Source organism: Falco rusticolus, chromosome 1 (genome assembly GCF_015220075.1).
Source record: "Falco rusticolus isolate bFalRus1 chromosome 1, bFalRus1.pri, whole genome shotgun sequence".
In the NCBI taxonomy this organism is placed as follows: Eukaryota; Metazoa; Chordata; class Aves; order Falconiformes; family Falconidae; genus Falco; species Falco rusticolus.
The window spans coordinates 69,105,364-69,177,452 of record NC_051187.1 but is presented as its reverse complement, the minus strand read 5'-3'; the positions used below and the strand labels follow the sequence as shown (position 1 = coordinate 69,177,452).

The following is a 72,089-nucleotide window of genomic DNA, read 5'->3' as shown; positions in this document are numbered from 1 at the left end:
TGCTTGCTTGACATCCGCATAGGCTTTTAGGCTGTCATCAATATCAGTGGATACTTTCCCAAGTTTTAAACACCTTTTTTTTCCCTGCTTGATTGTATTAACATCAATATTATGGACATACAAATTCTCATTCACTGTATTTGCTTGCCAGAGCAAGAAAAGTTGCTTGCAAATAATTGCCGTCTCATGTATGAAGTATGCTTCATCTGATCTTCTGTGTATCCCAAGTTGTCTTTGCAACTTGACTTTCCTTGTTGAAGGGTTTGTTTAAAAACACACACACTTTCAACCTCTAGAAAATGCCTATATTTCACATGCTTTCCTTAAGTTACCTGACACCATATCTGTGTTTGGGATGTGGCTGTGAACAAATTCCTGACTTCTACCAGCCTATTGCTCTTGTTCCAGGAAGGATAGGTTCCCCTAAACTTCATTTAATCTCCTGCACATTTTCTATTAAATGCTGCTCTACTTCTAACACGTTTGAAGAACATGTGCAGTGACCTTGCATATTTTGGATAAGTAAGAGGGTCTGTCGACATGTCCTTGTTTACAGTTCCTGATGCTGTCAATGGCTGAGATCACTTCTGGAACATTCCTGAGTGTTTCCAGCCCCATGCCTACGGACTGGCTGCTGTGGTCATCATTGTCTATGGCAGTCAATACTGTGCTCTTTTCACCTGATGCTGTTGTGACTTAGTAATTTTCATATCACTATTGGAAAGGCAGCTAGCTGTTGAATGTCTCTTACCCACCCCCCCATCTGGAAAGAAGAATCTGATTTTTCTACTCCTCTTTCTTTCTTTGATTTATTTCTTCTCTGCTACTCTGAGTTTTTAACTTCACTTACCTGCAGGAAGCTGTTCTCCTCTGCCATCCAACTCAAGGGTTCAAAGCAAAGAGGCAACACGAATCATTCAGATGGTATTCCTTCCTCTCCATGTGCTTTCTCAAGTCTTTCCTTCAATACTCATATGTAGTCCCAGATTCCTAGCTAGTCAGACCCTTGTAAAAGGGGTAGGGAGGGTCTGAGGGAGTCCAAGGCTTAGGCAGGCACCGCTAAATCTGCCCTGGGATTGCTCATTCAAATTCCAGGCATGGCCTGCCTCTACTTGGCAGTGTGGCTAGCGGGCACCTGATGCTGTCCGAGGGGCTGCGTGAAGGCAGTGCAGCGCGTGCGGAGGGGCACAGCCCAGCTCGGCTGGCTTGCTGCTTCCTTCCTCAAAAGCTGTTAGATGCCCAGGGGACCGCTTCCCTGCAGAGTGGCTGGTGCAGGGATTGGAGAGGGTTGTTCCCCCCTCCTGCCTCTCGTGTGGGTGGAAGAGCAAATCCTTAGGGATCCTTCAGGTCCTGGAGGGGAGACAACAGCTTTGTAGTTGGGATGTATTTCTTCCCCCAGGAATAACGAATGACCCTTGGCCTTAATGAGTTTGCAGTTCCTACTGTAAAGCAGTTCAAAACAGCACTGGAAAACTCTGGGAGCCTGGGGCAAACGATGGGCTAATAAACAGGACTGAGTAGTATGGTGGCATTGGAAGGAAAGAACCTGCACGTCACAACTACGGACTTTGTTTCAGCCTTCTCTCTGCTCTTCCCTCCTCCTGTTGGCAGGCTACTCGGTGCCAGTGAGGCTGAAATAACAATAAAAAGGATACTGTTTTTTTTCAAACCCTGCTTAGAGCAATAAATGAGGAAATGGATGGAATCTGATCTGCCTGGCTTTGGTCTTTAACATTTGCACTGCTTCACCAGCTTTAGCTGTTAGGGCTGAAGAGGGGGACAGGAATCAGACAGCCCCCTCCTCTTAGCTGGTGGGGAAGCCCTTGCTCAGGCAAATTGTGTCTCCTGGTGCAGATCTACAGAGGTGCCTGCATCCTGCTCCCCTGGCAGCGTGTGGACTTGAGACACCTCCCAGGGATGCCCTGGTTCTTCTGAGGAAGAGATCTAGCTCTTGGTTTACAATGTGGGGAACTGTAAAACACTGCACGTCTATCCTGACCATGTGATGGTGAGGCTATTGCTTGTCTCTGGTGTACTGGTCCACCAGTCAGAGCACTGGTTTCCCGCTTTGGCTGACCTCAAAGTGAATTAAATCTATCATCCATCCTAGCTGGGTGCCCTGATCGTCAGGACACAGTGAAGTGCTGCTCAGGTGTCTGCCTTGGACTAGTTTGCAAGGAGTTTTAGGAAGAAGACAAATGCCTTTTTCTCCAAGTCAGACAGCTAACGATTTAGTCGCACCCACAATTGTACAGTGATTTCTAAACAGACCAGACTGTTATTTAGGTTGTCAGCTGAGGTAACTAAAATCCATCCTGTCCTAACTGTTATTTGGGTGTCCTATAAGCTTAAAATGGTGGGTAATACTGTTATTTTTGGTGGCAATTCATCTAGCATTTAATTTTGTCAGCTATATTTTGAGTTTGATGTAGTAGTTAAGTTGCTGCAGCTTCCTCTGGAATAGTGAATGTAATTTATAGGCAGTTTCAACAGCTTCACTGTAAAGACAAGGAATGAATCCTGTGCTTAAACAAAGAGCAAATAGTAACTAGTAACAGACTGCATTCAATCTTGAAGTCCTGACCAAATGTCATGCATAAAAACTGAGCTGTATCCTGTATAATTTACCTTAATTTGAAACTTCACCAGCTTCAGCATTAGCAGGGAAAGTCAAATACAAATTCTGAAAGCTATTCTTGCCAGTGAAAAATGCAGTCATTCTGCCAGAGAGCAGTATCAAATGAAAAACTACGTAACTGTCCTTCCTCCCACGTCCCTGCTGTGACCAGACCATTAATGATAACTACCTAATTCTACCAAAGGGGATTTAGTTGTCAGCACACAATTCTGTGCATATAGTCAAGGCCAGAAATTTTAAATTCAAATGTAGAGCTAACTTATCTAGTTATCTTTCTGTCTGTCCCATGAAGCTCTTGATTCCAGGCAGCAAAGGTTTGCATGAATAGAAACCAAATAAGAATCTATTTGTTCTACTGCAATAAAAATCTAGAGACTAACCTACTGACACTTGTTCTAGTCCACCACAATTGTTTTTCCTATCTGTTCTGTTGTAGCAGGAGTGTGCTACAAGTGCTCAGAACTGAAGCCTGTTTTAATAAACCTGTAGGTAACCCTTAGCTCCTTGAGTGGTTTTACGTGACAGGACTGGCTGGCTTGGAGCTACCTGGTTCTCTTCCATTTCCCTTCTCAGCACAGCTGAGTGTCTGGCCCTGCTTGTTCTGCTTCTCATTTCCATGCTGTTCTGAGTGTGCAGAGGAGCTCTTCAATATGTGGGGTTTTTTTCCATTTACAGTTGAATTTACCTGCCTTCATATTATATCAGAGCTGCAAGCATGCTTTGCTCTTGTGATTCATTCAGAGCACTTGCATTGCCCTTGATCCTCCAGTGGCAGCCACTACGTCTTGCTTGGTCTTATTACTTGTTATCATTTGGTGAGTTGCTTTAGTAAAGGTACCAAAAGGCATCAGTGAGTCCCGCAGCTTGCTAGGACCCTACACAGCTGAGCTTTAGCAGTGGCCCAGGGGGCAGTAAACTTGCTGGTTACTTGCTGGTCCCTGGGTAGTGTGCCCCAGGGACAGTGACAGCCTGAGAGAGAGATCTGAGAGAGGCTGAGCCACTTTGTGGGTCTGAACTCAGTCATGGGCAGGAGCTGGGGTTGCAAGCTCTCACTGCTGAGACCCTATATGTAAGACTCCATATGCATTTCTGTCCGAATTATGGACCTGAAACTGACTTTCTCAGGCTCACAGATTGTTCTTTTGGGCTGTGATGTGAGGTTTTTTACAGCCCTGGCGTTTCTCTCAACAACAGGTATTCAGGTACATATTTGATCATAAACTTCTCTGCTGAGATCTTAACTGAGACACTGGTTTCCCTCTGAGAAATAATTCCATGATATGAGAAACCAGAAATATTTCCAACAACGGTGTCTTCCTATTGTTAGACAACCTAAATGGCTGAGTTGTTTTTCATAGTTAAAAACATTTATATAAGTTCTCCCAGCCACACTGACTAATAGAATTGCTAAGACAGATGCCTGCTCAGCAGTTTGCTAAGTGAGATGCAGCTTGCAGGTAGCACGTGAGTCTCTCATTTCGTTGGCTTTCTAATCACTTCCATATCTTCCTCTGAACTTTCTGTGCAAATTTGCTCCGTGCCCAGTAGGAACTCTTGGCTGGATTTCTGCAGGAGCCTATGACAGTCTGCAGAACTGAATTATTAAGGCATTGCTTCCAATATAAGTTGTAATTTGTGGTAACTTATTTTGGGCTTAACTAGCAGGATCTGTGGTGCCAAGCTTCATTTTTAATGATGTGAACAATCCAGAACTTGGGCTGAGTTCTAGATAATTTGAAGCAAATTAATTGATCATTAAAATAAACTTCTTCAAATGGAAGAAGCCTGTGCAACAAAAACTAGCTTAGTCTGTTTGTACTCTCTTCAAATTGCCACCAGATGACAGTGTTCCATCAGATTTTAAAACTATGACTTCGGTTTTTGTTACCATTGAGAGACCGTGTTGCTGCATTTTATTCCTCGCTATGCTGTCAACCATTAACTAGCAGATATCTTAGCTAAGATTCAATTAAAATTTCCAGTACAGCCCCCTTCTGTAACACCTTAGTTTATTTTAAAGGAATTATCAGCCTAAGAATGTTGTAAAAGCAATTTTGAACAAAACTGATTGCCTTGAAGCTCTGCAGATGTGAAAAAGGAATACTCTTTTCTGCCCAGCCAAAAACAAATTCAGGTTTTGAAGGTTAGGACTCCATGGTAGTCTGAATGTGTCCTGCATAAAATGTTTCTCAAGTCTAGAGTCTTAATGCTGCATTTCTAAGCCTGAGATCTATAACCTCAATTAATTATTAAATCATTAAATATGCATAATTTGATGTTGCTGTTTCATCCAGAAATTCGACATAACAACTGTCCAAATAATTACTGCACTGTTGGTATCAATCATGGCAGCAGGCTGTCCTGAAGATGACTATCATAGGAAGAAAGAAGGATGCCTCTAGATGCTTCTTGAAGTTACAGAGAAATCCGGCAGGAGATACCCAAATGACTTGCAGATGCAAGTGCTGGTCCTGCCCTGTAGGAGAGATTTCAGCCCTCGGAATGGTTTTAGCACAAATATTTATACACACGAGTGTTACTTGAAATCATCAATCAACAAACAGGATATTTGTACTCAGTTGGGAAATGGTGCAGATGCTGTTGGTTTTGTCTTGGGGCAGGAGTATGGATTAGACCAGAATTATTGACTGTCACTCATGGCAGTGCTTTCATTGACCACAAGCCCATGGGCTGAATGCTTCAGTCGTGGTCAGCCGTCACAAAGATGCAGATTTGGGAACTGTGTTAAAGTATTTGTAGCAACTGTATTTGTAATCTTATTTATAGGAATGCAAACATGACTCTGTAAAATAGCTCATTAGTGTTAATTACACAATTATCTCTCATGCATATTAAGATGATGGATGTTAAGCAATAACATATCCCAATCAATTTACCAATTGATTAAATCGGTTAATCAATTTGATTTATGTTCCCTGCCCCAATCCAAAAAGCCAGTCAGTTCCCTTAAAAAAAATAAGCAATGTCTTAGATGACCTCTAGAATTTTCTTCCATCTTTATTTGCCATTATGACAATTGATTGAGCAGCAAACAAGTATGAACTAAAATGTTAACAGCAAGAATTGGTGGAAAGCTGAGATGCTAGGCATTCAAGCTAACTGTACACATAGGAATATTTCTACTAATCTGACGATGAAACATCATTGCTATGATTTTTACTCTATAGAGAGCATACATGCTCTTATTTTTCTGACCACAGTGCAAAAGATCATACTGAAAAACTAGACTAAGCCTGCTATGAAATGGATAAAAATTCTGAGTCATAAATTCTAGCACAATCCTTTAGCACTGTAAGTGCTGCTTATGTTTCCTTTCTAAAGGGGTAGATTACTGGCTTTAATTTTTTATGTTTCTTCCATACTGACCTATCAGCTGATGTCTACTGACATTTACAGAGACAGGCTTGATATGTCTGGGTAACTATAAAATGAAATACTCAATTCCCTTGGCATCTTCCTTCCTTCTCAGAGACCTAATTTATAGAAAGTTCCTGTTTCAGCTGAAAAGGCAATGGATATTTTTGAATGTTTTTCAGAGAATCAAATACCTTAAAGTCAATCATAAGTGAGCCAAAAAAGGCTAACATGAAGCGTGTGTGTAAAGCATATTTTTATTAACAGAGCTCTCTACCCCTTAGAGTGCAAACCATCTAATGATGACTGCAATATCAATTCACAGCGTCAAGGAAAAGTGGTTGGAATAGCACTCAGGCATGCATCTACTTCTTATAACCCCATCTCTAACAACCACCTAAACTAAAAATAATTCAGTCCAGTAAATGAGTCATGAACGTTAGAGGAAATGGATGACTTTACCACAGTCAAGCTCTCCAGTGAGGGCATTTCTACTTTTCTCCAAGCATCCCTTTATCTTACCTACAGCAATTTCTCCAATGACAAACTTACAGATGGTTGAAGCTCTCCAGGGGTAAACCAACCTAAAGCACTAAAGAAAAACTCTCTGAGAATAGCTGGCCAAAAAATACCTGGAGGTCTGGGAGAAATGCTTTGTCTCAGCTGGCCAGAGCTGTCTAGCTAGAGTTCAGCTCTCAGGGGTGTGCACATGGTAGCAGCGGACACAATCTCTTGCTACCCTTTGCATTGCTTTTAATCCAAGGTAAGTGTTTTAAGTCACTGCAAAAAAGACTTAGCAGCCATATCAGCAGCCCTCTGCACCCTTCTCTTCTAGTTTTCTACCTCATAGGCTTTCATATTCTGTTTCAAGGAGCTGTCTCTATGCAATGGTAAAAAATTGTTTGGCTGTTTTAGTTGCCTACATCTGTCCTGGCTGCTGCTTGTGTCCCCTACATTTTTATCTAAAGTAATTCTGCTGTCCCTTTAACCTTCATTAAGTCCTTTTTGCCCTCCAAAACATGACATGGAGTTGGTCCTCGCTGTTACAAACAGCTTTAATTTGGACCAAGAAAAGACTCATCAGACAGCATCTGTATCCATATTCAGAAACTTCAGTAAAAAATTCGGAGAGCAGCTTTAGACCTAAACCATCTAATTGTGCACCATAGAAGTGAAAAAAATCCTTATTCTTGGGTGAAAAAGGCAACCAAACCACAGATTTCTGTTGTCATAACAAATGAGTTGTTCCTGCCTGCCTGCCTCCCTCTGCTTTGGGCTGCCACCACCGTTTGCTGCAGCAGGAAGGGTGGGCATCATTACCTGCTTGATGAAAGCTGACCTCAGGCAGTGGGAGAGCTTACAGTTAAAGGACTACAATAATTTATATTGGGATTTCTACAATGGACTCTCCAGGCAGGCAAAAGACAGTCAAAGGCAACAATTCTCGTCTGATTTGGAATAATTAAAACACCTTCCTCACTTTCCAGTCTGTTTTTCTTTATGGCCAGTGTTTATGCCAGACCTCAGCTGAAGGACCCATATCCTTTGCCACGCTTGAATTAATTTTGGTAGGTGTCTGTCCATCTAGGCACAAAAACCCCTTCAGTTTCCTGTTTATATATAGTTCTCACCATTTAGAAATCAGGATTGAAATTAAAACCTTTATATGACAACTGGTGACTGCTATCCTGCTGCTGCATGAAGTCAGTCCCCTGGAATAGAGCCAGCCAATATTTTTGGCAGTTTTCCTGGAGCAGCAAGAGGACTTGCTGACCCTGACATCTGGTGCACCTTATGAAATCCAAGCAATTAATCGTGATCCAAGGTAGAATCTCTCTAGACTGGCTAAGAACGTCTGTTTAGCAGAAACCTTGTGGTATTCATTAAGACCCTTCCAGATAATTTCCAGCAGGTAATTCTCCTAGCCTTGAACAACATTAAGTAATATGTTATCCAGAGCCCATTCTAACATTCATCTGTGGTTTTTGGAAGGTAAACCAGGGATTATTTACTGGGGGATGATATGACTGACTGAAAACAAGACTGAGGATAGAAAACAATCTTTGTGCTATTGTCTGAGATGCCTTTAAGATTAAAAGTGTCGAGGCACAGAGTGGATCTTAGTAGTGTTGCCCTGCTGAAAAATGGGTTTTGCCACTTACTGTTAGCTGGTATGTGACCACTAACACTGCCACCAGTCTGTTGTGAAGGGCCACAGATATCTTTTTAGCAAAGTTACTTCTTAAACTCTGGTGGTAGCAGGTTTTGTTCTTGCTACAGATAAGCAAAGAAGAGCAAGTGCAAATTTTATGTCCTCCAGTGTGAATCTGCTTCTTTACACTAATGGAGAAAGGAGAACAAGCTTTTCAGGTAGATGTATAATGCTCCAACAAACCACCTATTTTGAATGGACATGGCATGTTTTGGGTCACTCTGCTTTTTGTTTGCACTGGCAGGGTTGCACAGAAGGGTAAAAGACTCCTGTTTCCACACAGCGACCTGGTTTCACTGGCAGGAACTCTCTAATACCCACCAAAATGCTTCCTTCAATATCCTGCAAGTGCCTTCCTCTCCCACATATCATGGTATTTAGTAATATGCAATTTTCTGTATCCTGATAAATATGTTGTTTCTAATGTAACTGCAACATTGCAATACGTGTCTTTGTCATCCTGGTCTACCAGGTTGTCTATAAATGAACAGGAACCCACAAAGGGAAGTTTAGTCCTAGTGTAAGCAGATACAACCCAGGTGAAGTTAAATGTGTTTATCTTATTTACACTACAACTAAATTATACTACACCAGGGACAGATCCACTGCAAATGCTATTGTATTGCAAGATGAGGTTGAAAATTATAACTGTGCAATATAATTTTAATCACCTGACACTGGAGTTAATTTTTTGTTGTTTGGCCAGTATTTACAGGATTTAACTAAAAAGCATAACTTGCTCTCTTGATATCTGACCATATAAGATTTTTGACCCCTAACTCCCAGATGGCAGTTCCTTAATGCCCGGATGGTATAAATACAAACTTTTAAATAATACCTAGGTTCTTAAAAAGTAAGATCAGAACTAAGTGGAACAGATTATTCCACAGTTTGTGCTTCAACAACTGTCAATACCCAACAAATAAACATGACTTGTTCTGGTTGTGTTTGGAGATCTTGCAGTGCAGGTGCTTACTCAACCCAATTGCTATGCTGGGAATCATGAAATCTCGTTTAATGTGTGCAAAAGCAACTCATTATGCAAAGAAAATTCCCAGTTTGTAATAAAGCATGGATTTTCCAGCATCTGAGGTTAAATTGTTCTCAGTAGGATACTAAAGAAAAAAAAAGTGCTTGGAAAAAGTGTTTAAATTTCCTGTCCGTTTCAAATAGGTGTCGTTTCACAGTCCCAAAGTTAATGGAAGGCATATTTCTTGGCACTGTGGTTTTAGCAGTCAGGTGGGCTTTTAACTTGCATTCTTTTGCACAGAGTGAGCTGGTGCTTTAGGGAAGGGCCATGCATAAAATCCTGAACCCATTCAGACCCCATTCAAGAGCTACAGGTACCCAACGCTTGGAAGAACCTTGCCCCATGCTCTTGGATACATAGTTTAGAACAAAACAGTGTCCTTTTTAATCCATGCCCTCTTTGTATAATGCTTAAAATTTCTCTTCTATTACCACTACCAGGCTGTGGTGTTAATTAGTTAATCGATTTACAAGTGACTTGGTCGGCTGTAATAAGAGTATAGTCATAGAAGGCCACAGAAATAACCAATACTGTTTTGAAAATGGGGAGAAGATACTTCTCATTTTCTTGTTAGTATGTAAAGTACTTTGGTCACAGCTTGGTGCATAAATTAATTGCTTGCAGTCAAGAACTGGGATAGCAACACTGACTGGAGAAGAGTTTTATAATTGTCCATGAAGATTTTCGAGCCCAAGTGATAACCATGATTCTCGCTGAAAGGAAGCTGAACCGGAGGGGCTGCCAGTTAAGCAGTTAACACATTTTTATTTTGAAGAAAAGCATCGAGGCTCTGATTTTCAAAATGTCTCTTTAACACAAGGACTTCAGGGGAGTGACTCCTGCCTTGCATTGGTACAAGGCAGAACAGAATTAGGCCTTGTATGAAAAAAACCCCAGGATGTTCCCTTCAGTATAACTGCAGGACTCGTTATATGTTGTGCTTAAGTGGTGTTGCAGACATTCATGTGATACAGGCAATACATCTTTGTCAAGGTGACAGGCCTTTTTCGGAAGGAAAATTTCTTCTCCTGCACTCTGTGAAGTACTGTATGTTCTGTATTTAATGTGCACAACACTGAATTCTTAAGCTTTGTAATTCCCTCTACAACATCTGTGCCTCTTGCTGGAGGATGGGATGCTGATGAGAACTCTCCTGTGCTTTGCATATGCCAAAATGGTGTCTTTAAATTGTCACTTCTTTACGTGATTCTTGGTGTTCTGTCCTGTTGCAAGCATCACATCAGCATTGCTTTTCTGAGAAGTCTTTCTAAATACTGTCGGGAGTCTGTCAGGCACTCCAGTTGCATATAAGGGGAAAATTTTCTCAGATTAAAGAAGAGTTATAATACAAACAAGATATTTTCTTAGGGAAAAAAATCCCTAATACGCATTCATAATGTATTTGTACATCAAGGCAAAATAAAATAAACCCAATGTTAGCTATGTGCAAAACTATGAGCCAACGTCAGAAATGGGAGCAGTGAAGGAGACAGTTTAAAGGATAAGCCTTTATTTCTACCTCTACATCTTGTGAATATTTTGCAGTGATGATTCTGTTGACTAAAGAGGGACAGCTCATGAGTAAGAAAAACAGAATGTACCTTTAATTATGCCTAAAAATACTTAGATGTAAGTAGTAACTGTTGAGTAATAGCGGAGCAAATTGCTTTCCTATTTTCTTTAGTAAAGGGAAGCTCAGTGGTATGAAGCTGGTAGAAAAGGGCAGGGAGAGAGGAATGGGAGCTAGAGAGGCAGGGATCTGCCCTGCCAAGGTCATTGAGGAGTATAGGATGGAGGCACGAGTGTGTAAAGCTGGGCTATAGTTTTCCTATGGTTAGCTCAGGGAATTCAAAGTCGCCATTTATCTTACTACTTGGCAGTCATGTACATAATGAAGGCCAGAAGGGCTATCTTTCTGGGAGCGTTTAGTCTCACAGTCACTTTTGTCTTTCAGTCCTTCTTTATCCACAGTCCTCTTCTTCTGATGGAAGGGATAACCTTCAGCTATATCTGTTTGTTGGAGAACTACAGCTTCAGCCTGACGCTTTATCCAATCCATAGGATTTAAAGCGTTTTACATAGCAGGTCGATGCTGAGGCAGAAGCACAGGGATGTGGATGAGATGGCTGTGCAGCTGCTAGTGCCTTGTGTGACCAGAGGCAGGCAGGCAGTGCACAGGAACACAGCTGGCTCAGCCTCCTGGCACGTTACAAGCAGATGAGTGATGTTCAGGGAAGAAAAGTGCTCATGCATGACAAAGCTAGACTAAAATACAGCTACATTACAGTTTTAGACTCAGAGTATGTGAACTGCATCCCTCTGAGGAGAAGGAATGGGAAGGTGTGCACCAGGGGAGCACTACTTGTGCTGCAGCCACTGGCGCCTGTCCTGTCCATGCAGCTGGGCTGCTAGAGCTTCTCTAGGTGGCCTCCCCCTTGAACGGGGGGCTGTATGGATGTTGTATCCTCAGCACCAGCTATTTTGTTTTACAGGCTGGCTCTCATAGTGCAGCATTGCTTACTCATGTATGCATAGTCCCACCAAAGGCGCTGGGTCCAAATGATGAAAAACGAGTGGAATACAGGATGTTAAATCTTAAAGATGAAGAATTTCTTTGTGGTCATTTCCACATTCCCCATACAACTATTGTTGTTACAGTGAATTAATCCAAGAACTTCAAGTGGGCTGCATTTCAATAGTTCATTTTTTTAAAATGTCTGAGCTTTAAGAACCCAAGGAATAACTAACTGTACTATTTTAAAATGACCAGATGCTGCCATAAGATGTGCTTCCAGGAGAAAGGAAAACCCACTCGACTTCTTTGCAACACTTGCACTTTATTTGGAGGGCCTAGAACTCACATGGAGCCAGTTCTGGGAAGGATTTGTGCCTTCCTCTCAACCATCCAGCAGCAGCTGAGAAAAGTTCTCCGGAGCAATAGCACAGCTCTTTAAGTGCAGCGCTTGTAGTGACTTGCTGCAGCTGCTCTTAAAGGTGAGAGGGGAAGCCTACAAGCCATCTTAAAGCTTGCATTTGGCAAGAGAGCATTAACAAAGCCTGTATAATGACCCCTTGCATCTTCTGGATTTATGCTGTGCCTCGTGCGTCTTCAGTACATGTTGCAGCAGATGCATTCTTCAGGGGGAAACCTGGGGGCTGGCAGGTGTTATCCTATACAATTTGCTTTTTCAAAGGCCTCATCCTGCCAAAAAGTTCTAGGAGGAAGTAACTTGAGTCTAAACGTGCTGTTAGTTATGAAGAAAAATCCCCACAGTTACACTCCACTAGGTGTCAGAAAAACTCCATGGTTCAGCCAGAGAGGATGCTCTGGCTGAGGGGGTGGGTTTGCTGTGTAAGCACTTGTGTAACACTTTGGACAGGGCCCAAGGAAAACAATTAGACATTTGAGTTTATTTTTTGTTTATGTAAAATAGTAAATACGCTGTTGGGTCAGCCTTTCCTTTTTTTCCCTCAGAGGAAAATGGAAATAAACTTTTTGTCAAGAGTTATGCCACCCTAAAAAACGGTGAGTGCTGTGGGTTTGTATCCTTCGGCTGAAGCTGGTCTCTGAGTTTTGGGCAAATCTAGCGGAAGTTTTGTGGAAGGTTGGTTCTGTGTCAATAGAAACAAAAGCTGTTGAAGCTGTTGTAGTTGGGATGCTTGTGCATGTGCAGTGAACATCAGATATGATATTTCCCAAGATAGGAACATCCTCCGTTCTTACTTCACTAGGACAAAACTGGTGCAGATTGGAAGTCTTTATTATGAAGAATAATGCCTAAAACCTCCTACCAAAGTATGAAGAAGTATATGCAGATTCACCTAAAATTGTGTCCCAATCTCCTCAACACAGTTCAGCCTTAAGAGGAGAATTTGTCCTTTATGGCTACTGTTCTGCTGCTTCGCTGATGCAGCTACAGTTTGGTTTGTATAGATGGCTGCAACTCAATACATACATTAGTTGTCAAAATTATGTGTACTCATTGTATATAGCATAACTAGGTAGGTCACTGTTTTGCGCATAAATACATATGTATATTTTGCAGGCTAAAATCCCCTTTGGAAACAGCACAAAGTTCACACTCAGTGTATTGATTTTATATCACAATGCATGCACCTCCCTCTGGGAGAAAAGCACATTCCTGAGGATAAAAAGTATATGGCTTGTCAAACACGAAGATTTCTGAAGAAGTTCCATATTTCTAAACTCTTGATTCTTACTAGGTACATGTGCAGTATTCAGTACTTAAGGATCAGACTGTGACCTTTGACAGGAACATTGTCGGGAAAACCGGAAGGTTATTAGGCCAGAAAGGGGGAGTCTAAGGAATGAGTATAGAGACATCCAATTTACTCTGCGTCTTGAATTTCTACCTAAATGATTGTGCTGCTTTGTTATCTATGCATTGCTGCATATATGTCCCAGTGGCTGTTTTTAAAAAGCAAGTATATATTTCCACTCTGTATTGATAATTGTTAATAAAATTTATATTAACACATGAAAGTCACATGTAAATAGTCTTAAAGCAATTTTAAGATCCTAAGAAGTTTCAGGTATTATATTCTGACCGTCAGATATTTGAAGATCGATTGATGCAAGATGATTTTTGAAAGGTTTTCAAAATTTGCTTTCTCTTCCTGAACTTTTGAAAAGAGTACTCTCCACCGTGAGGTTTAGAGACTTCCATTTTGTAACAAAATCTGAAATTCTTAGATGCTGCATGACTCCAGAGTTAGGAAGGTCTTTAAACCTGGCAGACTTGTGACGTAATTATGAGTCAGTGACAACACATACTAATGGTCCTTATCCTTCAGTCAGAGAGTGCAGTTCTGAGGTAGCCCTATAAAACAGCTAATTTAGCATCATAAATTGCCTTCCCATTCAGAAATAGAATAGGTGGTGCTGGGGAGGAGTGTGAGGGCAGAGGAGGCCATCTTGCACCTTCCCTGCTGTGGCTGCCGCCCCGCAGGAGGGATGTGTATCTCTGGCACCTCTGCAGGGATCCTTCTTTCCCCCAGGAGACAGCTATTGACCGGCTGTAATTTAGCACAGGAGAATAAATAGCACCTCAAAAGCACAGCCTGGGATTGGTGATTCTCACTAGGTCTGAACTTCAGGTAATCGCAGACTAAATCTGAACTGCATTGAAAACATCTTGGAGATAATTCTCCAGTGGCTCCTCCTTGGGCTTTCTTCTCACCAGTGAAGAGCTGAGGTCAGGGTACAACCTCAGGATAGTCTCATGTTTAATGTCTCCCTGATCAATCTCTCTGTGAGGCACTGTGTGGTACTTACTCTGAAATATTGACCCGTACGGTGACAGCTGTAGTTGTGTTTTAGGGCAGAAGAGTTGTTCTTAAGCTTGCTTTTTTTCTCACGTACTCTACGGCCAGTTACCTCTTCTGCTGCGTAGAGGTAGGAGGCATTACTAACCTGTGCATCACATCAAGTGAGCCTGGAGGTACCTGGTGTCAGTGTCACTCTAAGTTGCATCTTCTTAAAAATACAACCTGGTTCTGAATCGATTGAAGAAAAATAATTTTTTCAGGTGCAGATGGATACATTGCTAAGCCTAGGGACTGTTCAAGAAAGCTTTCAAGTTGTGAGCAAGTTTTGGGCGGAGTGAGATTTTCAGTACAGAATATGTTTACTGTCTGATTAGCAATTGTGTGTGATAACAACACAGAAACCGCAGCCTTCTGATTCCTGTGATCTCCAGATAGGCTCAGTCTTTTCTGCCTGAAGCTGTATGAAAAGAAACCTTGCTGATGATTTACAGTGACTGCTTGATTCAGTCATTGCTTCTTTTTTATGTCTTGCCTACATTATTACTTTCTTAATGTAATTGTAATGAAAATGTCATTGTGGCCCCTCTGTTACAACATTTTGCTGGAAGATTTCTTCCCACTGTTGTATGGATTTTTTATGAGAAACCTGTGCTGGCTTTGCAACAATATATTTAGAAATGCAGTTTTACACAGTTTTACCCAGTTCAAGCTTAACCTGTGCAACTGTAGCTTTCGTGACAGGATGGAATTGCTTCTATTCCTACAAGCCCTGATCTGCCTCCGAAGATTTTTACTATTTCATAATGGTGTGGAAAATGAAGAAGATTTTCTTCTTTTGTGCCACAATACCCATTAAATCCTAACCAGCAGCAGTATTCTGGGCAGGGTATAAACTATTGCATTTGGACTTCCTTTGCAGTAAAACAGATGTTTCTTCTCGGGCATTTTTAATCTGTGAGGACAGTGCTCCGAACCTTTTCTTAGGATCTAGATCCAGTGGCAGATGATTATGTGAGGTCTTGTTGTGAAAACCATCTTGCAGAAGTGGCATGTTTTTAGTGGGGGGGTGTATGCATACTTGTATATAGACACACGCATATGTATGCATATTTTTTTGATTTGTACATAAAATCTTGTTTCTTTCAGGTAGCTCTTAATTGTGCAAAACTGACCTGACTAAACCAGCAATGAACTGTTTCATGTATTACTACCCATAAGAAAGTTTTGGAAGTTAGAGGAAGCTTTTGGGTTTTACTTGTTAAGAAGGTCTATTGAGGATATCTAGGAAGAACATGCTACAGTTCTTGCGTTGTAAAGTGGATTCTTGCCATGACTTGCTGTCTTAAGGACAGCATGGATGAAGAACAAAGAAAATGTATTTTGAGACCTTAAGTTGCCATAATGCATTTTAAATGTATTGAGTAAGAACTACTAGTTAAAATGTGTCAGTAACAGGGTGATACCTTTCAAGATAAGAGACACACATTGTGTGAGAGAGTATTGTGCATCTTTTTCCAAACCTACTCAAAGAGCCTAAAGCCCCATAGATGGAAGGATAACCATAATAATTTTCAGGACAAACTTGCTGGAATAACGAGCATGCATAAATCTAAACCAGAAATGGTTGTCAGTGTCCTCCATCATGTTTACTAAGAGTCTGAGACTCAGCAGTTGCAAGACTACCCCTGAATCCCATGAAGCTACTTTAATGAGAGCCAGCTTCTTCAGAACTGTCCCCTAAAATTTTCTGCACCCTAATATGAGCCTGTGGTGGAGGTGCTTCTGTGGCAACAAATAAATTCTTAACTATACTCATAATACATGTCATATGACATGACGTGCTGCCCAGTGACCATGTACATGTCTTGTTTAGCACTAAACTTTATTCTGTATCCTTAAGATGTTGTAGATGTACAATAGCCAGCGACTAGATACAGATCCCTTGTTGCTCTTAGTCTTGTTAAATGTAAACAGGAAAAATAGAGAAACAGTGCAAAGTCCTGAGATCCATGCCCCAACTTCCTCTGAAGATGTTAATTAAAGGTATGTCAGATTTTCAAAAAGCATGCAAAATCAGTCCAGAAAAATAATGCTGCCAGTAGCTGTTCCTGTATTGGAATTCTAGACAGTCCCTGGACATAGTGAAGAAAAAAAATAATTCTGTGTGATTGTAAAAAGAACAGTAACTGACTACAATAAAAAATCTGCCTTGAATGTGAATGTTACTTTCTTTCTCCAGCTTACTTTGTACCTGAGCCAAAATTCTAAATTTCACCTTTACGTCTCTGCGTAAGGAAAAAGCACCTCTCTAATATCTTGGCAGATAAAGAAAATTCATCCACATGATGTTGTTCAGCTTACAAAACTTAATTACAAAATTTTGTAATTACAAAATCTTGTAATATTCGTATTTGTTGTAAATTCCATTATGCAGAACATGCCACTGAACAAAGTACCTATAGGATTTAATTATGTCAGCTATTATTAAATTGTGGAATGGGAAAGGCATGTGTAAAGAATTCCTGCATGCCATCAAGGAGACCAGTGATGACAAAGCTGCAAATTTTGCCCCTGTAATGTCTTCACATTATGTTGGGATCTGATGGGGTTAATAACGCCTGATGATGTTCAAAAATTATTTTCTTCATGCCTTACAATGCTACAGCTGCAGGGAGGAGCAGGCAAACCTTTGTGAATGAATGGAACCTAAGAGACACAAAGGCATTAAATACACCCACGCATTCTGCATGTGCTAAGAGGACTTGATGTAAATATCCCAATTGTGACCTGCATCCCTATCTAGACAATAAATCAGCCACTACTTTTAAGATGAGGAAAAATACCTCTGTGTGAATGTGATTTCATGGGTACTCTCAGACACTGTGGCTGGAAATAGCCCTATCAGGCAACTCTTCTAGCCTGCCATGAGAATGAATGAAAAGTTTTCTGCCACCATGGATAGACGAGGTTTGCTGCCTTCCTGCCACACTTTTACAGATGCCATGCATGTCTATTTGTCAACCTTGACGTATGTCTCTCCTTGGCAGCTGCTTCTGTTGATTGTCAGATGAATTCAGGTTTAGTTTATGGGGCTATTGCAACACACTGAATTAGGAATGAAACTGCCTGTTGAAACAGAAAAGTAAATGCAACTCCTCCAGCTGGTTCAGAAGACACTTTTTGCTAACAGGCTAGAGCACCTCTCCAGCACTTGTTAGAGATGCGTGTCCAGCCGCATTCATTCGCTACTCCCAGTATGAAATTAATTCCATGCTGAAGTTAATTCCAGGTTGAAAATAACTTTGTGCCAAAAAACCCCAACCAAAACCCTAAAAAAAATATATATTGCGGAAAAATGGAGATGTTGAAGTACGTATCTGAAAGAAAGAAACACAGATTAAAAGGAAGGTATGAGGGAAGGTAGATGCAAGTAGGAAAGCAGCAGATCGGTAATTTGTAAAAACCATGGTAATCATCTGGGATGCAAAGCAAAACACCATAATAAAGAACAAATTATTATAAATACTGTGTTTCTTCCCCTCTTTGCCAGAATAAGTAGACAGGAACAGATATGCCAGCTTGTTCCCCCCATATGTTTTCACAAGTGCACTTTTGTTTGTTATGGAAGAGATGCTTTTCCATGATGCGATCTGATTTTTATATTACTGCATGTGACTTTAATCTAAGATCTGATTATTTCTGGGAAAAGGAGAATGAATCTACCCAACTGTGTCCTTTGTGGAAACAGAGAGGACAGTGCTGTTGGGTTCTTCTATTACTCCCCTAAAGGGTTTTGCTAACTCTCTGAGGTCCACGCCTTCCCTCTGCCGTCCCTTGGAACTGTCCTGATCTTTGTTCATCCTTTTAAATGGTGGAGGTGGTCTTTTGGCTCACATGAATGCTTGTTCTATGTAAATCACATGTTTCTGCCAGGCCTGTTTAGCTCATTGTAATAATAAACCATAAACGGGTTCCAAAAAAAAGTGTCTCTGCATTTCGATTTGGTTTATTTTAGCATAACTTCAGAGATCAGAATGTAAGATGAAACACAAATCTGCTTTTGTTGGCCTGTATCCTTGGAGTATTATGACAAGTGAATTATTGCAGGCTTTGCGGGAATACATTATGGGGTATATTATGGCCCTGAGAGTCTGCAGAGATCTGGAGGAAGAAAGAGATTTAGCTATTTAGTCTATAAGTCGTGTCGGGACGCGCTGCTTGTGGCGTAGAGTGTCTTCTACAGGGAAGTGCAGGAACCTCATTGACATATGAGTTCCTTCCTGGCCTCATGCTGCTGGCTTGAAATATTAGAATCATGGTAATGAAACCCGTCAGCCTAGTCCTAGTGTCACCAGCATCTGCTGATCTGTTGTGGGTGACACTTGCCTCCCAAGCCAGCATCCGCCAAATGCAAGTGTCCCAGTTGCTATGGCCCGTGGTGACCTGGGAGAACCTGCCCATGTGAGTCCCTGCTCACACGTGCAGGGAGCCTGCGGGCTCGGGCGCGGGTATAGCAGACGCCCGCAGCAGGGAGAGGTGCCGTTACCCCACCATCAGTCATTTCGTTGTGATTTTAGGTAGGCTGGCAGCTCTGTTACCCAGGCTGCTCGTTATTTCCCACAGTAAACCTCTGGTTTTCATTTTCCACAACTTTTCCAAAACTTCGTTTAGGCAAATTTTCCATGCCTTGGGCAGGTTTTTGTTTCTGAAAATACCAGTCAAAGTAGTTCTGCTGTTTATGAGAACAAAGCGAAGGGTAAACAATGCACTGGTTTCCAAGGCTAAAAAAGGTTAGATGACCTTTGCTTTGGGAAGTTCAAGTGCCTTGGAGCTCTGCAGTGGGGGCTTTCTCTGGCGCAAGAGCTGCTTTTATGTCAAGGATGTGCTTTTGGTCCTTTAGCGAAAATCCACTCATGCTTTGCCAAGTTACAAACAGTTGAAAAACTGCAATTTATTCATACTCAGAAGAAACTTGTTAAAATTTAGCAAGGAAAATCTCTGTGGTGTGTTGGAGCCTCCACAGTTTGCTGCGCCGGTCAGACCCAGCATTGCATGCTCTAGGTTCAGGCTACGGGGATGGTGCCAGAAGGACTTGGCGATGGCCATTTCCCACTGCTTGGTCCGTAGCATGGTCAGAGGTGATGCACATCTATCTTTCTTGTGACTACCCTGTCCTTTGCACCCAGACAGGCTGGAAGAGAAACAACAGTGTAGACAGAGACTGTGAAATCAGGTGAGGAGGCTGGCCTGCCAGAGTGTAGGATGAGAAAGGGACTAGCTGGACATGGACATTAGGATGAACTGCTGCGGAAGTAAGGATACCGAGGGGGTACTGGGTCTTGAAGTCAAGTGCTACTGTGGGAGATGCCTGTTTTTACTACCATGCTGATATATTTCTTCAGCACAGAAAATTGTACTCATTCATACTCTGTCCAGAAGCACCTTCATGTTACTGTTTGATGACAGGTTGAAAAGCAGTATTGATATGTTGTTATTATTGTTATTGTTAATTTTTTTATTCTAACAGGACTGGCGTTCTGTAAGTATTCAGAAAGATACAGTAGCCAAGTTATTTTTATTTCTGCTTCTGTCATTGACATACATATGACTTATATGACAGACATAACAGCCTTTTTCTTAATTTGGCCTCCTTTGCACAGTGGGAAATTACATTCTTACATGGCTTGCTTGTCTTATAATTAACCACTGGTAATTATCACATTCACTGCTGCAAGAGCATCACCAAAGAGCATGGTTAATAGGTGGAGTGTACAGTATCTGTATGTATATGGTTTTTGCAGGGCCACGTTGCAGGCTTGGGAGAATGGAGAAGACCTTGCATGTGCTTTTGCAAACTCTTTTGTGAATTTATAGCAGCATGGATCCTCCTCCAGCCCTGCCATTTACTCAGAACACCTGCACACTGGTGAGTTTATTTTGTGTAGGTGCTGCAAGCTCAGACGCTCTGCTCAGTGCTGTGCTTCACAGGGCTGTACTAACAACCTGCTGGACCTGGGGCTTTGAAAGGACACCTCCCCTCTTGTCTCTTCTCTTCTCCTTTGTCATCATTAACATTTTATAGCTCTTAATGTCTGTTTCTCAGCCTTCTCCTGGCAGCCCACAGTCCCAGGTCTGGGCAGTGCTCCGCTGGTCGGGCAGGGCTCCCGCCGGGGCTAAGGGGGCCCTGGGGGAGCATCATCGACTGGCTGTTGGGGAGCGGGACCAGACCTGAGCGTGAAGAGCTGATGTCAGCAGCACCGAGGGAAGCCGTCTGTGGGCAAACAGAACCGGCACATGGCTTAAAAGTCCGTGGGGCTTTGTTCAGTCAAAACAGAGCCTCTGCCAAGCTGCTAATTGTAGCTCTATTTTTTCCCCTCCTGCCTTCACAGGTTAAAAATGGAAATTCATCCCTCTGCAGAGAGCCCTGCCTCCTTGTAGCTCTGGGGGGACTCTAATCCGCTACCACCTCCTGCGGTGCATGGCTAGCTTTCTGACAGTTTTCAGCATCACTTTTTAAGACATTTTTCTCTTTTTCAAATGCTTCCCTTACCTTGGCCTGACATATGGTTTTGCTTTAAGAGCAAAATGGTTTTCCATAGGCAGCTGGTGAGGTCCCTGAACACATGTTCCTCCAAAACACAAAACCCTAGAAGACATCAATTCCCACTAGAAAGGTTACTTACATACAGCTGCAGAACACTGCTTTAAAGTTTTGGAAAGTAATACTGTAGTCAGCTGACATCATTTAGTCACTTTGATTAGTTTCTTGTGCCTGATTGCTGAATGTCCTGAGTAATGACAAATGAGGCTCCTTCGAAGATCACATCTATATGCACTTAAGTAACAACCAGAAAATAAATCATCATTTGTTTCAGAGCTAAACCCAGGGAAAATGGCCTGAGGATGTAACCAGATTAGCTGGACAGCATTTAAAACAAAAGTAATTACAAAATACATGTATTGCAGCCAAAAGTATTGTTTGAAAAGAGGGTTCTCCCTGTTTCCAGTCTTAAATAAGGTGGGGAAAATGTTTCTTTCTGAAAAGGAAACAAGGGAATTACAGAGACAAAGGCCAGCTTAAGAATCAAAACCACATCCATTCACCCACAAGTTTTCTCTTTTTTGAATGCCTGCGGAAGAACGGGCAGGTTGTAAAATCAGAAGAAAAGAATGTGTTTCTTACTGGGAATAGGCACTGGATTTGGGTAAGCTGATTCACTGTCTGTGCCTAGTGACAGAAAGCTGCTCTTTTTTCCTCCAGGAGCTCTGCCACTTGCACCCTGCCCTGCTGCAGAGCCCATCAGCCCCAGCCGCACGTGCTGCTCCTTGCCAGGCACTGAGCTGCGCCTGGGCAGTAAAGGCTGCGCGGGCAGTGCCAGCTCTGCACGGGCACGGCTATCTCAGGGGCGTGCAGTGGGATCCTCTCCGTAAGGGAACGTCTGACCTGGCTGGTTTAGAAGTCTCTGGTTTTGGTTCTTCCTCCACATTAAATAAAGCCATTTGTGACTGTCTGTTCACATGCTGTGTCTTTCCTGTCCCAACTATATTTTTAAGTGGCTGCTTGGGCCAGCCAGCACTGTTCCCTTTCAAGTGTAGGACTTCTGGTTTTCCTGTACAGCTTCTTGTGATCTTTATTGTTTGCCCTCACAGTAAATGGCTGAGTCCCTAACTAGAGTCATGAAAAAAAAGAAAGAAAAAGAGAGAAGTGCCCCATGGATGGCAGTCCTATCTGAGAGCACCCCAAAGGGCAAGAGTTCATTCTAGGGGCATGCACTCTTTCTGCCTGCAAGTTGGATGTACCTTGTAATAACCTAAATTTCCACACTGGTGAAGCAGCTCAGGCCCATAGGCGACAGCCATGGTGCCTGTGAGAAGGCTTCGTGACAGCACAATTTGCTCCTTTCCTTCCTCCTGTACTCTTGGGTGCAGGAAAGTGTGGGAGGTGGATGGCTGTGCTTTCGTGGTGGGTCACGGTTTGTACTGCTGCAGCGGCCCTGAGCCATCAGGAAATCTCAGGACAGCCATGGACGGTTCCCTCACTACTTCTCTTTTCTGGGCTATCCTGGGTGGAGAGCACAAGTCATTCATAAGTTAATGTGTTTGAAATTCTGTCATACCCTCTCCTGGGTCTTTTCAGCTTGGCCAATTACTATCCAAGCAACAGCAAATAGATGCCAACTTTTTTTCACCATGAGCTTTTCACCTACCTTTTTTTTCATCAGTTTGCTGCTGGGGAGAAGGCTGAGAGCAGCCCTAGCTCAGATCAGAAGTGCAGTGGGAATATACTTTCAGTCTGTGACTAAATTGTAACACGGAGGCCAATGCACCCAACAGCAGCAGCTCCTAAATGCTGGCTGGTACCGTTGGGATATTTGCATCTAGAGGCTTTGCTCAAGAGACCGTGCCCATTGATAGAAACAGGTGATGAGCAGTCTCTGTAAAAGTGTCGTTACAATTTTTTTGATTGTGGTAAGGCTGATTTGAATTTAGAAAGAAGATACAAGAGAACAGGTTAGCATTTTTCTTAGCCTTCTCCTACTGAGCTTCATTTCCTTTAAAACACTCCTTTGAGATAAACTGAATGTTGTTTGGTTTGAGCTGAAGACAATTTTGGAGCATTCGTAAAGACTTACTTGGTATTTTGGTATTAGCAATTTGGTATTAAACTGGATGTTGCCATTTCCCATCTAGTGCCAAAGGTTTATGTATTTATTTTTACCATGTCTACATGTTGGATAGTGATTTTTGCCATTGGCACATAGGACATGTCAACAGTCCAATGATACATTTCAGAAAAACAGATTTTCTGCCTTTATTTTTAACAAGAATGTGGATCTGCTCAGCTCCTTCTATTAAATAGGCTTCATTTTCCCAAAATGCCTAAACCTTATTGTGGAAAATTGTGAAAATAGCTAGCAGTTTAACATTTTAAAATATTAGATTATGCTAATCCGATGTCAGTTTATCTTAAAATAGGAACAAATCACAACCGATCGTCTTTACAAAATGGCAGATCTTGATTAATTCTACAGCAATAATTCTGTCTGATGGTATCAAACCTGGATCCTTAAAGCCTCTTCTTGTTGAAAGCACTGCCTTATGTAAGGAAAAATAACAGGAAAAAATATACCACAATTTCTCAGTGAAAATCTCCAGAGAATTGCTCAATGGCTTTTCAAACCTCTGTAAGGAAAAACAGCCAGCCACACTGGACTGGATGCCTGTGTTTTAAACTTATAAATGGGATTGCAAGGTGATGAAATCTGCAGGGTGATTTTTAGGCAGGAAGCTGAAACTGCTTGCATCTGAAGTGCTAAAATGTGACAACCAGTGTATGTATTTTTAAAATGAGCGTGAAAATTCACAGTTATCTGCTTTCAATAAAGAAAGAGCAGGAATTTCACAATAAAACAATAAACTCATAAACCTTAAAATATGCACATGCAACAGGTGCTGATTTGTACAATGATATTAAAATGTAATAAAATGTCTCACTATTGTCCAAAAAGAACTGCAGCCAGGATACAGCATTTGGCTGTGTTCTGCCCTTGATGGGAATTAGTTCTGATATCCAAGGCTAACATGTGTTCGATAAAGAGATGGAATTCTTTTGGGAAGAGAATGGAAAGCATGTTCTGGTTCAAAATCGCTTGCTTTACTTTATTGAGAGGTCTCTATTATAGTTTTGGGGATTTTAAGCTCTTTCTTCCTAATGTGTGATTCAGCTGGAATGTGGATTTATCACCCTTTCATTCCCAAAATTTCTGTGACTAGCTCCCAGAGATGCTAGTGAGGAAAGGACTGTATGCATCTTGCCCACCAGATGAAGCAACGCAAGCAAACAGGCTTTGGTTTCTTTGTCTGTGCAAGCTCTGTCCTTCTGCCCTGCTCTTGGTAGAGCCTGCCTGCCTTCCTGGTATCAGCTGCAACTGAGAGCAAAGCTTGGCATGTCTGGTGGCCTCCTTTTTAGGGACAGGGCGTGAGTGCTGTGAGAGTGGAGAGGAGGTCTGCTCAGTGAGCGTCCAGGTCAGTGACATCCAGCTGCTGGGAGCTGTGCTTGGAGGGGTGAAGATCTGAATCCCTGCTTGGTACTTTCTCTGAATTTCGTATGTAGCTGAAGGGTATATATTAAATACAGACACTGCGTGACACCAGAAGGAAGACTGGAAAAGGAAAATAGTACTGGGGTCTCTTCCTATCCATGCTAATTGATTACCACAGAAGCACTGCTAAAAGTGTGACTGCAACCTTCACACTGTCCTTGACATTTTATTTTCATGGTGGCGCTCAGTGAAAGAACAAGTTTCCTGTCCAAACCCTCATTTTCTGGGCTGACTGTGAAAATCTATGGAAATGCCTTTGGTTTTAGAAATAATGCTGATGCCACCATATGTCCTCTTGCAGATCTCTGATCTAGACTGCTCTGTTTCTCAAATTCATCAGTTGGTGCAAGGTTATGGTTTAGGTGAACAGCAACCAAGAATCAGATCTGGTTTTGATACAATGTGCAGCTCTACATATAGGGTGGGAGAGGTTGGAAAGGTTTTGCTTGTAGATTTTCATGTATGTACTGCATATTTACTTTTAGAAAACCTCAGTTATGTTTTAGGCTGTGGGATCCTCTAGATCCCCTAGACATAAAGTGGAAGCTATGGGTCCACTTACTTTCTCTAGAACTTACTCTGCATTTGCAGGCCTGCCTTCTGGGCTGTACCAGGATGAGTATATGTATATATATACACACCTCACCTTAAGTATAACCAGATACCATTTAATAATCAATCTTTTATAGCCCCCTGGTCTTGGGTGAAGCAACAAAGCCTTTTGCGAACATTGTGTTTTCTAGTGATCACGGCCAAGACATTACAAGTTCCCTTTAAAATGAAGGGAAGTTAATGGAACATACTTAAATAAATCCAATGTTGTAGTAAATGGAAACCGAGAAAACGAAACTGCTTCTAATATCATGTGTACAAGTCTTTATGTTTTTACTGTATAACCATTCCCTTCATTTAAAAAAAACCATATTAGTGAAGTGATTAGAATCAAATGCAACAGGAATTGAGTAGCCGGGTCCGCTTCCTTGAGGGATGCCCACAGTTTCAGGTCCTGCCCATAAGAACTAGGCTTTGGGATAGAGATGTTTTTTTATCACAGCTGAAATAGATGTAATTATGACTTAGATTTTTCAGTTTTAAATTGAAGTCTGTTGAAAAGTTTGTTTTGAACAGTTTTAAATTAAAGTCTGTTTTGAAAGTATGTATAAAATGTAGTGTGCATGTTCACCTGAAAGGAGGAGTAGGGTTATGCAAAGAGGTTAACGATGAAAGAGGTGCTAATGAGCTGCTTCCTCACAGGTTATATTCACAGTGGCCAATTCACTGTTCACTGAGGTCTATAGAAGAGCTCCCATGTCAGAGGAACCTAATCTCTTGGTTATGAGGTCTGAAGGGATTACAGAAAAAAAGAGATTTTGACTTGATACAATACATTTGCAAGGAAAATAAAGTAAGTTCAGAAGATGAGTGATGAGAGGTTTTGCCTTTTCAAGATGCTGTTTTAACTGAAGGAGGCTTCAGCCTTTGAATCATTGTCAGAAATTACTGAAAAAAAGACTTGTCGAGAATATTGGATTTAAATTTTAAATGTGTTTCCTTGAATTATCTGAATTATCTGCTCATGATCACCTGTATAGTTTCAAGATGGAGGCACTGCAAAAGTGTACGCATGAGTACTTCACTGTGTGTCCCACATGCACATGAAACTCCTCTACCCTACTTGCCTCTCTGTACCTGCATCCTTGGCTTCCCTTGACAACGAGAGAAACAAGGCTTTCAGACCATTTTACACTGTATCATTCTGGTGGCATGTGGCTAAAGCAGCTTATACAGATGCAGCTAGAAAAGCTCTTATGCCTTCTCACAGTTTTTGGTGGGATGCCATGCTCATCTGAGCACGTACTGTGATAAAACAGCATCTACACTGGAAACTTTTGCCGGCATAATTATGCAAGGCAACAAGACCCCTCTGGTACACACTGTAAATAAGACCCAACAATATTCTATATTATAAACAGATTGAGGACCACCACAGACTTTCCCCCCACGGATCTGTTCATTGTTTCTCTGCTACAATTGCCAAACACTGGCCGTAAAACTTCCTTTAGTCCCTGCTTTATTTTCATGGTGGGTGCCACAGTCTTATCAACATGTGTCATGCACGATGGCAATCGCTACTACCTTTTTGCCTTTCCCTACTCTTCTGCTACTGAAATCCAGCAGTGTTACCCTATGTACTGGAGCAGATCTGTGGGGTTTTTCTGATCAGCAAAAAGCAAGGATTTTTCATGAGAAAAATCTGTGTGAGAAGTAAAGGAAGAGATGTGACACTTTATTAAAAAAAGAGCTTGAGCCGAGAAAAAGTCTCAAATTTCTATTATTCCTTAAACACATCCAAAGCTGTCTGTGTCAGCCTTTGTTGGCAGTGAAACATAACATCACTCATTGCATTGGACTCCGCTCCGAAGGCTGCAACAAATATTTGCCTTTTGCTTTAAAATGTTAACGTAACTGATACTTTATTTTACAAGAGGTAGAGTGGCATTGCAGAGGCTCTCTCTTTTGGAGCAACAAGCTGGGAAGTGTACCAGTGTGAAACAACAGTCAATGCCTCCCACCGTGGGGTGGATTTTGGCAAGAGGGTGTGATGCACATCTGGTCTGCTGCTCCTTTCTCTGGGAACAGCTCTAGTCACACTTTTTATACTCGGCCTGTGTTGACTTAGAAGCTCATTTGACATCAGCATTTGACGGGCAACACTGATGAAAAGGGCAGGGCATACTTTAAATTAAAAAAGGGTGAGCTTTTTTCACCTGTTTTTTCAATACATTGTGAAAGAATACATATGTTGGCTGACCAATTTTAAATTTGTGCACCAGGAAAGCCGATGCCATACAAATCAATGAAGTTAACAACAGAAGATCATACTCATGGCTTTACAGAATTGGCAAGGGGAGGTGATACATTATCAGAAAACAGATCTGTGATGTTCACATCTCATATCCCATATTTTCTTCATTTGTCTTCCTATCATTCCTGGGATGCTAGTTTTGACACCTGTTTAATTTCTTCTCACAAACATCTGCTGCTTTCTATGCCGTTTTTGTTGCAAATTTCCTACACATATAGGTCTTACAAAATGAAGGTTAAGTCCTTGGCACAGGGAAGCAGGCCTCCCTCATTTGCAAACCAGAATGTCTTCACTTCAGTGGGTACTGGCAAAGTGTTTAAAGTTCCTGGCCTGTAATGTTAGAGCTTGGGAAAAGTATATTCCGCTAAATGACATTGGTGAGGGTGCAAAACTCTAATTTTACATATAAGCCTTATTTTATTGTCTCTATTTTTTTTTTTTTTTCTAAATTAAATTGAAGATTGGGTGAGTCAGTTTGGGAAACTTGCATTGCATCAATCGCTGCTATATTCCTCTCCGAAAGAAGAGGGAAACATAAAGAGTCTTACCCAGAAACATCACATTATTTTTTAATAGTGAGACTCAAACAGACAAAACCCTAGATTTTCCCATATATATATATAGTTACTGAGAAGCTGAATTTAAAAGAAAACACTAAATTTTCACAATCAGCTTGCCAGCCTTCATTCACCACAGTAAGTCCTAAGTCCTATTCACCAAGTATTTTTTCTGACCTTGCTGAATGTTCTCTCTGGGCAGAGGGTATTTACTATAGAGCCACTGAATTACTAGCATTTGTTTTACTAAGTATATAAGAAGTGCTGAGTCACATGTGGTAATGTTTTAGATGACACCATCTTTTCATCCAGTTAATTTTGCCCATCAGTGTGGCATGGCATTGCAAGAATGACTGCATAATGGAAATATGAGGATGGCTTCTGACTTATGACATTTAGAGAATCTGACCCTTTAAAGCTTCTTGGTTTCTCCTGAGAAATAATTTACCGCGGTGGTCTGTCTTAGATAAAAAGGAGGAAAGAGTCTGCCAGACAAGTGCAGCTTTTTTTGCTCCCTGTACTCTTCTTAGGTCTTGCATTTCCAGTGGTCTCTTTGACATGTTTCCCTGTGAACGCTTGTGCTAAGTACTGACAGAATGAAAACTGACCCTGAGTTTTGCCTGCTGGTTCCATTTCTGGCAAAATTCTGCTCTCCACTCCATTTGCTTTGTTCAGCTTCCATGTCACATCCAGTCTTTCTCCTCTCCTACACATGGAGGTTATTGTTGAAGCTTGCTTATTCTTCGTCTGGGGTGGGTGAGGGGGTGGGTGTATGTGGTGTATTTCCTTCGAAATATGAGATTTCCTTCGAAATCCAATATGAGATCTGTCTTACCTAACTTTAAAAGTTATTCAGTCTCATCCCTCTAATCAGCAGTTCAAAACTTCATTTTCCTACCCTAGAACAGGAATGATGAACCAGGCTTTACAGAGAGATAACCATGTGAATCCCATTTCATGCCTCTGCTCTAACTTTGGCTTTGAATACCACTTGGTAGTAACCAATGCCCTTCAGCAGGTGTGGTACACCCCTTGCCACCCCTTGCTCCCTTGTGTCTACTTCTCTTAGGTCCAATTCTGGCTCCTGCTCATGCTGTCCATCAGGTTCAGTCTTGTTCTCCCATGAACTCTGGGACACCTCTTCTCCCACCTCCATTTTGGACCTTCTCTCTTCCTCTTCACCCAGCACTGTATTTGCTCTCACCCGCATGTGAACCTTTGCTCTGCCCAAACTCAAAATCCTCCCATCTTCTGCATATTCCAAAATCCTCACAAAAAGGCCTCTGTGTTGAAGTGCCCATCCTTCTTCTTCTGCCTATTATTCCCAACATGTGCTTCTTCCTGGCAGGTGTGGTATCATTAATTACTCTAAACAAGTAGTTTGGGCATATGCTGAATCCAGGTGTGTCTGGTTTCTAATGAATTAGGACTTCCTCATCGATCATTATTTCGGTAGGATTACACTAAGACTGTAGCAGGAACATGCATTGGCACGCTCCTACAGATCAAGACTTGAATACTGCAACACATGGGAAAAGCTTCAGTCTGGCTTTTTTGGATACCAGAAAAGCCATAAGGGTGAGAAACTTGAAAAACTGATCTCTCTGGTAATTTGTAAGAGTGATTCTCTAGCAATTTATAACATGTAAATCCTGACTGAAGACATTACTGAGATGAGGCTAGTTGTAACCATCTTTTTGTTGGGATGCTCTGGGTTATGCTGAGGGATATTCTCACAGCATTTTTCTGTCTACAAGAGGTCAGAGAGGGATTTGATCCTCTGGGTGGCTTCCACCTCTCAGCAGCTACCAACAGCTTCGTTCTTGTATTGACTGCCAGGGTCAAATCTATTGGGATGAGGTGAGGTGAAAGGGTCACATATTCTAAACAGACACGTAAGCAAACAGAACAGAATTCCTTAGGAAATCAGGCTGAAAAAAAGAAGAATGACCTAGAACAGCAACAAAGTGCTTTGGTTTGTATACAGTATTTTCTGTGCTGCCTTCTTAATGTAAACTTTTTGGAACAGACATGTCCACTTATAATTCCACAGAGCATAGCAGAGTCTTTGCATTCATTAAACAAACAGAAATATAGGAAAGTTAATTACTGGTCATTTTCAAGTATGAGGATTTCTAGCTTAAATGAGAGAGACACCAAACATTTTAAGGTCAAAGCCAATAGGAAATCCTTTTTCCTGTAATACTTAAAACTGACTCCTTTAAAATAATTGCTGATAGTTTAGAATTACATTTCAGTTGGATGGCAGCTTCTAATTTGGTGGAAGTTTTCTGTGCTCCAGGTCTTGGACTTTTGGGCAACTCACTGTGATTAATCACCAATGTTATTTTGAAATGTACTTTGTCCACTCTCATCAGTTTCTATGGCTGATTAATGCAGGGCTCGCTATCTTTAAATAAAAAAAAATTTAAATGTCTGATATAGTAGCAAAAATGCACAGCCATTTACCAGATATGGTGCAATACTGAAACTCAGAAAGTGTAACTTCCAAAGTCTTTAATAATCTAAAAATATCTGCTTGATTGAAATGATTGATGGTGCTTGTATTAGAAAGTGTATCATGTCTCACTCCCACTGAGTTCAAAACTTTACAGCCAGCTACCTCCCAGCTGGAGGCAGCCTTGAACAATAGTGGAATAAATCATTGGAAAAACACAGCTTTTCTGGAGGATTTTTGTGGGTTTTTTTTGTTTAGGTACTTTTTCCTTGTGGTACAGAATTAAGAAATAATTGTGGGACCGGGACCTATGTGACTGGATGGTAGGATTGCATTCTGTAGGCCAATTGGATTTCTCATTGAAAAGGTTGATCCTCCTTGTTTGAACTTGGTTCTTTGTGGGTTTCAAGTGCAAGATACAGCTGGTGGCAGGGTTTCCCTCTGCAAAATATTTCTTACCGAGGAACACTGGGAAAGAGGGGAAACAGTCTCCTAACGACTGTTTTGAGCCAAATAAACCCTGTGAACAGCATGGCTCCTGCTGGAATGAAGTTGCAGATTAGTCATCAAAACTAATGGTCTTTTTGGGAATCTACCGAAAAGAAAAACCTTAAAAAGTTTATGTCATAAAGTCATAATGTATGCAAATATTCCAGTGGTCATTTCATACGATGGACAGAAAACCAGTCAAATCCTGCTTGCTTTGCAAACAGTTTATATCACTGGGATAGAATCTGTTAGCGGAATAGGGAGAAACTGCCAAGTACCATAATTCATGTCTTAAAATTATATTTGGGACATTTTACCTTGGAGAAAAAAGGACAAAATTGTTTTCTTTCACTTAAGAGGAGTTCTTCGCTTCCAGAAAATCAGGAGGATAGTGTATACAGAATTACAGTATGTTTCTGCCTCCTAATTCTGACATAAATAGGGAGTAACTGCACTTATTCAGGCTCGCACCAAGGTGAACGGCATAATATCGCCCTTCTGTTTGGTCAGTATTAGACATACAGCCATCTTTTTGTATTGATTTTGTAATACATCCTCATATGCAACACTAACGCTGGCCTGAATCTAAGGGTTTGGATCCTTCTTCTAGGCTTAAAGTATTGCCATGCTAATCTTAATTTACTTCATGTATTTGTCTGGGTTTTAAGCCTCAACTTTTTAATGATCATTTTAATTTTGAGAAAATCCATTGGTCAGTGTTAATTACAAAATTGCAAATGAAAACGATGTCATGAAAAGTAATCATTCTAGATTGGATCCTGTAGCATTTAGACATGCAAATGGTCCCCTTTTTTTGTATGCTTTATCTTACCAAAACTACTGACACAAAGGTATGATGCTTGAGTTAGAAAACTGTGAACCTTCTACAGCCAAGTCTATTGGGTATTATCACAATGCATCAAACTACCTAAGTAAAACTACCAATTAATTAAAAACTGTGCCACATATGAACTGTACCACACTATAAAGCACCACTACAGAGATGTGTGAGTGTCCTGTTCATAACAATCCAAGGCATAAGTTGTGTGGCAGGTCAGAGAGGTAGGTGAATGAAATTGTTGCTAAATTAGGTGATTAGTACTTTCATCATTATGTTTGCCTGCCCATTGTATCTCTGCCTGTCAGATCTTGCCTTTGAATTCTGATCTGCAGGCATGAAATGGGCACTTCCTCTCCCAGTAAATCCTTTTGTATTCTAGCAAAACAGAACCTGAATGGGGAGACACAATCAGGGCTCTTTCAAGAATAAAACTGCCATATTACTACTGGCTTAGCAAACAGTTGAGAGGGATTTATTGGCTGGCAGGTGGAGGTGAATAATGATTTAAGCAGAACTTTTTTACATGGGCAATCTCCAAATTGTTTAGCTAACTGGTGCCTAGCAGGAAGGACAAGTAATGTCAGATCCATTCTTTAAAAGGAGTGTTCTTTCACGTTTGCTACTTGGCTCAGCATTTTTTGTTTTGTTTTTACTCTCTCTTTTTGGGGTGATTTTTTTTCTTTTTTTAGACTAAAACCTAGACATCTCCCTTTAGGCAAAGTGTCTGCTTAATACAAATTCAGTGGCATGTATCCATCTCCAGTTATAGTCGCATGCAGTTATGCGATTTGAGAGAAAAAAGGAGGATGTTCTGATGAAATAGCTCTGACTTTGTTCGGCTGAAGGATCCAGGATATTTTACAGAGACCACCAGGTTTTATTGACTGCACTAATTCTCCTTAATTAAACCCCTTGCACAAGACTGGTGTCTCCAACCTTGTGAATGTATCAATCAAAACAAAATGAGGTGTCCTGTGGTGATCAGACATCTCCATCTGAGACTTGGACCCACTAAAATGAGCTGAGCTGTACAAATTGTGCTGTTTGAACCCATTTTGAAGCCTCTGCAGCCTTCTTATCCTGTATCTGATTTTGAGGCTTGAGCTGGCTCTGCTGTATAATTATTTTTGAAGACTCTGGAAGCTTTTAGTCTTTTATCCAGGAACTTTTCTGTCATCAGAAGCTGAGCACTTTCTTCAGGGGGGTCTAATTTTCTTCCATGTTGAAACAATCTTTTGGAGATTCTCCTTTCTCCTGAAACGCTGCCCATGTCCTCTGGAAGAGCATGACTGTTTTTCAAAGGTGCTGTTGACGTGCCAGTGTTCAAAGACCACCTCACTGGAATCAGTCTCAGGGTGTGCAGGACAGTTCTTAGGGCTGGGGAAGCCACCCCACTCCTGTCTGGGTGAAGCTGCAGCAGTGGGACAGGGGGAATGAGAGCACCCAAGCCCCAGCGCTGTGGCAGTGCCGTGGTTCATCATTTTCTGGTTGTAAATGGTCACCCTGCTCTGTACTTTGACTGGTATAACAATCCAGAAATGGTTGAGGATTTCTGGAGAAACGAAAGTGTTTCAAACCTGAGATGTGACCACGTATTGTGGACTCACTGTAGTGATAAGAACTGCAGTGAATTTCAGCAGGACTGGTGCACACATGCTTTATTTCTGCCCTGACTGCTTGAATGTGAGCACAATGTCTTTTACTGAGGCTCCATAGACTGTTCAAAGCCATTGCTTTCCTCAGTTCTGATGTTCTCTTTCACTAGTTCCCTTATTTTTGAGCTCTCCTTTTATGTGGCTTAAGACAGCCGTAATCAGCTTGATGAACATGCTGAAAGAATTTATGCTGCAGTGAGTTTTGCTTTGTGGCTCAACTCTTGTGTGTCCTGAACTCACTTTTGTGCATCGCTAATAAGTTACTCGGTAACAGCTGCTCTGTGTGACTATCCGTGTATCTGCAGCACCTGTGTGTGTGGTTGAAGCCAGCTATATCTATGCTTTGATATTCTTGAATATTCTGCACTCATTATTTTCCTCATTAGGAGATTAGGGGACATAAATCTATGGTTATATTTGTATTTTTTTGTCACATCTTTATGAGGAAATAAATCCTCCCTGCACAGACTAGTGATAGATTTTTAAATATCCCTCTGTTCTTCATCCTAACATCATTTATCAGGTTGCATGTCATCTCAAAGTCTCTGTCATCACTAGATATTTTACTCTCTGAATGTTAATTTATGATTTGGATGTTATTTGAAGGATAATTTGTCAGATTAGTTTTAACTGTTCCTGTTCATATTGCATTGTGAGCTAGCATTCATATCAGTCTAATTTTCTGTGCCCAAATCCCACTGAAGTTTACCTGAGTACTTCCCTCCCTGAAGTCTCCTTGGCAAATCACTTTGATGACCCTTAGTCACTGTCTAAATAGGTTTAGTCAAGCTGAAACAGCATTAATTTTTTTTGAGAGCTTGAGGAGGGAAAAGTATATCGCAAGTTCTGCAGTAAGTTCTGTCCTGAAGTGATGGAAGAACTTTGTCCAATTATACGAATTGGCATCCGCATCTAGAAAAAAAATACAGACCTGTATCAAAGCCTATTGAATTTGATGGGTATCTTTCCATTTCCATTGCATTTTTGATCCGGTTGTGTCAGCCAGATGGGAATCTTTCAGTCCATTTCCCCAAGTATTTGTATTTTCTCTTTAGGCTTATAAGCCTATACAGTTCCTTAGGGAAATAAGGTCCTATCTGGTGTATTTTTTGTTTGCAGAAAATAATTGAAAAACTTTGATTTCTTTATAGCTCTTCCTTGTGGACTGACCCTGTTGTGTGTCATCTGAAGGTCAACTTTCCCCAAAACAAATCCACCCAGTGACAAGTTTGGAGAAATAAACATATGTCAACACAATGAGATTTCTGTGAATTTTATTTAACCAAGAAAGTGAATTCCAAATGAATCGGAAACCTCCTTCCCAGCTTATTTCTTTAGACATCTGTGGTATTCCTAGAACGGCACTGGATGATAAAACATTTAACTTTCTTGCTTAAAGCCAGGTGAATGCACTTAAACCAGAGTAAAATCCATCCTGTTTGTAAGTGAACATATGGTCCATCCAGCAGACATGTCACACGTCCTTTCTGTGCAGCCCTAGGCTACTACCTCATTAGCTCTGACCGTGATTAGTGGAGAGCCTGTCAGTCCCATACTAATGCTGTCTCAGGGAAGATTTCTTATTGATAAAGGTGGAGGGCAATGCTGATGCGCTTTCTGGGGAGTGTTGCAAATGGTGCTGTGCTCAGTGTGGCTGATCAGGCAGTCGGGGAGCTACACAAGGAGGCAAATTACCCTGTGCTGTTGGAAGCAACACTTTGCTGCAGTACTAAAAGCAGTGGCTACCTTCTCTATCTGATATGGATGTGATGTTTTCTTTGTTTGTTTCAAGGAAAATGGGAAAAGTGCCATTGGGCAAGCGTGCCTAGCGTGTTTAGTATTCTAATAATACGCTAATTTAATTTTAATGTGAAACCTTCAGCTGTTTTCAATGATACTATTGGCCCCAGCCCAAAATCTCACAAAATTAAATGCAGAGAGAACAATTCAAGCTGCTGCACTTCCATTGCACAGCTTCAAGTATCCCGAAGGTCCTGAGAGCAGCAGGACTAATTCACTGATGCACAGTAAGGCTGGGAGCACCCTGGCAGTCCTGATATGGCCAGGGAAGAGCTGCATGGCTTCAGCTGTGTAATGAAATGTAAACGTGCATTTTGCTCTGGCTGGTGTTTTGGCGTAGAGAGATGGACCTAAATTTCTGCTGCATGCCATACTCTGGTTAATCCATGTTGGTCATGCCTATGTGAAATAAGTCTGAAGGTACAGAAATACTTTAGGGCATTTGGGTCTGCTGCTTGTTTGCAAATGCACATAGGGTGAGTGCAACAGGGTTGTCTGTTCGTGATGACCACTCATCTGGTGGGAACTCCCTCACCAGAGCAGGAAGGTCAGGGGCGCTTTACAACCCTCAAAACCAAGACTGTAAATCAAACAGCTTACTCTTTCCTTAGAGAGAAGAGTGACTCAGAGCCAAGTCCTCAGCTGCAGAGAGGCGGTAAGATCCATGTGCTTGCAGGAAAGTGATCACTGATGCCAACAAGGCTTCCTGGCACAAATGGCATGTGTCCAGCTCGGCTGGTGCCTCCAGCCACAGGGAGCAGCTTTGGTGAGTGCCATGAGCCCCAAAGTAACTGTCTTTGATCCCATATTGCTTTGAGTCAGAGATCTCACACCCACTCAATACTACAGAAAGTAGATGGCAAAGAGTAGCACCTGTCATCTGCTATGGGTACAAAAGAGGATTTAAATGCATGAAGGTGAGAGACACTGTTTTGTAATTTTCTTTGTTCCTCTCAGCACATATCACAGTAAACAACATGAGTGCGGGGTTTATTCCTAAAATACTCTTTTCTGTGAAAATTGGTACATAATTGACCATGTCTGGCAGTTGGCCAACAACAAAGCCCACCTAGTTCCAGAGCTGAGGCCAGCTGAGCTCTGGACACAAGGGGTAGAAATAGTGAGCCAGAATACACGGCTGAATGACATAAGGATAAAATTTGCCTGGCTTTGGGCCTCAAGAAAAACATTTTAGGACCCAAGGGCCCAAATAACAAACAGACTTTCAGATACAGGTCTGCACGAGGACTTAAATCTTTAGAGTTAAACTAGAAGACATCCCTGACAACAAAAAAGATCAATGCTTATTCAGTGGATACTGGCAAAACATAAGGAATGGTTCCTCAGCTTGTATTGATTTTACTTCTTTCCCATTGGATATTGTGGCTACAGGTCTATGTGCCTTTACTTTATCATACATGCTCAATGTTCAATGTGCTTGGTTCTTGTCGTTGTCCTAGTCACTGTGTTGCCAGGAATTTCTATGTTTCTTTTGCGTGTTTTGCAGCTTGAGGAGCTTATACACATATGCGGGATTTAAGAGGGCTTTGTTTAAAAATTTTAGATGTAGTTTAAACAAATGTCTTGGACACTAAAAGTCTCAATAGCGTATTTTTTGAGCTCCAGGTGTTTTCCTGGGGGAGGTGGTGAAGAGTAGAGCTGATGTAGATATTATGAGGAAAAAAAATCAATAAATCTTCTAATCACAGAATGTTAGAAGTCCAAAGCCATCTTCATTTGGAACATCCACAGTATCACTGGAAATTAATAAAAATAAACAATCAAAAATTAAATTACTAAATTCTTATTTTAGTATTATTTGTATACTATTTATAACATATTTATAAATTACTAAAGTACTAAATTCATTAAGCCATTTAAGCCATAATAATACAGTGGGTTTGCCTTATAAAATGGGTGCAGCTTCCTGCAGTAGAAGCTGAATATTTGAAATCTTTGAACTGAGAGAAGGGGCTTTCATTGTTTTCCTGCTGACTTTAGGCCCCCGCACCATGTTCGTGACAAAACTAAAGCTTTAGGGCAAGAATCTCAAAGTGTCCTACCGAAGGGTCAGTATTTCCCCTTCACAGCTCTGGGAAGCGGGGATGTGGAGGAGTTGAGTCACTTGGCCAAGATCTCAGAGGTCAATAGCATTGCTAGGAATAGAAATGAGATCTTCTGGTTCTACTCATTTTTATGGATTTCTATATTGCCATTTTAGAAGGGGTTTAGCAATGTTTTCACTGCTTTTATAGCAGTGGAACGTGCTAAGAGAGCAGCCAAGACAACTTTATTCCACAGCACCTCTTAGCTGTGGTGCACCTGTGTTTAAGCCAATATAAAATCAAAAATAACAAAACCTAGCTTTTCAGTGCTTGATCTCAGATGCTTTAGTACTTTTTCATCTTTATGAGCCTTGAAGTGTCAGAGCTTGTGCACCCAAAGGGATAACTGAAAAGAGGTGGGCAAATGATGCAGAATGAAGTCCTATCACCTGCAGTAAGAGCTTTCACCAACTGAATTTCACAACTATGTTTTTACATTGAATGAATTATAGCACTGGTGAGTAGGACAGGAGCTAATCACAGATACCGGGCTAAGAAAGCTATCCTGGGGCAAGGAGTTGAAAACAATGGTATATATCAGCCTTAAAGATTAAGGGTTACTAACATAATTTTTTGTGTTAATCAGAGTTAGGTAGTGGAATCTGCCATGTTTACTTATGTGTGACAAGCTGTAGCTGAGCTGAAGACCCTAGAGCACTGTACAAAAGAATAATTGATATTTTTGCTTCACAAAAAAACAAGTTGAAACCTGAACCCTTTGGGAATCCAACATGTGTTTTGAAAAGGGGCTGAAGAGGTTACCCCCCACCACTGTCCCCTGCAGGTTGGGATAGGAGAGGAAAACAGGAAGTTTTATTCATCTTACTTTCTCGATTTTCCAAGTTACAGTCTCCAGCTGTTTCCATCAACCTTGTTTTCGGGGGGCGGGGGGGAGAAAGAAAAAAAAAAAAAAGAAAAAAAAGGACCTCTATAGAGTTCTTTAGCTTTCTTTAAAGTGGCTCTTTGTTGAAACCTGCATTGCATTTTTTTTAACAATTTCAGAGTAGTCTTCTTTCTTCTTTTCCCAAAACAAACATCTTTTACCCAGCTCCTCCTCAGCCTGAAAGAAAAGAAACAAAAGCAAAATGAAAAGAGTGGGCTGGGGGCAAAGGGAGAGGAATGGTGTCTACAGCAAGAAATGTGGCCACGCAATGTCAGACTTCGAGTGTTTGTCATAGGTGACAAGTGAAAACCAGCCAGCAGGAAAACAGCAAGGGTGCCTTCCACTTTGCCTAAAATCAACAGTATTTTACAGAATGTTCCCAGATAAAGACTGACTGCAGCACTTAGGTTTTAGGGCATTTGGGGCTGGTATTTATAAGTGGCATTCATCACATACTCTGTACCCCACTTGCAGGGTGAGTTCTCCCAAATATCTCCCTTCCCAGAAGTGTGTTAACCCACATGGACCGTAACATGTAGAAACTGGCTGCTTTCCTTCCTTGCCTCCTTTTGTATAGGAGCAGGGCCATAAACCCCTGCAAATGCTGGGGATCAATTAGCTGTCTCTGATGAGGCAGTTCAAATAGCTGTCACTGCCGTTCCTTCTTCTCTTTCTTTGCAGCTCGGGTGAGTGAGATTATTGGGTGTTTTTCATGGGTTGTCTGGAAGCAACTGTCTGAAATAGGGAGGGAAACTCTGTACAGGCGCATTTTGGTTTTGCAAGTCCAGCTCATGTTTCAGGACTGTGAGGTTGGAGGTAAAGCAGCAAATGATATTTATAGGCAACTAATAGTCCAGTGTAAGGCCAAATGATGAATACCCCTGGGTGAGAATTTTAATACAGTCTTTAGTGCTTTATCTTGTGCTTTGGTTTGTGTTTTTTTTTAATGCCTCCTGTTAGCATAACTATCATCAGTAAAGGGTGTTCAAACAATTGGAGGTATAATGCAAGGTTTTATACAACCAACTTTTATTCAAATTGGAGATAGACCTGTTCTTGTCTCCTGAAACATTTCCTGTTTTTCAGTCAGTTATAATTTTGTGAAACATTTACCATTCCAATGTTAAGGGTCTGCTTTGGACTGATTTCTCCTGGAAATTTTTGGTAAAGTTGCTAGTTGTTGCTGTGAATGAAGTGATGGGAAAAAAATTCTTTTGTTGACTAAAGATTTTCTGAAGGAAAAGTGAGGAGTTTCAAATCAAAATCCACAACTGGAACTTGAGGGGAGGAACTATGACTGGCTGAGTAGCTGTAGATCTGCCAAGGGTACTAAATCTATACAAGGAGCAATGGGACTGGTTTAGGGAAAACATGAGGATAAGGACCCAACATAGCTGAGAGATTAAGAGGTTGGTGGAGAAATAAGCCAGGCAGTCAAGGTGCATGTCCCAGCTCCCTGGAAGTGATCTCTAATGCCTATCATCATTTTTTGTCATGCCATTAGCCAAGCAGCAGAGACCTGTGCAGTGCATTTAAAGGCCCTGTCTACCTCCTTGGTAGCCCCTGTGAATGGCAGCACAAAGGAATTTGCTCCTTCTTGAAAAAACAAGCAAAATACTTGCCAACTGAATAAAATATTAAAGCTGAAAACTTTGGTACTTCTTGTGTTTATGCAGGTTGTCTTCCATGACAAGGCTCATTCTGTAAGCAGTATAGAAAGTTCTGGGAACTGATCATGATTATACAGTTAAAGACACTATAAGGCCCCTTCCCACTTCATTGGTCCCAGAAATGGGAAGCAGTGTAGAGAGCAAAACAGAATTTGGTAGGAGAGAATATGCCAAGGGAGTGATGTTCTAGCCTGGAGAACTGGATACCATCTCTTTTTCTGTCATGCAGCTCCCATGTGTTGATAGCTGAGTCACTCGAGCCAATCTTTTCAGAAGCTGTCAATAATTTTATATTGCTTTTATTCTTGGTGCAGGACTTGTAGGCGTGCTTAACTTTCACAGCCGCAGCTGAAGTCAGTGGGAACTGTGCTCTGAACATAAAACAGTATTCCAAAAATCCGATTCGGGGAATTTAAAATGGTGTCCAAGATAGTTATGTCTGGTCTTACTCTTCCCGGGACCCACCAGCTTTCAGCGTGAAGGGATGCTGCCAAGCCCCCTCGCTTTGAAGTGAAAATGTGAGGAAGTTCACTGTGAAGCTCTCTGTTATGAGGGAGCTGTGCTCAAAGAAAACCCCATATGAAAATGATGGATACCGTCTTCAAACCAGGTTTTGAACAGCATGTAGAAAATAAGACAAGCATAAGTTACGCTGAACTGCAAGAAGAAAACAAAAGGCAGAATAGCTCGCTTATCTTGTTAGCACACCACCCTTTCTGTGCAGTGGGGGTACACTAAAGGCATGTATGTATGTGTCTTGCCATCTACAAATTCCACCAAATTCTCATCTCACTAGCTGTATTCCGTGGATGTTTAGTAGTGTGTAAGGTGTATAAAGAGGGAAATAGACACTTCCCCCTGTTTAGTCAGCTTCCTAAATAGGAAGAGAGCAGCTTTTCCACTTCCACTGCAAAAAAAATCAGTCTTTCATTATTACAGCAAGTGGGCTCAGCCCTTTTCCCAGTCTAACAGTGCCAGCATTTCCTTAGGACCCACTCTGACAAAAACAAGACAAGCACAAGATGAGAAAAAAGCCACTCAAAAAAAGCATCCACCAGTGCTCTGCTCTGCGTTGGGGCTTCCTGCCCCATTACCTGACTGTTTCACTAGCGTTGCTGAAACCTTCGTGAACTGCAGCTCTGCCAGTGTTGCAGCAATAGGCACGTCAGAAACATAACTGACTGACTGCTGAGCTGTGTGTGCTTTTTTAGGGGTAAAAAGAGCAATAGTTTCTCTTTCCTGGATGACTGGGTATAAACTTATGTGAGCTGGGTAATATCCAAAACAAAAACCCTGGGTCATAAGGATTTTTCCAGCTACGAAGAGAAATTGGTGTTTTCTGAAATGAGGTTTCTCTGATGCAATTCCATTTAATTGCAAATAAAGTACAAAGCCCTCTTTTTCCTCACACAGCAAGAATTGCAGAGGAGGCATGGCCTCTGTTTACAGCTCAAGTCTATTTTCCATTAACACTTAGCATAAAAGCTCTTTTTCCCTTTTCTCTTAGCTTTTCTCAGAGGCACATTCCTGGCCCTTGTTATGTCTGTGTTGTTGGCTTTTTCCCTGCCACCATCTGTCTCTTCCTTTGATCTTTTTGTTTCTCTCTCATAGACACCCAACTGATCACAAAACAATGGCCAGTAAAACCCTTCCACCCATGTGTCTTGCAGGTGCCCTTGCTTTGGACAGTGACATGTGCCGTGGTTGGAAGGAAAGCTATGGTGGTTTCAGCTCTCAGGTCCCATGATAAACTTAACTGTTTCTTACAGCTGAGGGTTATAAAGGCAATGTTCACCCTGATTTAGAGAGATTTCCCCTCAAGTGCTAATGAAACTGTTGATGAGAAATTGGACTGTTTCTTAGCATTGAGAAACACAGAAAGCAGAGCACTGGAGGCTGTACCAGAGAACAAAGGTCCTTTCATCTTCTGGTTACAGTCTCTGTGCTTCATCTAGTTATAAACTTGATGTTCTTCCTCAAAGCTGTTGTGACTTAGAAGTTCGAAGAAATATACTTCATGCGTTTAAGCATTACCATACTCCTTTTCCGTTCATTGCAAGTTGTATTTATTGCCTAAGTATGAGTTGTCTGAGGAAAATAATATCTAGGTGTAATATATCGTTTCTTATCAGCTCTGCTTCTCATACGTGGCTCCTATGAGTTTATGCAGTGAATTATGGAATCACAGAAGTTCAACTAGCTTGGAGGCATCACCGAGGTTAAGTAGATTGATACCCTGAATGAAATAAAGACACTTTATAAAGAAAAAAGAGGCAGGCCACTGTCATAGGAGATTCTCCCCTAAGTGAACACGAAGGCCCAGCACGCAGACCCGGACCCTGCTTGCGTCCCTGGGGCCCGGGTTACAGCTGTGAAGGGGAACCCCGGTACAGCCCTCAGATTACTGTCCGTGATCGGTTTTTCAGCTGGGCAGCGAAGAAGTTGCAACAAGAAGTCTGAGGGCAATCAAGAGAAACTGCAGAGCAACTGGTTAATGGATCAGGAGCACAAGCAGCGTTCCCCTCTGGTCCTTCCAGTTGCAGGGAAGATGAGGGAAGAAACGAAAGAGCCAGCTCCGAGCCTGGTGTCACCAGCAGAATATTTTGGGGGTTGTGATCATGGGGTGGGTTTACATGACCCAGGCCTGCTGGCAACAGACGGGGTACACCTGTCTCAGAGAGGGCAAAGGATCTTTGCACAGGCATTAGCAGGGCTCGTTGAAAGAGCTTTAAACTACATTGAAGGGGGAAGAGGATAAACCCAGGCTTGCTAGAGATAAGCCTGGGGCAGCACACCGATGGTTGAGAGATGGTGTCCTAGCGAGGCCCTTTGGGGTCTGCCATTCAGTGGAGGCAGGGGATAGAGATCCATGAGACAGCAAAGACACAAGGGTTATTGATGTGTTAGAAACCATGGAAGGGCCTGAGAGGGTCACGTAGGAATTAGGCTTCTCCCTCCAAAAAGTGGCAGGATCATAACCCAGCTGAAGCGCACCTACACCAATGCATGCAGCATGGGCGACAAACTGGAGGGGCTGGAACCCATTGTGCAGCAGGAAACCTATGATATAGTTGCCATCATGAAAACATGGTGGGATGACTCACACAACTGAGTGCTGCAATGGATGGCCATAAACTCTTCACAAGGGACAGGCAAGGAACGAGAGGCAGTGGGTAGCCCTGTATGTCAGGGAGTGGTTTGATGTCTAGAGCTTGATGATGGTGACAGTAGGGTTGAGTGTTTAGGGTAGAATCAGGGGGGAAGGCCAACAAGGCAGATACCATGGTGGGAGTCTGTTGTAGACCACCCAACCAGGATGAAGCGAGAGATGAAGTATTCTGTAAGCATCTGGGAGAAGTCTCACAGTCACTAGTCCTTGTTCTTGTGAGGGACTTCAACTTACCAGATGTCTGCTGGAAATACAGTACACCAGAGAGGAAACAGTCTAGGACGGTTTACCTGGAGTGTGTGGAAGATAACTTTCTGACACAGCTGGCAAGGTACCCCAACTAGGGAAGGCGTCCCACTGGACCTGCTGTTTGTGAACAGAGAAGAACTTGTGGGTGATGTGATGGTTGGAGGCCATCTTGGGTATAGTGATCACAAAATGATGGAGTTTTTGATTCTCGGAGAAGTAAGAAGGGGGATCAGCAGAGCTGCTACCTTGGGTTTCCAGAGAGCAAACTTTGGCCTGTTTAGGAGCCTTGTTGACAAAGTCCCTTGGGAGGCAGTCCTGAAGGGCCAGGGGGTCCAGGAAAGCTGGACATTCTTCAAGAAAGCAGGCTGTCCCCATGTGCTGAAAGATGGGATGTCGGAGAGCAACACTGGCCTGGCTGAACAGCGAGCTTTGGCTGGAACTCAGGAAAAATGAAGAAGAGTTTGTGACCTTTGGAAGAAGGGGCAGGCAACTCAGGATGTTGTGAGGTTATGCAGGGAGAAAATTAAAAAGGTAAAAGCCCAGCTAGAACTTTATCTGGCTACTTCCGTAAAAGACAATAAAAAATGTTTCTATAAATACATTAGCAACAAAAGGAGGGCTAAAGAGAACCTCTATCCTTTATTGGATGCAGGGGGGAAACATAATGACAAAGGATGAAGGAAGGGCTGAGGTACTTGTGATTTCTTTATCTCAGTCTTGGAATAGCTGTTCTCCAGGTACCCAGCCCCCTGAGCTGAAAGCAGGGAGCAGAATGAAGCCCCCATACCAAGGGAAAATGTCATTGACCTGCTAGCTCACTTTTACATACCCATACAAGTCTATGGGGCTGGATGGGATCCACCCCAAAGGTACTGAGAGAGCTGGTGGAAGTGCTACACCGAGGCAATTCCAATCATTTGGTCAGCAGTTCCTGGCTAACTGGGAGGTCCCCATTGACTGAAAGTAGCAAATGTGATTCCCATCTATAGGAAGGGCCAGAAGGAGGATCTGGGGAACGTGCCAGGGTGGGTTATGGAGCCGCTCATCTGGAGTGCCATCACACAGCATGTATAAGACACCAGATGATCAGGCCCAGCCAGCATGGGTTTTATGAAAAACAGGTACTGCCTGACTAACTTGTTCTCCTCCTATGAAAACGTGACCTGCTTAGTGGATGAGGGAAAGGCTGTGGATGTTGTCTACCTGGACTTTAGTAAAGCCTTTGACACCATTTCCCACAGCATTCCCCTAGAGAAAGCAGTTGCTCATGGCTTGCGTGGGTGTGTGCTTTGGTGGGTAAAAACTGGCTGGGTGGCTGAGGCCCACGCACCAGCCCCCTGCAACACCACAGGCTTGGGGAAGAGTGGCTGGAAAGCTGCTCAGCAAAAAGAGGACCTGGCAGCGTTGGTTGGCAGAGAGCTGAGTATGAGCCAGCTGTGTACCTGGGTGGCCAAGAAGGCAAGAACACCCCAGCTTGTACCAGAAATGGTGTGGCCAGCAGGGACAAGGGCAAGTGATCGTCCCCCTGTGCTCAGCACTGGTGAGGACCCACATTGAATGCTGTGTTCAGTTTTGGGCCCTTTATGACAAGAAGGACATAGAGGTGCTGGAGCGTGTCCAGGGAAGGGCAACAAAGCTGGTGAAGGGTCTGGAGCACAAGTCCTATGAGGAGCGGCTGATGGAACTGGGGTTGTTTAGCCTGAAGAAAAAGAGGTTGAGGGGAAACGTGTGGCTCTCTACAGCTACCTGAAAGGAGGTTGTAGCTAGGTGGGGTGTTAGGTCCTCTTCTTCCAAGTAAGAAGCAATAGGACAAAAGGAGACGGCTTCAAGTTGTGCCAGGGGAGGTTTATAGTGGATATTAGGAAAAATTTCTTCACTGAAAGGGTTGTTAAGCATTGGAACAGGCTGCCAGGGAAGTGGTTGAGTCACATCCCTGGAGGTATTTAAAAGACATGTAGGTGTGGTGCTTAGGACATGGTTTAGTGGTGGACTTGGCAGTGTTAGGTTATGGTTGGACTCAATGACCTTAAATGTCCTTTCCAAACCTAAATGATTCTATGATTCTAAAAAAAACCTCCAAGGTCGAGCCTGAACCTCCCACGGTGTAGCATGTCCCTCTGCTTACAGGATCTGCCACTATGAAGAGTTTGACTGTCATCTTTATAACTCCCCTTCAAGTAGTAGTGTGCTATTGTTAGATTCCCTTTTAGGTTTTTAGTTTCTCAGGCTAAACAAGCCAGCTTCTCTGACCTGTCCTAGTACAACCTGCAATCTTGGCCCCTGACCATCTTGGTTAGCCTTCTCTCCAGTTTTGCAGTATCTCCTTTGGACTGGGAGCCCCCAAACTGGACCACAGGTGACACAGTATAGCAAATGCAGCCTGACGAGTGCTGAGTAGGGAGAAGAATAATAATTTAGTCCCATCTCTTTGCCATAGTCTTCCTCATGCAGCCCAGTATTAGGTTTGCTTTACACTGTTGGTGCATATTCAGCATGATGCCCACCGTGGTGCCCAGGTGGTTTCCAGCAGGGCTGCTCCATAGCCACTTGGTTGGACAAGCGTTGACTTGTTGGACAGCCTGTGTTGCTGTGAAAGACTACCCTGACCCAGGTGCAGAACTTCTTGTTGAACTTGGTAGGCTTTCCTAATGCCCAAGTTTCTCAATGTGCTTCTGGACTGAAACTCTATTGTTCAAGATGTTAAATTTAGTATTTGTCTGGAAACTTGCTGTGGGTGGATTCAGTCTCATCACCAAGGCTGTTGAACAAGCCACTAAACAGTAACAGCCCCAGTGCTGACTTCAGGGGGACTCTGCTTATTCCCAGCTGCCAACCAGCCACCGTGCCACTGATCACTACGCCTTAAGCCTGGTTCCCAGCCCAACTAACAATCTATTTGCCAGTGACAGAAGCTTATTCAATAGTTAATTACTCTTCTCCTTGTTAATTCAAATAATACTTTAGTCACTGCACTATCTGTATCCATTCCAGTTGTGAATTAGGTAAAGTGACTGTTGTGTACAGGTAAATTTTGCAAAGTTCCTTGCTGGGGTAAGCAAGGAGTAACCTGCACATGGCACTGTTCTGTTAATTTTTAAAATACAATGTGAAATGGTCAGCTCATTCTAGCAACAGCCATGAGTGAAGCCAAGTAAAGAATGCAGGGAAATCTTGTCTAAAGCTTACTGCAGTCTTTTGTTGAAACATCCCTGAGTTTTAGAAGTTTTCTATAGTAAAATATAGCAAAATGTGAGATTGTTTTGAAGACAAGATATAGAAAAGGCATTCTGTTACAGCACTAAGACAAATCAGTAATCTGAAAAGATTTTTTTGTACATTCCATGTACAGAAAGCATATGACAATTACCAAAATTAATTCTTCAGAAAAGTCAGTCTGTTAATAATCAGATTTTTCTTTGGACAAGCCTAGCATCCAATACTTTCATCTGAGTAGATTTAGCTGATTCTTTCTTTCCATTTAATTTTGAAAGTTTCAGCAGGCTTAGGTTTCTTATTTGAGACCAAAGCCATCCTGGCATTCATTTGCTTATATAAGAATCTCTCTTGATTGGAAAGAGCAAAACAAAATATAGAGATGTTAAAGGTTTCAAAGCATCTCTTTCAAATAGAGCTTTAATCCCACCGAGAGCTGATTCCTCACGTACAAATGGGGACAGTCAGAGGTACGTCTGTACTCCAGTACCTTTTATAAGCTCAGTGCTTAGGGGTGTGCTGGGTATTGGGCTTTTAGGCCAAACTCAGATATTTTAGCTAACAACTGGTTTTATTATTTTTCTGGTTTAGCAAATTTGGGTTCATCTAAAGTCCATGTTTTTCAAAAAGAACATTGTTAAATTGGAAGCATTTTGGAAGAAAGCTGCAGGAATGATTCAATGTGGGAAATTTTCCTTATGGTGAGAGATTAAGAAAAAGTTAACAGATCTCTACCTCAATCTCAAAATACTTATGCAAGGAAATTGTTTTTTGTGAGAATAAATTACTCAAGATTTATAACAGCAGAAGGAGATTTCAGCTCTGGAATCCAAACTCAGACAAAATCATGCTGAAAATATGATGCGTGTTTTCACTAGCAACATTCATATGATGAATCCTTATTACCGGATGTCTAGAAGTCAAGAATGAATGTCTTTCAAACCCTTGCACATTAGCAGCAGTGCATAGGGCCAGGTGCAGGAATTACTGGCAGAGGCTTTGGCCTGAACCATGCAGAAAATCAAACTAGTAAGGTAGTTGCTGGCAGCTTTTGCAGCCCAACCTTCCTGCTGCTGCCTTCACTTGTCCTTCTTCCTGCTTCTCACCACCTGTGTTCTCTCCTGCCACCAACAGCTGCTGCCTCTTCTCCTCCTTGCATTGCTTCCTCGTCAGCACCATCCTTCACTTCTGCTCTGACATTGCCTCCTCATCTCCCACAGTCCCAGTAGCCTCACAACCGACTTGGGCTATGCTATTGGCTTTTTTTTTTTTTTTTTTTAGTTGGAGTGCTACTCAGTAGTGCTCAGCAAGCTGTGGTGCAAGATGTCCCACGAGGCAGGCACACACCTTGCTGGCAGGAACAGGCAGCCCAGAAAATCACAAACAAGCTCTTCCCTGTCCATCTGACGGCACAGAACAGTCCTAACAGCAGGATTTAAACTACACCAGCACTTCTTGTAGCTCTTTTCTACCGTTGGTTTCAGTCTGCATCTGAACTATGTGTGGGGAATAGATTCTTGTTTGGTTCCAAGTTAGATACAAACAGGAGGATTATGGGCACATGTGGATTTCATAGGTAGGTGGCAACGGTATCTGTGGCTGAAGATCAGAGGAGGTGGTTTAGGCTTATTGCTATTTTTTCCAGCTTCCATGGCCATTTAGAAAACCCCACAAAACTACCTTTCAGAAATCTGTTTGTGGAAAAGAGGAGGAGTATCCAGGCACAGAAATACAATGTGTTCTGACATATCTAGTGCAAAGTAAGTGTTTGGGGTTTTTTTTTCTTTTATTTTAAACAATGACATTGAAAACAAATGGATACATGAAAAGAAACAGTACCCTCCCTGAGGTTTCAGCTTTAATAAACCACATTACAGAATCCTGGTCTTTCACCATATGGTGGGACCTGACACATCTTCAACATTTCCACCGTCTTTTTGGACAAAAAAAATCAAGAGTTAAGGAACTGGCAAAACAAATACATGACTGAAAATGTGTGTGTTATTAGCGAGAGTGCTTTTGGCAGGCATGTGTTTAGTGTGCCTGCTCTAGTGTTTTACTGGCGCTCTGCTGCTGTAAACAAATCTGAAAGGAGAGGAAGATTTAGAACCTAACTAACGAGCATGAATGCTACAGAAAGGAAATGAAGACGAATGGCTATTGACCCTGCTCTTGCTTATTAGGCAGCAATTAATTTTTCAACTGATAAAACTGCTTCATCCTATCAGATCCCCATGGTGGAATTAGACAGCCAATGCTTGAGGGCCTGTGTTTCCCAATAACACCCACAGGGCAAGCCTTTTCCAGCCATCCGTGAGCCTTGTCTGGCTCTCTCCACCTTGGATTCCTCTGCGGTGGCCTTAGGATCAGCCTTTCCCTTAATTGCCCATCTGGGTGACATTGAAGGATGTTGGCACTTTTGCTGGCTCTGCTTGGTTTTGAAATAGAGAAAGTGGAAGGCTGGGTCTCAGAGCCAAAACTCTATGAAAAGTGGATTTTCACCTCCAGAACAGCATTACAACTCATTTCCACTGTATAATGGAGGGCAATTATAACGTTGTGTATGCTTTGTCTGGAGTTGATTCTCCAGCTGTTGAAACAGTATCTTTTTAGGTTAAATTAAACGAAACTGTAGCCAGCATCAACATCAAGCTCCAAAAATGTAATGCTTAAATCTTTCAGGCCAGATGCTGATGTCCAAAACACTGCTGTGAATCTAGAGGAATTTCAGTTTTACGCTAATGTATGTGAGATCAAGGAGCTGGTTTTCAGCCAGTGATCTGCTTTCACAGGTGTGCCTTATTTTCAAGTGCCATCAAACTAACTTCTCCCCATCACTCTAAAGTTGTTGAAGATTAAAGGTAAACATTGCTGGTAAAAGAAGAAACATCAAAAAAACAAGGTGGAGAAAAAAAGCTACAACTTCCTAGTTAAATTCTAGTTATGGAAAGAACATTTCTGGGACATTTCCTTTTTTTTCAGTCACAGCAAACTCAAACTAAGCTGGCCGAGTACAATCAAATATTGCTGTTTCTTAACCAGAAAAACATTCACACAAGCTTTATGAAGAAAACTTGAAGAACTGTGTTTTGATCACTTTTCCCCCCTCCCCCCTTCATATGTAAATATTCAATTTTTATTAAAGACAACTGATATAAAGTTTGTTCCGTTGCACTCCCTGTTATCTTAGCCTGGCTTTGCTGTGAGCACTCCTTAGGGAACTTGGTGAGAAACCTTTGTATTGGGGGTTGGTTTTTTTTTTCAGTGCCAAAAACTCGGCAATTGAGGGGAGGGGAATGGAATTAAAATAAAATTCCTTAAACTGAAAAAAGTGTGTATGTGGATGGGAGGAGCGGGGGGCTCTGTTTTTCACCACTACACCTCAAAAATAGCTGAAGGAAATTTTCCAGCAATTTCCATATACCGTGCACAGTTCATCCCTGGACTGGGACCAAACATGGAAAGGATCATTCCCCACAGGAGAATTTGGGAGGGTTTAAAATAATATGTGAAAACAGAGAGCAGTAATGGAAATTTGCCCGTAAACAGAGCTCTTGCATCCTGTGTTGAATGAAATACTGCCTTAAGGAAGTACTTTTTCAGTACACAAGGGCATTTAAAGTTAAGTACCCAGGTAGTATTGTACCTCCCTCATGTCCTCTGGGTGCTCAGCCAGCCTGGAGTTCCTGCAGCCATGGGCTTGGCAGGTTTGCAGGCAGAGCTACACAATCCAGTCGTGATTCCCAGGCATGTGCTGGCTGCTGGAGCCATCCCAGGGAGACGCGTCTGAAGCATGATATAGCACTGTGAAAAATAGTGTGTTACGGCCTTGGCCTGCATTCACCATCCCAACTGGTTCACTGGCCAAGAGTCTCACTCCTTTCTTGCTGCCCAGTATTATGCTTGGGCACTACATGTGGGGACAGCAATGTTCCTAGTGATCATCACCTTTTGCAACAGGCGATTAGAGCTTCACTGCCATTTTACCCAGGCATGGTTAAAGGAGCGTAAATCCCATGTACAAAACAGTACTGGGCTAAGAAAGTACATTCATCTGTCCCCAGCCTGAAAATAAAGCCATCCACCTCAGTTGGGGGGACAGGGGGTGGGGGGGGTGGACGGGCACAAATACTTTTCTATGTTCTTTAAAGAAGAAAACCTATTTTCCTACTAGGACAAGGTTTTTATTAGTACAGTCTACATAATACAATTATGTATTTATGCACCAGCTTTTCCATTTTCTGTCATTTCAATAAAAGCAAGCAAACAATAGGATTACTTAAACAGTTCTTCCAAACAAGCTCCAGCATGTTGCAAGACAGCTTCGTGTTTTGCCTTGATGATTTGCTTTGCTTCTTAAACGATGAGATTCTTATCTGTTTCATAACATGAAGAAAAAGAGGAACTCATCCTCCCTCCTCATTCCTTTCCACCCCAAAATCTTTTCTTATCTTTTAATTTAACAACATGATATGAAATACACAAGACTTGAAACTGCAAGCATGGTCTCATTAGTTTCAGCGTGAATTATGCTTTGCAGGTCTGTATGTATAAATAGCAACTAAACCCAAAATGATTCCTGGGCCAAAACCCTTTAAGCAACAGAATGAATATGGTGGTCATAAAGCAAGCCAGGATAACATGGTATTAGAAATTCAAGCTGAAGTGCCCTTCCAAGTGCATTGAAAAATTCACATGTTAAAATAAATGACCTTCTAACTCATATATTCTGTTTTATTACCCTTCTAGTAGTGCCATACATAGATATCTTGGCTAACCTAACTCTTATTTTGTAGAGGCGCACATGCCAAGAAGAGCTGGCCAAGAGGAAAGTCTGCAGAGCAACTCTCCCCCATTCACAGGCAATACCCAGCCAGCTAGCGATCCGAATGATTCGTGTGCGAATGTGAATGGCTCTGCCCAGGACTAGTGCTCTGCTTGCAATATTCTTTTGCAAATGCTCAGCTGTTGCATATTTTCATATAGGGTCCCTCTTGCCTGGGATAAACAAACACAACAGCAAGCTCCAGAAGAAATAGGAAACCCAGACCAAAGAACGAGACCACACATCAAATAAACTCTTAACAGTAAGTAACAGGTCAAGATAGTATTTATTCTTCAAATGTTATTGTTTATTTGTATTGTAGCAGTGCTTAAAGGCCAAGGGTGCTTTGCACTAACCACTATTCGGGCCTAATAAAAAGCCTGAGCTTCAAGGACAGGCCCATCTGCCTCTACATTTACATTCTCTGGTTTTATATCACTCATTTGACTTTGGTATATCAAAGCTCTAGAGGAAATTTCATTCACCTTCCTTCCTTTCAGATCTGAAATCCCAAGAGCTCCAATTCAAATCTTCTCCTGTATATTTATTGCTTACTAAATGAGATACAGGAAAGGATTATAATTCAGGCTGCAAAATTCTGCCTTCAAAAGCTAGGAAATGCCAGATTAAATATGTAATAGCAGTTCAGTCCTCTTAGGTATTATATAGATTAAGATACAAAACATAATTTTTCTTTTCCCCTGGCAACCTTGCCTCATTCAGTGCTGGCAAACAAATCAATGAGCCATGGCTCAGTATTCTCTGTTATTCAGGTGGCTGAATGTATGTCATATGCCTCCTTCACTGCATACTGGTCAAAGTCTTGGGTGAGAACTGAACATTTAGTTTCTTGGTTTTCTGTGATGCTCTCTATTGGTGCATCTGAAGGCTTCATGAACATTTCTAAGTTTTTCTTCAGGAAATCCCTGGAAGTGATTCTGTTTTTACATTACAAGCAAAAAATGATGCGGGGGTTGGAACACTTTTCTTGCCAGATGGTGTCATGGGTGGTTGCTTGCCTCAGAAACAGAGGGATTGGGGAAACTGAGGTTGATTTCCAGGGTCTGGAGGCACGTGTGCCCTCAGAGTAGTCTTCTTGCTGTTCCCTGAAGCTTCTTCAAGTCTTCTCAAATCCCAGCTCTTTCCTCTCTTTGCTTCTGCAGTCTTCCTTCCTCAGGCATTTCTTCACAGTCCAAGGACCTTCAGTTTTTAAGTTTTCCTCTCTGAGCTGACAGCCCAAGTGACAAATCATCCTCCTCATCGCCCAGTCTCTCCCTCTCCCATTGTCATGGATGTACTTGGCATCTGCAGGAAAAAAACATGACTGGGATTTTGACAGGAGGGCTCCAGTGCCTCAAGGATTAGACCAGCTTTCCTGTAGTGCCACCAAGGTCCAGGACTGAAAGTGTATTTCATTGGCATCCAGCTACTACTCAAGCACAGGAATGGTCTACCTGCAGATATTCTTTTCTTCTTGTAAAATTCCTACCATTTCTAAAGGATGTCTTAGAACAAACTGCCAAAGGATCTTTTTTACTTTTCATTGTTATTAAAAAAAAATAAAAATTCTGTTGTGGTTTAATCCCAGCTAGCAACCAAACACCATGAAGCCACTCACCCACTCCCCCCACAGTGGGATGGGGGAGAGGACTGGAAGAGTAAAAGTGAGAAAACTAATGGGCTGAGATAAAGAGAGTTTAATAAGTAAGTAAAAGCCGTGCATGCAAGCAAAGCAAACCAAAGAATTAATTCACCACTTCCCGTAGGTAGGCAGGTGTTCAGCCATCTCCAGGAAAGCAGGGCTCCATCACACATAACGGTTACTTGGAAGACAAGTGCCATAATGCTGAATGTCCTCCCTTCCTTCTTCCCCCAGCTTATATACTCAGCATGACGTCATAAGGTCTGGAATATCCCTTTGTCTGGTTCAGGTCAGCTGTCCTGGCTGTGTCCTCTCCCAATTTCTTGTGCCACTCCAGCCCTCTTGCTGGCAGGGCCCAAGAAACTGAGAAGTCCTTGAATTTTGTAAATGTTACCCAGCAACAACCAAAAACATTGGTGTGCCATCAGCATTGTTCTTACACAAAATCCAAAACACAGCACTACACCAGCTACTAAGAAGAAAATTAACTCTATCCCAGCTAAACCAAGACAATTTCCTGGCCCTAAATTTCCTAATTTCCAGTGTCTACTCCAAGTGTTTTTGGGAAAAAAGAAAGGCAACTTCCAAGATCATTGCATGAGAATTGGAGATTCATCATCTGTGCTTGAGAGTGTTCTAGGTATTTGGTGTTCTGTGGTGATGCTGTTAAGATTCACTTGTTTCCCAATGCCGTTTCCATGGTAAGAAATACTTGGCTGGAGATTGGATATGTGATAGAGGAACAACAGTGGGAAGTCTGTCAGAGAGAGCCTTCCGTGCCTCCTGGGTATGTTGTAGCTCTAGTTACAGTCCAGCTTTAACATGTTTTTGGGGGGTTGTGGTGTTTGTTTTTTTTTTTTAATCTAGGAAAACATTGATGCAATCAAGTTGCAGATGAAGATAACATTGCATTAGAGCTGTATTTGTACCAAGAAATTCAGTGCTTCCTGTATCTTCTATAGGACAGGCTGGCCCAACAGTGCTTTGTAAGAAAGCAAGCATCAAAACGAGCGTTTAGAGAAATCCAAATCTTGTTGTGGAGTACCCCAGATTGTCATGCAACTCCTTGTTAAAGGAGCATGAAGAACAAGTAGTATCTGAAGCAAAAGTGAGGGATGAACCAACTGTAGGCTCTGGCTCTGGTTGCCCCGAGGTGGCCTCTTCTGTATCTCAGTGTCTGCCGGGTGCTGCTGAGCATCTTGGTGACTGGACTGCAGGCAGCATCATGGGCTGGCCAGAACAGCAAGAGAGCTCACATTGAGTCCATGGCTGTTCAACAGGTAGGCTCTGAGTCTGCTCATGCGTTTAGCAAGCGTTTGAGAAACATCCCTGAAACCTCAATTCTGCTCTGGATAGTTTCTTGTTGTAGAAAGAGTGCATTTTCAGAAAGGGGTGGCTGCCCCAGGAAATTCAGCATGCTGAGTTAATGCAATTGTTCACATTTGCTAAAATGTGAACAATTTTGAACACATTTGCTAAAATGTTCCAGTTGCTGAAAGTGAAAGTAGTATGACTTGAACCTGTTGGATACACTTATATTTCTTGGATTCAGTTATATTTGCTGTGCTAAAAACGCTTTGAAACCGTTACAGTTGTGACACAGTGTTTTAGATGAACAGCCAAGAGCCTACAGACCCCTTGGCTCCAGTGCTCTTCCTTCCCATCTCACCGCACAGGATCGAGCCCTTGCGTTACGTTGCTTGCACGTCGCACCCAGCACGCCCTGTCCCAGACCCACAAAGCGTTCAGTTCCCACACAGGAGAGACTTCAGAGGCGTTTCGGAGCGATCAGGTTTTCAATCCCGACGGCTGCCTTTTCCTCCCTGTGCGGCTGGACTTCAGTCGCCGTGTTCCCCTCCTCGCCCCCGCCCCGGGGCAGATTTTTGTGCCCCGGAGGGAGCAGCCTTGCTGCGGGTCCCGGCCGCCGCGGCTGCTGACAGCAGAGGGCAGCAAGAGACAAAGAGCGTTTCATAAACTGGGTAAACTGGGTCAGGTTCCACTTCCCGGCGTTGGCTCTCGGGATGCAGCGGCCCCGCCGCCAGCCCCCGGCCCGGAGCGGGGCGGCGAGCCGGCGGGTGGGGGGCTCGGCAGCCGCGGGGCGCGGGGTACGGGGGCTGTGCCGAGCGCGGGGCTTTGCCCGGGTACAGCAGCGCCATATGGCACTTCGGCATGCTCGTGTCGAAAGGCTACAAGGAGCTGAAATTAGCTACGGTTAGCTTTCACCGCGCGGCAACATGTATCGCGTAATTGAACCATGAATAAATGATTTCTTACATAATGATGAGCGCTGCTGGGTTGCATTCCTTGCCCCCTCTACTCTGCAAATCTCTGAAGAGGGATGTATGTTTGGAAAATATTTTGTACTGAAGGACAAAGCAGAAGGTCAATGCTACCATCTGATTTTTAACAACTGGTATTTTCTCTTCTACAGACTCATAGAAACGGATCATTTTGCTTGGTTAGCTAGTGGTTAAATAAACAAAACCTGGAGTAATGCAACTTTCCCTTCACTCTCCCGCCAGTATGTACCCTAAACAGGTCGTGTTGGTGGAAGGGGGAAACCCAGCTGCTGGTGTCCTCTCAGGTGACAGCACTTGCAAAACCGGCAGCCACATTTCCCGGAGGTGAGGGTAGCTGCTCACAAGTGTAGGAACTGCAACTGCCATCACAGTTCGTCTTCATGCCTACCTGTAAAGGAGCATGTTGGCAGCATGTAAACAATAATGTATATGGCCTTAGGCAGTCACAAATCAGCTCTGTGATCTGGCACAAGCAAGTGCCGTGGGGTGGCTCCTCTGCTTGCTTGCCCTGGCAGTGCCAGCAGCAATGTCCAGCTTGTACATCATCTTCACAAATGGTCTCATTACCTGAAAGGTGAGTGGCCCTAAGCTCTTCACATCATTAAGCTTGTCTGTTCAAATTATTGCTTTCATGGTGTACAAACATTTGCAAAATCCATTATAGTCTTCATGTTAGAGAGACCTCTTACACTAACAGAATAATCATGGAGGTTCCCTTCCACATAAAAGAAAGGAGTTGGGATCGTGGCCTTCTAAAGGTCTCTGTTTCTCCAATGTAGGGACAGAGATGCTTAAGGAAGCATAGCAAGTGGTTCCAATGGATTTGAGAACTGTGCATGGGGGGTGACAGAGGAGCAGATAAAATATGAAAAGCAATGTGAAGGGACCCTCACTTTAGATAAAATAAGTTTCAGAAGAAGAGAGCACTTTTGACTTGTTTGTGGTTTTAATTTCTTTTTAACATTGTAAAATAAGACAGAGCACTTTTGTTTAAGCATGCTGGCCTACTTTCACCGAAACTCAAGAAGTTCATCCTAGCTCAGATTCTCATCAATCAGTTCCTTCTATAGAAATCACAAGTGTGCTATAGTGCGTGTTTTATTTTTTGCAGCTGCCGTCAAGCAGTGTGCCCCTCTGCCAAGCATGGGGCCAAACCCTGGCATTTTTTCCTGCTACCACCAGCTGGCAAAGTGATAAGATGGTGCTCAGCATGACAGGGCACATTTTGATGGCATGCAGCAGACGAGACAGACTTCCAGTCTGGTGAAACTGTTCTTTATTTTAAAATTCTCATGTAATGTACTCCTAACCCTTATTTATTTTTTGTTTAAACATCTTCAGTTTGGACCATCTTCCGCATTAAGTCCATATTTCAATGTTAAATGAAATTCTTTGATAAAATTAATTGTATTCAGTGCTGCTATAACGCAAGAGCTGTAAAATGTAGAAGAGGGCCAGTTTCTGTCTAGAAGGTCTTCTAATATTTTATGTTATGCCACCCCCACCCCCACCCCCCCAATTTAGGAGCAAGATTTGGGCCTAAAATCCAGGACAGGCTCTATGTTGAAGTCAAAACAACGACAGTTTTTCTCTTAAACAGGCTGCTATTGGAGGCTGTGGTCACTTTTATTCCACGGTAATGAGCACCATACAAAAATCTCAGATGGACACCTCTTAACTTCAAGAGGCAAATATAATGAAATATTGGGTGGCAAACACCTCTGTTTAGTTTAGCTCTACATTCAGTACCATTGAGTGTTGTGGACTGGACAAGCGCCTTCCCAACCTAGCGGAATTGCCACTGGCACTGGGGAGACAGCCGTGCAGAGCAGCCCATTATCGCTCTCTAGGAGCTCTTAGAAATTTTTACATAATGATCTGCTAAGAAATGCCATGTATGATGACCTTTTTTTCAAGTTTAATATTGCTCTCAATTGAGAAATTTTCAAGTGGATTTTACAAGCATTCCATCTTCTAAGGGGAAAAAACACCCCAGCTGCAGTGTTTATTGACCAAAACCCCACATCACGGAAGCACGCTCCACTTTACATTATCCGTTGTAGTTATGATTTTCCAAAGACTTCTAGGATCTAAATAAATAGTGGAAATGAAATGTAATTTTAAAATAAAGAGAATTTCTAACATTAAAAGGTTCTAACATAAAACAGGTAATAGACTGATTCCTTCATCTTAGACAGTAGAAAGTGAATGCTTCTCATAAATTTGGAAATAAATTTGTGGGTTAAATTATATATCTGCTGAAGAAATCACATGTGTAGAGACTGAGGATGAAAAATTAACTCCTTGACCCAGTCCTGCTACTGAGCAGAATTCTGGCCATAGATGAATTTGCACAGAGTTTATCCCATTCCAATATTTTGTAGAAATCTGTCAAAAATACTGCAGGATGTATTTTGTCACACTGCCTCATTTCTCTGTTGATATTTTCCTTCATTTTTTTCATTCCTGTTTCCTTCCTGGAGTATTGCTGCATAGCAAAAGCCCCTACATGTTTGTTAGTGAGCTGGAAGAAGTGCAACATACCCTTGCCTTTAGGCATAACACACTAACATCATCCCATACAATTAACTGCTTACAAAACATTTCTTTCTCTCACTGTTCATAGCACATATTATGGATTACTTGCTGAAATTTGTCTTCTCACCTAGGGCAGGAATCTGCTGCTTGGTAGACTTCCAGAACATGTCACCCAGGCATCAAGATAGACTTACACTGCTTGCTTAGCACGAAAAGTCCTTTTCCCCACCTGGAATTTCACAGTGATTGATTTCCTGCAAAGCACCTCACTCCAAAGTGAATTAGGAATTGGACTCACCTCCTTCCTGCTTCAGGGACCACGCGTGTTTTAATAGCCAAATCCTTGTGCTAAGCTAAGTTTCTCCCCAAAGGGTCGGGCTAGGACCACTGGGCATGGCACTGTGGAGATGCAGCCACGAGTTCTAGTTGTAATCTTTCACTCACTTCCACACTATGTGGGCTTGACCAAATCATCTGGGGCAACATTTCTAAGCATTCTGTCATTTTGACATTTCCCACAATTGACATTTACTTAGTAAAGCCTTTCTTCTCTTGTCCCACCTCCCTGTGCAGGGCTGTTTTCAGAAGAAGTGGCCAGTGAATAGTGTAAGTGTCAATCAACAGCTCTGAAAACCAGGTCATAATTCACTGTTAATGCCCCCCTTCTAAGCAAGGCTGAAAGCCTCTTTCCTTACGTTAGCCTCAGTGGCCCAATCAGTGTCTTTTTTTCCAAAGCTATAATCTGTCTCCTAGCAAATTAAGTTGATTTCTACAGTAAAAGTGCCACAGTGTTGGTTCCCCAGCCCCCCCCCCCCCCCCCCGCAATCTGTTAACATCACAAGAACAGAAATTTCCAAACATTTGTCAGAGAAACACATTCTTCTTTTAACTATTTACCTCAGAAAAATGAATTAACTCTCCTAGATTTATTTTGTTAATGGTGCCTAGATACAGTGCTGTTGGGTACACTGGAAATTATCCTAAATAGAACTCTCCTGGAGAATTCATTTGGAAAATAACTGAATGATACTAAAAAGCTTTAGAGATGAAGATGCAACTGTCATCACAAACACTTCTTAATGGGCTCTATTTTAAGTATAAATATTTTGCATTTGGGCTAACACCTTCATGCTACATTTCAGTCTAATTGTTTTTAAAAGCAAACAGAAAATGCTTGAATAAAACTATGTAATGGGAATTGTGCAATTATTTAATGCATTTATTTATGTCAGCAGGTAAAGGGAATTTGAAGCATAAGAACACACATGCAGATGGCAAGGGAGGGACAATAAGTGTGACAGTCTGGCACATGGGTAGGCGTACAATACTTGAAAGGCATTCCCAGAACCTCAGTATTATAAAATTTGGCACTGTTTTGTGACCCAGGTGCGTAACTGATAATGAGTCTTGTAAGATTTGTCTCTTGGGGTGAGAAGACAATGTGGGATCTAGACACCTTCTGTGATGCAGAACCTGCAAAATGAGCATGGGACAGATCAAACAGGGGAGTATTTCTTCACTGAGAAAAGTTCCCAGTCTGTTCAACCAGTGATGGAGACTCACCCAGGCTGCTGTGTTTGGACCCCAAACTATGGACCTGCCTTTCACTATGTTACCTTTCTTTCTCCCAGCAGACACCAATACACACTTTTTCTTGGACCTTCCCAGCATTCTCCCTAGTCATTCCTGTATGCCTACTTTCATGTACATGCTTGTTTATGATTTATAGCTTTTGTGACACAAGGGTTTCTAAAGCAGGTTTTTATTTCAACAGCCTGAGATCAGTAAGGATTTAGACAAAACAGCAGGCTACTTGCATGTCCAGTCCCATTTTTCTCAAAACACGATATGGCTCTTTGGATTAAAGCTGTCCTGCTTAGCCATGGAAACCAGCTTCAGCAAAGGTCCGCCTGAGTGATCTGCCAGCTAGTCACCATCTTGACGGGGCACGATTTTTTCCTTTCTGTCCTCCCTCTTTGTCTCTTCCATGGGAACACGAAATTATCAAGAGTTTCTGTGAGTCTCTGTTGCTGACTTAGTACTGGGTTGTGTAATTTTTCTTGGCATTTCTTGGGTGTTATAGAACAGCCTGAAGCTATTTCACAATCAGCATCATCTAAAAAAAAACCTGACTGTAGAAACACATTGACATTCACAAATCAATCACAGCTAGCCCTTAATCCTAAAGCTCTCTATCAGTGTTTTTACAGGATGACATGCTGCATCTATTTGTGTCTGGTGCATCTTTGCTGCCTTTGTTCTCTGGTGTTTCTGACTCTTTTCGTGGATACCTTATACTCTTCAGAAGAAAAGCCATGAGTTTTCCTTGGGAGACCCATACCTGCTTTGCGCTTTTTGGGAAATGTTGGCACGTGCCTGTTTTTGGCAAACTCAAACTTTGTTTCAGCTGCCTGGTTTTGAAGTGGACTTCCATGGCTCTTAGAAATTCTGCAGTTCTTATAATTGTAGCAGTAGCTCTTCCTATGGTGAGATCTCTTTCATTATTTTCAAATCCCATCTACTCTTATATGAGCAGGTTTGAATCAAGGGGTGAAGTGCTGAGGGTTACAGGCATTGCTTTGTATATTTTACAGTCAACAGTGCATAGTTCAGTCTTGAGGCAGTTGTTTTTGGATATCCCCTCAACTGGATTGTTTAATCACTGCCATGTGCCCTAAATTCCACTGATGCAAAATGGAACTGCAAGGTTTGCCATCTGTTGCTCTGTCAGTGTCTCGAAGAAGCCAGACACTAGAAAGAGAAAACTATTAGGAAAACGTTCTTTTCCTGCTTTAAAATCTATGCAATTCACATTGCATCTTGTGAGAAAAAGAATTTTTTTGATGAATGCTTTGAAAAATCCCAAGATTAAGTATTAAATATTGAAATTTCTCTTTCTTCCTTTCCTCTCAAAATACATATTGCCACAGAGAACTGGGGATCAGTGTGCTCTTTGGGATGCAAGACCATTGTTTTGGAAAGTAAAACACTGGGGCAATTCACAAGGCATTTTAGGCGAAGCTCTTTGGCTCCCACATGGCATTCCAGTGCAGGCAGTGAGCTGTGGGGAGCATACCAGGTAATTCATACCCAAAAGAATTCAAAAGGGAGGCAGAAAAAGCTATTCTTCCGAAAAGCAGAAGTTCAGATCCTAAAATAAAAGAAGGAAAGTATGCAAACAGGATTTGCCTGTAGAGCAAATGACATGCCTTGGGTATGCTATGGGGTTTGTCCCATGGCCCATCTGCGTTACAAGGCAGTGTAACGCCCAGATTATGGCATGCATTCATAGGCCTTTTCAAATACTTAAATGTCCTCGATGCTGTAACAATGAGACAAATGCACAGACATACCTCTCACACTGTTCCATGCCATTTAGGTGAAGCTAATCCTTTTACAGTCGAGATTGTAAATAGCTTCCAACCAAAAGCCTAATTTAGGTATCAACATTTCATTCTCTGTTTATACAGAGCCTGGTGCAACGACATCCTGATCCATGAGTGGACTTCTTTAGCAATACTGCAATATGATTAACAGATCTTTCCTTTTGTGCCAAGAATGGTATGGGGCCAAAGGAAAATGGCAGAATACAAGAAAAAAAATGCCTATGGAGAAAGAAGAGGAATCCAGAGTGTGCCTACTCTTTGTGTTGTGGTGATTAGATTTCTACTGATGTAAGTGGTTTTGAATTAAGCAGTTGGTGGTCGATATAAAAACGTAGTCAGAGAGATGGAAATAATTATTTTAAAACCCTAGATGGTTATGCTGCAAGATGATTTCTCTTACAAGTCTCTGTTTTTATGGATTTATGACTGCGTGAAGGAAAGTTCTTCCACATCTGAACCTTACAAGCTTGGCACTTTTGCTGCTGAAGTCTTGATTTCACATCTGTATGTAGTCCTACAGCACTGAGTGGATCCCCTTCTGGGTGTGGAGATATACTTCGTTGGACCATGGGAAAATATCTGTATTTAGTAGGTGATGCTCCAGATGTATTAGAACCTCGTGGTTTAGGATGAGACAGACCTTTCCAAAAGAAGCATGTACTAAAGGTCAAAGTCTTGTCTACAAAAACACATCTGAAAGCTCCAAGCTGTTGACCCATACAACCAGCTTGATAGAAAATGCTACAAGCAGTCACTGGAGGAAGATGAGAAGCTTCTGCCAGACACCAGATGAAAGCAGGCTAGCTCTTCAGGCAAAGCATACACTTTTATAAACATTTAGTCAAGTGTTACTGTTTTCAGTCACAGCTGCTTGGGTAACTCCCTATAACCCTCATAATTATTTTCTGTCTTTCTGAAGAAGTCAGTAAGGAAAAAAGTGGTGGGTTGTGGGTTTTTTGGGGGGGTGGGTGGGAGTGGGGTTTTTTTGGGGTTTTTTTTTGTAAATAAAATAATGTCTTAATCTGTCATTTCCAAATCCAGTGCCCTCTATGCTGAAACTTCGAAAGTATGCATTTATTTGTTTGCTTTGCATTCTGGCTACACACACGGCTGACATTATTCTCTTTCTAGTTTTAAATTGTGAATCACATTTTGCCCCTCCTATCTCAACCCATGCTCCAGGAACTGACTGATTCCATAGAGATCAAGAAGAAAAAGTAGCTCAACAGTTTGTGACTCTATATAAGGAACTTCAAAAATTTTACCTATTTGTTTTCATGTTAGTCCAAAGACTTTAGGCTGAAGCTTTTCAGACCTTAGAGATTAAATTGTATGCCCCATGGTAAAAGCAGATGAGATCCCTGATCCTTGTCAGTATAAGCTGAAGAAAATTCCTCTCTGATCCCAAATCTAACACAGCTGCACTCTGACCAGATCAGTAAGACATACTGCAGGTTTTAACTGTCAGTACTGCTTTATTACATCCCTTGGAGTGAGGGGACAGTCTGACACACTAAGCCACGTTCATGGCATTTTCAGTCCACGCTGTACCGAGCCCAGTGTGGTGGGATCCTGGTCTATGTCTGGGACTCCTTATCAAGTAGCTCAGTCATTGTGTATCACAAAAATGCCTTCCTGAGCCCTGCAGGAGGCCGGCAGAGGCCTTGAACCTAGACCTCTGATTTTGACCACTGATTTATTATAGCACTGGGAACGTCAGGGACAGGGTATGGCCAAGCTGGGGAGGGGGTCTGTGACAGAGGGAGTCATGGCCATTTGGAGGAGAGGCCGTAGGCGAGTACACTGGCCCTCCAGCCCTCACTCTATCCACTGGAGTCTTTCCTCAGAGCAGATTAGCCTCATCCTCTGGAGCAATGTCTGATTTCATGTTGAACCCTGCTAGGGTGAGGTCCCAGCAGAGGTGCCCTTGGGAATGTGGGACAGGTAGAGGGCTGGCTGATCTCTGATTGCTGGGGCTGCAGGATGCCAGAGTTCTCTGTAGCAGCATCTAAGGACCTGTCTGAATGCTCTGGAGCATCTCAAAATACCACTTGCTGTAGAGGAATTATAGAGGAATGAAGGCAGGTTAGTTAACATTGATAATATACAGCTGTGGGCTGGCTTCAGGGGCGGTGGGTTGGCTGACGTGGGTAAGGTGCAGCTGTGGCTGGTTCCTGCTAAGTAGTTAAATGGCTCTAAGGGGGATGGAAGAGGAGCTTTAGATGAAGAGAGATCTGGAAGAAGCAGAGGGAGGAGATGTGTGCCTCAGATGTAGGTGTGATAAGGAGAGGCCCCGGGTGAAGCAGGGGGCTTGGGGGAGGCGAGTCTGGCTGGAAGAGGAGCCCGAAGAAGGAAGACTCTGGACGCAGCAGAAGTAAGAAGCAGGGTGGACTGGCCTGAAAAGGATGCAGAAACAACACAGACAGTAGATGAACTGTTGAAATCTTGTGGGGGGCTGGTGGCTGTGCCGGGGCAAGGTGTGGGAACTACTTACTGAAGTTAACCTAGTATGGGATGGTAAAAGCCTTGTTGCAGCCAGCTAGTTTTGCTAGTGCTGTGACAACTTGCTACCTGCATTTGGGGAACTGATTTGCACACTTGGTAATAAGTTCCCTGTTCCCCTTATAAGCTTTTTCAAAGTATAAATAGTCTCATGTATCTAAGCTCAAACCTTAAGTCTTTTCCAGCATGAGTAGACCTGTAGTGTCTTTCTCCCTAGACTATCGTAAATCTTTTGTATGGTGTGTCATGTCTCTTTGAGGAGCTGCACAAGTTCAAAATGTTTTTTGTAACCTATTTGTGCTCTCTGTTGTATTCCCACATCCCTCTCAATGCACAAGCACAGGGAAAGAATTAATTTCTCCATAACAGCTTTGCTCAGGCTGTGCATGGGAGCAGGTTCATTTTGTTACCTCTTTTCATTATTTATCTTTGTTTATTGAAGGGTTATGGCAGCCTTCAGTTGTAGTATTGACAGTTACTTTCAATGATATGTGAGCCATAGCTGTTACCACAAATCTGTGTCTCCCAGCCTGTGGCTGCCATCTCTGTCCCTGAGCCCTAGGTGCAGGCTGGGTTGTGGCCGACTGACCTTGCAATTCAGGTCACACTGCCTCAGCAGTCTGCTATTTTACCGTGTTTATCATGATCTACATCAAGTGCCACCAGCAAATATTTTGTGTTTCTAAATGACTGACACGCTATTAGTGGTAGCATAGGGACTGGTCCCTATGGACCAGGCTGGAGTAGTCTCAGTGACAGATACGTCTCCATCAAGACCACTGAGGCAGCTTGTAGTTATTTTAATATGTACTCTGTTATTTCTGCACCAAATACTTTTAAACAAATTATCACCTGCTTCTAAATCAAATGCCTTGTAGAAATCCAGATAGACTATATCAAGATACCTGACCTTGTCAAATATGTCTGAGATTCCCTTGGAACAAAGGTAATATTTAATGCCTTGATTTTCTTTTGTACAGGACAGCATAAATACCATTCCATCAAGCATATGATGTACAGCCTGAGGCAGTCAGTTAATGGTGTGTGAAGCTAACGCACTGCTCTTAAAACTTTTTTCTAACCCTGACTAAAGAGCAATATTAGTGCTTTGACAAATGACTGGAAGTAACTGGCTTTCTGAATAGGCTGAAATTATCTTTGCATGCCGTGATTTGCATTTGGGAAGGGTGATCGATGACAACAGGCCACTCATCTACAAATTAATTTGGCTTTTATATCAAAAAAAGCTAAGCTGAAAAGAAGACTGTGACATGTTGGGTCTGGCCAACATTGTCAAGCTTTTGCATTTAGAACTGGCTGGCATTTTTTTCCCATTTTATATGATGAAGACCCCATAGTCAGAATATATAAAGAGTTATTGTACTTGGTTTCTTGTATCTGATTCCTGTTTTTATTGCTAGCTGCTCAACAGTTGGAGGCAACTGAGCTAACATTGTGGTTCTTCAGGTTTAAATGCCAGTACACTTTAATAAAGTGTACAGCAGGCTTCAGTATGGATTAGTGAGCCAAATTCCACTTGTATAACACTGTCTCCTGGAGACCCACGGTCTGGATCATTACCCAGTTGCCAATTAAAATGCCAGCGAGGCAGTGGACTCTTATTCTTAGAACTGTGGCTGTAATATATTATCGTGTCTTATCTTTGAAATTAGAACAGGCTTTATCCTAAGTAGATCTGAAGATTTTAGCCCAGAAGATATAAAAGATGATGGTATGTCTTAGTTTCCCTTATTCCATTACCATCTATTTTTATCCCAGACAGAGTTTGCATAGAGACAATGTAAGCGAACTAAAACTAAATGGTTCTATGATAAAATGAGGTCAAAGAAGAGTCAAATGCAAGGTAATCAAACTGGTGAGATATCAAACTTATCAGCTGTTTGCATTTTAAGCAGTTCTAGTATTCTTTCTTATACCTGTTTCTGTAGGGTGGCATTTAATCAAGCACAGCAGAACACTGGGGTAGGCTTGATCCCGTTGCTCTTCACCTGAGAACTGGGGAAGCTCAGCCAAAAGAGCTGTTGCTAAAAACTGATTCATGTGTGTCTCTTTACAGAGTGACTCTTTCCAACTTGTAGCTCATAGAGTATCCTCCTTTCTGTTCCTATTTCAGGGTGATAAAAACATAGAGCTGCTGTAAGGGGGAGGCTGGGGGGAGTGTTTGCTGCTGCTCCCTTGGAGGCAGGCCCTGGCTGTGGGGCACGCAAGCTGCCTGGGCCAGGGGACGTGGTGGCTGGGGAGCTGCTGGAGCAGGTAATGGGTACAGCTGCCACATGGTGCCCTCAGCAGAGGCAGGGAGAGCTCTGTCTGGCCACCAGCGCAGCACCATCATGGTTCTTGGTATTGGGTAATATGGAAGAGCTCCAAATCCTATTTCACAGAGGCAAGCTAAGAGTTAAAAGTGGAAATAAAAACTTGGGGAGAAAATTATTGAAATGCCCTAGCCTAACAAAGGACTTAAACATGAGCATTGATCAATGTCAATAGGATTGGACATGGCAGGAGCTGATCCCTTTGTGAAAAAAGTGATGTATATATATCCCTGAAGAATATAAAGCATTACAATACTACTACTGCAAATTGTTATATATAAATGATATTGTATAATATATTTATAGTAATTATGCTTTGAGAATAGCATGAATAAATGGTCTTGAATTTTTTGGCGTAACACCATATAGCATGTTCTGTTGTGATGCAAACCAAGGACAGCTCTGCTGCCTAAGTGAGGCTTCACTGGTCAGTGGGACTGAAAAGACAGGCTCACAGCTGGCGCTGTAACTTGAGGAACTGTATCACCTGGCAGATAAACAGCCTACCCATCCCACGTGCAGGGTTATGCTACTCTAACCATCAAGAGACTGAGAAACTTCTGTAGAGTTATAGAAGACTGAAAGGAGGAAGAAAGCCAGTGAAAGTTAAAGGCTGAAATACAAGGCTGAGGGTTTTCTTGCCTTTGTTTACCCAATGCTATTAACCTGCCAGTTTATTTTAACTATTTCTTTCAAAGTAACATTTGAAGTTAACAAAGACCTCAGACTCTGCAGAAAGAATTTATCAACACCTTTACTAAGTAGCTGTTTGCCCAATCTTTTGCTGGATTCTGTTGCTACATTCCTTGCAATCACTCAGTAGTTTCACAGCAAGAAGCCACTAGGCTGCTGCATGTGAAGGCTAGGACAGGACAAGGAATTTAGCAATGCCTCTGTGCCTACAGACTGCAGGGAATTTGGGCACCTAAAGTTCCTATGAAGTCTCTGGAAAACCTCATGTTCAGTAGGCCAGCTCTGTAGCTTTGTGCCCAGCTGGCCCTAAAGAGAATGCTGCTGCTTCCACACCCATGGGGCTTTTTTGTAATGGCAATGGCACTGTTCTGAACAGATTTATCTGCCTAACTAGTAATAAAAGCATATGGGAGTTAGAAACCAGAGAGGAGCAACTGAAGGCACTACCCTGCTTCCCCAGCTGGAATGAAAGGTATTAACCAGAGAAATACAGCAGAAAGCATGGTTAACAGCAAGCTCACAGGGTTTCCCTCTGCATTCTGATGTGACCAGCCCCAGTCCTGGCTAGAGGAAGCAGTGTGTCGGGTGACAAATGTGGCAAAACACAGCACTGTGTGCTCTGGGCTGTGCGCTTCCTGGATGTGATTATGTGTCTGTGGGAAACGGGTCTCTTCAGCCTTCCTGGCCAGTTATGGAAGAACACAGATGGGATGTTGAATGTTATCTGTACCATGAGGTTGCTGGTTCAAATATCATCCCATGTGGCTTGTAACTAAATCCTGTTACCATTTGATTAGAGCTCTGTCTGTAGTATCAATTAGCCAGTGAAAAAGGAACTGGTGGTTTTGCCTTGATTCTTAGTAGATGGATACCCACATCGTAACAGCCAAGCCCTGCACAGCTCACCTGGAATGGACAAGCGAGGGATGTGGCAAGGCAGCTAACCATAATCCTGGGGGGGAAGTCTTTTGGTATCAGGCTTATTGAGTGTTGCTTTACTATTTGTGGTAGAAGACCTGACTTTCCATTTCTTTCTGCCTTCGTGTGTGATCAATTCTCTTTAACTACTTGATTCTAATTAAGAAAGGAAAGAAAACACAGTTGTAGTAAAAGACTGATTCATCCTACAGTTAAGGGCAAATCCTTCACCAGTATAAGTTGTTGTTGCTCTAATGGCTTAAGGGGGGCTTCAGTCATCTGAAAGTCTTCCTCATTAATCTGGACAAGTTAAGCCTGTAAGCCTGTTGCAGGCCACAATAATTAGCATGCAAGAAAACTGCCTTTGGCCTCTTGGCAACAATGCCTGATTAAATTATTTGAAGCCAAAGTTCAAGAAATGGGGGTCAGTCATAGATGAGAACAAGTGCATTTCTTGTTCTCTGAGTGTTTTCTTACAGATGTATCAGGGCCTTCTGAGAAAAACTTATCATACCTTAACTTGGGTGATAACACTGTGAAGAATAATTCCTGAAAAGATTTTATCTTATTTGCCTGGCCTTGTATAATCCTCAGCTCCATAGCAGGAATGCTGTGATCAGAGATCTACAGCCTTGAACCAAATACTGTATAAACTGAGTTTAAAAGGAACAGAAGGAAAATAGAGGCTTTCCCCCCATAATGTTAATCCATCATTTTACTTTGTAAGTGGAAGGTGTTTCCTACATTCACCTTGGGTAGGAGACCACCTCTAAGATGCCGAGTTGAAAAACTGAACAGTCTCCTGGGCTGCAAACATCAAAGACCACAGTGGAAGTATTTGAATATTTACTCATGTGTTTCAGATTCATGATGCAAACAGAAGCTGACAGAAGGAGAAAAAACCCCACAGAACCCAAACCACTTAGCTGGTGCAGCAAAACCCATCAATGTTTATTTTTATCCGACCCAAATTTAGTCAGACTCCCTAAAATCATTTTATATGCTGGAGATAAATATGATTGTATAAACATGGGAAGAAAACTTTCCCTTTGTAAGCAGAAAAATGCAGCCTTTTATAAATGTTGACTTTTCTTTAGGTAATCTACAATAAATTAGCATTGATAATAAAAGTAATTGAAATCCAGTACAAAGAGCTAGTGGGTGGTCTGCAAATAAAAGAAGAGCAATATGGATTCATGTAATTTTTTTAATGGAGTCTGACAGCGTGAGATTCTGAGGCGTTTTAACCACATGACAAGTTTGACTTTTTTACCTCTCTGATTATTCAGTGCAGGATGGTAATAATGGTTAAGATATCTTTGAAAACTTTGTGCAGAGGAAGATCTGAGACATCCCAATAAAATCAATTTCCCAGTGTTTATCAGGACAGCAAACATGTTCTTGGATTTGGGCCAATTATAACACAGAAGAAGAGTATAGGAGGTTTTTGAAGTCATACTGAAGATTTTGCAAGTGGAGGAAGATCTGACTACTGATTTCCATTTTTTGCATTTAGTAGTTGATGGAAACTCACAAAAGCTAGTATAGCAGTACTAAAAGGACAAGTGAAGTATGAATCGCACAAGATATGAGTTAAAATTGGTTGCTTTGAAGTGTTGATCTTTGTTAAACAAAACTGGAGAAGAAAGGAAGGGGAAAAAGACCTCCTTATCTGTGACTGGGTACTTCCAAGGGGTTGGTATTGTTGGAGATGGCGATGCTGCTGCTGGGAAAAGGGCACTGGGGAGGCGTGGTTGACACCCCAGGAGGCTGCGCTGCCATTCAGTGAGACCTGGACAGGCCAGAGAGCTGGGCGAGGAGGAACCCAATGAGGTTCAGCAAAGGCAAGTGTGAGGCTGCACCTGAGGAGGAACAACCCCATGCACCAGGACAGGCTGGGGCTGACCTGCTGGAAGGCAGCTCTGTGGAGAAAGACCTGGCAGTTCTGGTGGGCAATAAGTTGTCCATGGGCCAGCAGTGGCCAAGAAGGCCAATGGGACCCTGGGGTGCGTTATAGGGAGTGTGGCCAGCAGGTCGAGGGAGGTGATCCTGCCCCTCTGCTCTGCCCTGGTGAGGCTGCACATGGAGTGCTGTGTCCAGCTCTGGGCTTCCCAGCTCAAGAGAGACAGGGAACTGCTGGAGAGGGGCCAGCAGAAGACTGCAAAGGTGATTAAGTGACTGGAGCATCTCCCTGATGAGGAGAGGATGTGAGAGTTGGGACTGTTTAGCTTGGAGAAGAGAAGACTGAGAGGGGATCTTACCGATGCACACAGATATCTCCAGGGCGAGTGTCAGGAGGACAGGGCCAGGCTCTTTTCAGTGGTGCCCAGCGACAGGACAAGGGGCAACGGGCACAAACTGCAACACAAGAAGTTCCACCTGAAAATGGGGAAGAACTTCTTTATCTTGTTGGTGATGGAGCACTGGCACAGGCTGCCCAGAGAGGGTGTGGAGTCTCCTTCTCTGGCGACATTCAACACCTGCCTGGATGGGATTCTGCCCAACCTGCTGTAGGTGAACCTGCTTTAGCAGGGGTTTGGACTAGATGATCTCCAGAGGTGCCTTCCAACCCTGGCCATTCTGTGATGCTGAGTCCCCCAGGGCCATCAGAAGGGGTCTGAGCAACTCCTGCTTGCAGCTCCTAAGACCACTTGTGATGGCCCTGGGGGATGCTGTTCATCAAATAAAAAAGCAGCATTCCTGCTCCCCCCCCCTCGCCCAAAATGTTCAGAGAAATACAAAGGTAACTCTCCCTAACCTAGGAAAATTAGAATAACAATGGTTGTGTAATATGCAAATGGATGCTTATAGCTCAATGAGGATCTGTCTGAACTCTTGGCTGTTGAACTTTACATGGTAGAGAGTAGTAAGGAACAAAAAGTGATGGCAGCCAGTTACTGGCTGTCCTAAAAAAAGCATGTGCAAAAAAAGTGTCTGGTATGCTATACTGTTGTTTGATTATTAGCTATTAGACAGTTTGATAAAATGTTTTATATATAATTCAATGACAGCTATGGAAAATCAAATGTCTCTTTCCATATTCACTATTTATGCTATTCATAACCTATTATAAGGGTTATTCAAAGAAGATAAAGCAATTTGGTGACTGACAGGTTTAGTGTAGACATTTCTTTGATGGAGCTGGACCCATAAAGATAAACTGAACCAAGCATTAGTCAGTTTGCTGAAGCTAATGAAAAGGGGTAATTTATATATAAACAAACTGATGGACACCAGCGTGATTAGTCACATGAGGCAAATCCACAGGATCGGTCTGTATTTTGTAAGGAACCTTGAATTAGATGATATATGTTCTTTTTGATCTACTATATGTTATGGACATGGACTGAGCCATACCTGATGACTCCTGATCTGAAGACTCCTGAAGGAAATGTTTTACTATTTGAACATAGGCTTTCACTTGAATATCACAGTGACCATAGCACCTTGTTTACAGCTGGGACCAAAATCCTAAGCTATTGGATTTCCCCAGAAGTGCAAAGGAAATTGAAATCCAGCTCAGACCATAAAGGTCAGGTTCATCTCTAAAAATAAACAGCATGTATAACTTTCAAATGACAGCTGTTCACAAAATCACCAAGCAATCAAACAAGATAAGGTGTCTGGTGTTTAAAAACATCATTTATTGACAGGTTCTGAAGGGCCAGTGCAAAGCTGGGGGTGTACCTGCAGGGGGTTACCTTACAACCCCATTAAGCAACTTCCTCCTATAGTGGGATATCAGAAGACTAAACACATCCTGCGGACACAGGAAGGGTTGGAGATGACTCAACCTCTGATGTTTTTTTCTGTGCCCCAACTACTTGCTAAAAGACTCACTTTTCCACACATCTGCAGAGCATATGACTATGGCACTCCCAATGGTATAGCTGCCCTCAATAAATTCTCCCACGACCAGAAAACATTTGCATGGAGACATGAGGGTAAGCACCTTCCTTCAGGTGGCTGAGAGGGATGACTGATGTTGTGAGGAATTGTGCCAGGTCCCTGCAAGCCATGTGAGCACAGCGTGTCTCATGGGCAGCTCTTGGTGGCAAGGCAGGACGTGAGCTTGCCACTGCCTCTTGCAGCTCAGTCAACTGGGTGGGTGCAGTGAACGTCCCTTGCACCACTCTTGCATTTGGCGAAGGTGGACTAGAGTTTTCTATGTTTCCTGTGATTTAACACTGCCACATAGTGAAAAAAAGAGACTCATCTATTCAATCCAACCTCATCAGAAGTTAGTTCAGGAAGAAACCATGGGGAATCTTTCAGCATCTCTAGTATTGTCTATGGAAAAATAAAAATCTCAAGTAGCATCATTGGCATCAAAATTTAGTGCTTATTTTC

General features: G+C 42.3%; 1 long non-coding RNA gene across 1 annotated transcript; it reads left to right on the top strand.

Moving 5' to 3' along the window:
- Positions 1-35,929: 35,929 nt before the first annotated feature.
- Positions 35,930-62,223, top strand: LOC119146104. The gene is made up of 3 exons (XR_005103641.1): positions 35,930-36,079; positions 51,589-51,689; positions 61,378-62,223. It is a non-coding gene; the product is annotated as an uncharacterized LOC119146104 (long non-coding RNA).
- The last annotated feature ends 9,866 nt before the right edge of the window (positions 62,224-72,089 follow it).